Genomic DNA, 72089 nt, shown 5'->3' with positions numbered 1-72089 from the left:
TGTTTTTGCCCTGTGGGACAAGATAATGACAATTAGCAAGAAACCAGTTCTCGGTGCCTCGTAGCAGCATGTGTGAGACCTCCACAAAGATTACACATGTAGTTTTTGAAACGTGCTCTGCCTGAGTCATATTGAGGCCACAGCATACGCTCATTCCCTTTCTGCTAAAGGGAAAGTAAAGTAAACAACAACACAATTACGAGAACTGCGATGCTGAGAAAACCCACGGCACACAAGGATAACTTAAGCAGAAATATTGTCCCAAGAGTGATTATTATTCAGGCCATTTACAAGAATTCTGCTACAAGCACAGCATCTAAGTTATTTTCATTTATATGAATGGCAGGCTGAGCTTTTAGAAAATAGTTCTGAACTAGGCTGCATTGTCATTCTGTGGAAAAAGCAGCTGGTGGATCTCAAATTTGGTATTTTAGTTTCCCACAACTTCAGCATTTATTCTTCTTCCTGGTACTAATACATGCAATTCCATTCCGCTGCTGTGCTGGAAATAGAGAGGGAAGTGACATCCAGGACACATTGGTTCATTGCCTTGAGACTTGCAAGGAAATTATTTAAAAAGGAGTCTAACAAGAGATCTAGTTTTCACATCGCTTACATTATCTGAATGAAATTCCCTTTAACTGAGAAATATTTGAATAAAACACATTGTTGGCAAGGCTACTAGTAGTTTGAAAATCCTGGCTGTCAAATGGGGATCCACAAGAGGAGGAATACTAGGCAGAAAATTTTGGTGTGCTTTCAGAATGAAATAACACTACAACAATATCTATCATCAAGAAGTTTTCTAGCCAAATCCACCCACAGTCCTATGACAAGAAAGGGAGTAGATTTCAAAGGCTATGGAGAAACTCTGCCTAGTCTGGGCTTGAACACAGGCAGTAAGTCATGTGAAAGGAAAGACTCAAATCATAGTAATAACTTCTACTATTCTAAAATTACTTAGGACAGATATAGATTATCTTTCCCTATTAAGAAGCAAGTAAATCTCACCATTTGATGTATCGCTAATGTCAGATTCAAAGATACAACTGTGAACTAAAATACTGTCCTTGAATAAATTGAAATCTTGAACAGTTTTGCAGCGTTTCAGCCGAGTGTTGCAGTGTAACAAACACTCTGAGTGTTGTTGATTCTAGAAGAAGAATTGAGTGTTATAGAAAAAAAAAAAAGCTAACAATCAAACCAAAGAAAATAATAAGGACAAATCCATCCTGCATAACTCTGAAAAATCAATTAATGCAAATGTCTAACCTTATGTGAAAGGGACACTTATTACTGCCCTGTAAACGGTGCTGTTTTAAGAAATGACTAATCAATAGCTGTATTATACATTCCAGAACACAGAGCCAGAATGGGTTCCAGATGGGCTGGGGGTAGGAGGTCTGGCAAAATAAAAGGCATCTTGAATTCCAGTTTGGAGGAACTAGTCTTGTTTGTTAACAGCATTAAATGCTGCAAATATTTATTGATTGGTAAAGAATGATGTAGAAAGATTTGTTCTGATGGCACTTCTCCAAACAAGCTTTTAAAGAAAGGAAAACCACATATTTTAACTCTCTTGTCAAAGCTCAGAAAAAAAATCACCCCTTTTATCTTTCTGTTTTCTACTAAGGTTCAAGCGGTACCTCTCCAAAGTTATCTACTTTCTACTCAAAATCTCCATTTCACCAAAGTTCAAACCTTCCAACAATAGAAGGATTTCATCATTTATCAAACACAAAAATAAACTATAATGTAGACACGTTCATGGGGGAGTTCAACTGTAAAATGTGACGGCCATGTTGCTCTAATGTCTACCTTGACTTTGACCTCTTTTGGGAGCAGAAATTGATATTTGGGTATATACACAAGCCAAAAATGCCCATTCAAGTTTTTTTTCTTGCTGTGTTCATTGAAGCTGGTAAGGATTTAACAATAGAGTAGATGGTTGGTGATTCCAGCTGGCCTTTTAATAGAGCATTATAAGAGTAACCAAAGGTCAGCTATTCCATCTGAAAATCTTTGCTGTTATTTCAGCATGCGCCAGTACAGCTGGGAACACATCACATCCTGCTGCTGCCAGGGCAAGCCCATTTCCTGCCAGCAGTCCCAGAGCTTCAGAAGTAGCTCAGGCATGTTATAAATCATCTGACATCTAGCAGAATAATCTAACATCAGGGTCTACAATTTACATTTTCTAATTACTATAAATAAGAGTTGGTGTATCTTAAAAGTTGTATGGTTTTGTCAGGAACTCTATCAATAAGAAGTCTGTATCTGCAACACTCTGGGCAAAGGAACAATTTCCCTTCAGTATTACATCCCTGGCCTCCACAGATCAACTGACTGCTGCTACAGCTGCCATTTCAGTCATTGTGATGCTAATCTCTATCTTCTTGACCGTCTTCCCCAAATAGTGCATTCACTGTTTCTGCTTCACTTTGCATTAGTTTTAGATTTGTTTTTCCATTTTTCAATCATCGGCCATGAACTGCAAATTTTGCCTCATGCTTGAGCCATGATTTCTTGTTTGGGGTTGTTGGGGAGTGGACAAGAGACTTCTGATATACCGAATTCTCATTTCAGTCTCCTCTTTGGGGAAGTAATTGAATTCTCTGTTTTACTTCCCACACCTCAATCATTGACTTAAATTGTGGCAACTTTCCACAGCTATGTCCTGATTGCAAATGTACATTTATTTGACATTTTTTCCTCATCAAGAACGTTTTCAATATTCTATCTTTATTTAGTAGTAATCCTAATTTCTTTTTCAAATGCACTGAAGCTTCAGTTTAATCATTTGGACAGAATGGTGGTTAAGGTTTAGTTCTATTCCAAACAAAAATAGATTCCTCAAGTTCTCTTCTCACACTGGTCTGACTTATTGAATGCAACTGGTTGTTATTTACAGCTGGCTGACAGTTGTAATACATTTGAAGCCTTTGCTATTACACTCTATCACTGGCAGGAAGCTTTTAGCAAATATCCGAGTTGGAGCCATAACAAAATAGTTTAGTGATTCTGTTAATACTCACTGCGTCTCACATCACAGGTCTGTTAGGTCCTGCGCTGCTGGGAACTCCTTCACACTGCTGAGGTAGCAGGGCTGAGCAGCGTCCATCAGAGCAGCAGCACAGCAATAAAAACAGAAAAAAGATGGGAAGACAGGGAACAAGAGGATGGGTTCAGACTCCCACTGTCCTCCAAACAGCCTGCAGTAGAAGGACACAGCAGTGCAGTGGCAGAGGTGCAGGCGGAAAGCATCCTCCTGGCCCACTACCACTCTGCACCATTTCTCGTGTCTTTTTTCTCAACAGGATGTGAGCTGGGACAGATTTGTAAAATTGCATTTACTTTATTCAAAATATAGGGTGAAACCAAGAGGGATTTGGCTATGTATTGACTGGATATGACCTTCATCCTTTCACACATGTTTTTCCTATTGATTAGCACACAGTTTATAATGTATTACTGTGTTCTTCTTATGAACTACTGGAAATTTGGTTCTTTTTTTTCTTCAGTATGAAGCATATGAAAGGATTTTGTCCTATTTAACTGCCTCTTTTCCAAGAAGTCTTTTCTTTCACTCAAAGAAAAAAGGTTAAACATGATGAAAGTACCTGACTAGTCATGTTTCTTAGACCCTGTTTCTATTCTGAGTTAGTTTGTTCACCATTAGAAATATGTGACAACGCTCATTTAAATTTAACACGCTGGCTCTTTTCTTTTGTTCACTCTCTTTCTTTTATATACCCCTGGTTGAGGCACATGCTCCATTGTTTTGTTTATACGCTAAGTTCAGGTTGTAGTTCCACCTAAAATAAGAAGCAATGGGAAGTCTTAGCTTGGTTTATATTTTTGTATGGTTTTTGTCTAACTCGAGCTATAAGAACTGTCCCTTAATTTAAATGTAACAATTTTTTTGCCTATGTTCCCATTACTTATTTTGCTTTGTGTTGCGTTTTAGCATTGTGAGCTTGGAGAGTAGTATAATTTCATTAGACATTTGAATTTCATTTCAAATGCTGTTACCAAGTAGCTATATCATTTAATGCTTACAGGTACTTCTTTTAAAGAGGTGATGTGAGAAGTATTAATTTCATGACTGCTTACTGTAATTAACACAGTAATGAGTATAATAATGATTACTGTATAGAAGGCAGGAGAAGAATTCTTAATGTTTTCTCACAATTAATCAATAAAGAGAGCTAAGATGTATGAAGAACTGACAATTGCTAAATATACCCTAGGGACTGCTGGGTGTCAGGCACAGTCCTCAGTGTTTTACGTTAGCCCAGAGAACTTCAGCTAATCATCAGAAGAAATGTCTGTCTTGACTCATGTGATCCTAGATCTCAAAATGGCCTGAGCAGCTTTTGCGAAAAAACATCCTATTACCATTTGAATATCCCCAAAAGAGTCTGTTGGGAAATAATGTCCTTATTGAAAATTCCAGTTTCCTACTTTTAAGGAATATAACCACCACAGGGCTAAAGTTGTGTAATACTATCCAAAGGCTGACATCCCATTTCACTTGATTTAGATTAAGATAAGTGGAGTGGAAAGTATTTATTTACAACATTTCAAACAGTCAGGCTACACAGTTGCAAGTGTTTGTAAAAGGTATCTGTGAAAAAATGAAAAAAACCCCCTGCAAGCTAATCTTTTTATACAAAGAATTAAATCTAAAGTCTGCCTGCAATCAGCCAACCTATTGTAGGCTCTTTGCTGGCCCACACAGTCAGGAACATCTCTCTTCATCCAGGATTTATGTCAAGGGTTACATTTATCAGAACAAATCTCCTTTATCAGTCCCTTTCTTGAAGTTCTCCTTATCCATCTCTAACATACTTGGAGATTGCTCTGATGTTCTTCCTCTAAACTAAGGACTGTCTCATCTCTTTCAACAAACAGGTCATTTTGGCAGATTATATATATCCAGCATTTGATTGACCTATTATGTTGGTTCTTAATGAAGAAGTAAACATTCCCCAACTGGTACTCCAGTGCAAAGTGTGCGTATCTGATGAGCTATAAAGTTTGCATATTTGACAAGCATCCTTAATACAAACATTGCAAATGAGATTCATCAATGCAGCATCACTGGCTCTTAGCTGAGAACAGACAGTATAGGAGTCACCTAGTTTAAGGTGATATCAGCATTGTGATGACTGAACTCCAGATCCTGTCTTTGGAAGGTGCTGTAAAAATAGTATAACTTCAAATGAAGCAAGCTTCTAGGTGTACTCCAGGCATAGAGTCAGAAATAGCCTTAGGAAAGTAACTAGGGAAATAATGCTGGTGCTGCAGAGGCGGGTGTGCAGGAAATTTCTAGGAGCTTAGGTACTAAAGCTCTTGAAGAGAGTCATGGTTCAAGGAAGTGTCTAAATATTTTGCTCTACTGTCGGAATAGTCATACAGGAGGAAATAAGGTTCACTTTACTTCACCAGGAAGGCTTTTCCATGATACATATGAAGCCTTTAAGGCAGGCAAGAAAACCCACTTCACTCAGCAATAGGATATCTATCATGGCATATGATAGATGGCACACTATCTATGGCATATTCTATCTATGAAGGAATACAGCGACAGTTTTCATAGCTCGGCACAGTTATTCACTGGTGACTATTGTACATTAGATTCGTAGAATCCAGTTATCAGCTCTCAAATTTTTTTTTTTTCATCCAAGTGTCAATTTTTTAAACACTGTGAAAAAACTAGTGAGATATATTAAGTCATTTGTTCATCTTTGTATCTCTAATAGGTATTTTCACAGTTCACTTTGCCTTCTTATCATTTTAATTTTAGCTTTTGGAGAAGTGCTTGTTCACAGGATGTTTTCTATGGAACTGTAAACAGTTCCAATGCATGCACACCATCGTGAATGTTGCACCCTATTTTACACTGGTTTGGTAATAAATCACTGCAGTAATAAATCACACTGTCCTGTGGGAAAATTGGAGCAGAAGAGAGAGACACAAACTGCTCTTCAAAATACTTATTTACTTGGCCTGATAATTTGATGAAAAAAACCTCTTTACATATAACTGCTGGATCTCAGGAGCAAAATGTAGGGGGTAGCAAATCAGAAAGTGCTCCTTCTCTACTAAAGGTGAGGGAGGTGGCAGCTGTGGTGGAGCAGTGACATTACACAGACACAACCTCTGTAACTGGAAGAGAGGATGCTGGAGCAATTCCTTTATTTCTGTTCTTCCTTTGTTCCCTGGTTGGGACTGTGACCGTTATTTACACTTCCCTGTTATCTTCTTTCTGTTTGCTCACATCCCCCGCCCTCCCCCAGTGGGATGGGGGAGAGAATCGGAAAAAAAAAAGTAAAACTCATGGGTTGAGATAAAGACAGTTCAATATGACAGAAAAGGAAGATGATGATGAGAATGGAATATACAAAACAAGTGTTGCACAGCACAATTGCTCACCACCTGCAGACTACCCATGCTCAGCTAGTTCCTGAGCCGTGGTCCCAGCCCCTTGCCAGCTTCCCCCAAATTATATACTGATCGTGTTGTCATACGGTGTGGGATATCCCTTTGGCCAGTTTGGGTCAGCTGTCCTGGCTGTGCCCCCTCCCAGCTTCTTGTGCACCTGCAGCCTCCTCGCTGGCGGGGTGGTGTGAGAAGATGAAACGTCCTTGACTTGGTGTAAACATTGCCTAGCAACAACCAAAATATCAGTGTGTTATCAACGTTATTCTCATCCTAAATCCAAAACACAGCTGCTAGGAAGAAAATTAACTCTATTCCAGCCGAAACCAGGACATCAGTATATATGGGATGTTTTACATACGTTAGATACATCTCTGTTCTCTTTGTGATGCCGTAAAACCAGCTTTGCCAGGCGCCCAAGGCTGCATTCCTGCGGTGATGAGTCATTGACCTTCTTTGGTTTGTGTTTACACCCCAGCATGGAGCCTGGCCTCTGCAATTATCCTCCGCCTGCACTCTCAGGTGGCCTTTGCAATGCTACTGTGAAATCCAGCAGGCTTATGGCACACAGTGCCAGATCTTCAAAGGGGAGTAGCATCCCAAAGCTCAATATTAGCGTAATAAGCCCAATTTCCCAAGCTCCCTGCACAGTCAGTGTACAGAGATAAGCTCTCCAGAGAGTAAGTGGTGAAACTGGAGTTTCACTGTCTTCTGAACTGCTTTCTGAAGGATCTAAGCTCCAACTGTCAATGCTAGAAGGACCCCAAGATGTTCATTCTCAGTAGATTGTATCATCCTTTGAATATATTGCCCATCATCCATCATCCCGCACATATTGCCTCTACAGCCTGGCTAAGGAACCGTAATTGTCTTGAGGAGCAATGAGTGTGGGATTGCTGTGCAGCACTGACAGGCAATACAAACAATAAATCCTCCAATAAAGCAGTTCAGCCAAGGAATTGAATTTAGTTATTGAAAATACAGAGAGGAACAATAATATTTGAAGGATATACTTTAATCCCAGTAAAATCAAAGGAGTGATTTTTTTCATCTGGTAACATTACAGTGTCACTACAGTCTTTATAGGTCTTCTTGGAGAACCTTTAAGGTTTGTCTTAATTGTCCTCATCAGTCACTCTACTGCTACATCTGAAAAGGTTTTTGGACAGACCTTCTCACTGAGCTTTTCTCACTTTATTAATAGCTCACTTTCCTAAAGAGTACTTACACCACTGGTGTTCATTCCTATGCTTAATTAATGAACATCTTGTCTCTGCATCTAAGCTTCCACCTTTTTTAACATCCAAAGTCCACAACCAAAGTGTCTCAAGCTTTGCATCAGTTCTTGTGGATTATATATTTATTTTTTTAATGGAGGAATAACATTAAAAAATATGGCAGGTACTCATTTTATATAAAATTGATAACATAATTATGTTATTTGCTGAATGTCTGAGCCAAACATCAATGTGTAACTTAAACTCCCACATGCTAAAGAACCCCAAATGCCTTTGGACTTTTAATTTACAACCTTGTTATACCACTTTTTAACTTACTCCTGCTCACATTGTAACAAACCTGCTCTTATGTAAGAAATGCCTATTGCTGGTTTTGATAGTAAAATCACCATCAATAGCTTATTTAATTATAGTTTACTGATCCCTAGCATCAGCCTGATACACAATAGAAATTAAATTTGTTTAAGATATAAGCATCTAACTGCAGCAGCTCGATTATAAAAGTGGCATGTTAGGCCAAAAGTCCTTCTAACCCAGCAACCTGTGCCAACCAGCAGCAGATGCTGAGTGCAGAGTACAAAAACCAGTAATCATGTAGTGATATTTTCTGAGTGATGTCTCTTTACTTAGCCCCTGTGGATATTTCTTCTTGCATTTGCCAAATCACTTACTGAATCTATATACAGTTTTACAATGAACAACATTGTTACTAGAATTTTTGCAGTTTATTTACTCATGCAGAAGATCACCTCCTGTTGTTTGTTCTGCATCTGCTGACTGATTGCTTTTTTTGACAATAATACCCCTGTCTCTTGGATTGTAAAAAACAATTGCCCTCTATTTATTCTCTGTGTTGCTAATGGCTGCAGAGGCCCCTATTGTTTTCCCTCCTCAGCAGTTTCTTTCTCATGCTAGCACTTGTTCCTCACAGAGCTGGTCCAGACCCTGATCATCCCCGTTGCCCTTCTCTGAACCCATTCCAGTAACCATGACAGGAGAACCATAACAGCCCAGAATACCCAAGGTGCAGGCACATGGGTTTCATACAGAGAAATAAAAATGATGTTCCCTGTTCTGTCCTCTATTCCTGTCTTTGTCATTTCTAGCATTTGATTTGTTTGTCTGACCCGAGCACTTGAGCACTTAGTTGACATTTTCATAAAATTCTCAATTCTTACGAAAGATCTTTTCCCTGAGTGGTAGTAGCAGTCACAGAGGCCGTTATTTTATATATCAAGTTTTCCTGGGCAAATCATCTGATCCTTAATACTTTTCTCACTCTTGGTTTTGTTCCCAATACTCCTGGCCTTTTTTACCAATAATTCAGTGAGATTTTGAAAATCTTGTTTTGCTTCAGATCATTTTCAGCTGATGCCTGCTTTGCATGTTGAAGTACATATTCAATTATTTGATGTAAATCAAAGCTTCCAGGCTACTACTCAATTTAAATTCTGCTTCAAAGCCATGCCTAATTTGCATAGAAAAGGTTAATATTCCTTCTTTTTATTCAGAGATATATTTTAATTCAACAAGGTTTTCATCATACAAGACAGTCCTATGATTTCTATCTTAGACCATACACAGTTCTTTTTTGAAAAGAAAATCTCCTTATACTTTTTCTCACAAAGAAATTTTCATCAGGTGTTTTTTTTTTTTTTTCTCCTGTTAAGTTAGTCCTGATCAGGTCTATCTCCATTTATTCTGATCTCACATTGTTTTTCTCATTCCTTGGAAGTCCTTCATAACTATCCTTCAGTAGCATGTATATTCCATGTGGAATGTGCTAGGTATGAAACTTCCTGAATTTCTGGATTCTTGTTTTTTTTACAGAACTTATGTTGTCATCTGAGAAACTGCACTTGGTCACGCTGCAATACTTTTTGAGATTCAGGCATCTATGAAGCAATTCAGAGTTCATAGCTGTGTATAGCATTCTACGCTGTCACTAATTCTCCTGCCATTACCTATCTTGTGCATGTGTCTTCACACAAAATGATGTGTTGTCCCTGTTTGTCCTGTCTTCTTGCATGACAAACACATTCTGTTCTGACCAAAATTCGTCATTAACTGCTTGCTGATCGTACTAAACATTCATTAAAAAAACCTCTTTGGGGAAAAAGGCTGTCAGCAATTTTGAAGATGCAACACATGATGTTTGAATAGGGGAAAGAGGAAAAAAAGGAAATATTTTTTTCCCAGTGGCGGGGATAATTCAGTGCACAGAAACAACATTATACCTATTTCAGATTGTATGTGTGATTATACACTAAAGAGGTAGCAAAAGGGGGTTTTAATTGATGTAAATTTCTTTATGAGCATATATAATTTCTCCACTTGCAGAAACATATTTAGTAATTGATACTGAAATAATTAGTATTTCCTTTTGTGTTGACAGATGTGACATTTGCAGTAGAAGAACTTTTGTGTATGTGTGCTGTGAGGAGGGACTGGAGCCCTTAATAATTTTTGGCTTTTCTTATGAGATGATAGTTTAAATTGAAGATCATGCTGAGTTATGAATATACCACCAAACATACCTACTAGTTGCAAATGTTGACGATAACCTTCCTAGAGTTGCACATCAGCCAGAATCACATGAGGCTTCTGTGTGGACCATCAGAAGAATTTACTATCGTTAGTTTTGGATTACCTTTCTGGACTAAGATCTGATGTAAATGGCACTGCTCTGGAGACAACAAAGCTGTGATGGTTTATCACAAAGGGGCTCTTACCTGAAGTCTCATGTAGGTTTATGAATGCATGAGAATTACTGTTTCTTTTTGACTTTTCATCCTTTGTTATTTTGTGTTTCAGAACTGGTGTGCCTGCCATGCAATGCCTACTTATGTTCAGCTTTGTTTTGCTCTCATGCTGGCTGTTTGCAGTGCTTATCCTGCAGTTTGGTGTCTCTTCCTCTGCCTAGGGAGGCTTAGATTCACTCTGTGAACAGAGTCATTAAAACTGATGCAGTCACTAGCATAGCAAACATCGGTGATGTCATTTTAAAGGCACTGTTTTACATCCCTATGTAATAATTCCACTCACTATCCACTTCTAAGAAAGTGTATGTTGGGGTAGTAAGAAAAAACACGAGATGATAGTTCAATTCCTGCCAACTTCAGACCTAGAAGGATGTGTGTGAGCGGAAAGTGCAACACAAAGACATTGGGCTGTTGGGCAGAGAGAAGTAGCTGGAGGCAAGGAGATTTCCGTGGGCAGTCCGAAAGGACCACATAGTCTTACCGGTAGGATAAAACTCCCTTCAAGCTTACAGGTCTTTGCAGTGCACTCTTCAACATTGTGTGCATGCATCCATTTTGCCAATGCCAAAAATAATTAAAGACAGGGAACAGCGATAGCATTCTTAAGTTAATTCTGAAATGTTCAGTTTCTAGCAGGTTGCATCAAGAGAAATGAAAATCAGATAACTAAGGTAATTTTAAAAGACACTTGTACAACAGGTTGTTTCAGGTCTGTCTCATTAATATCTGCCTTTACTAGTGTGCTTTTTCATCAATGGTCTACCCAGTTTAGTGAGATTAAATAAGAATTTTGACCTGCTTCATAGCTTCCTTCTGTAAACGAGCAGATTCAATGAGTTTCAGCTTGTTCATTATCTAGGTCATCTGAAGCTTGACTAAATTCCAGTGAAAATCAATAGAAAGACTTCTATAAGCTTTGGTGGATTTTGAATCCTTTATATCTTCGAATAAAGATGACAGAGAGGAAGGAATCTACTTCTGAGCATAAAAAGAACAGGTCATACTTCCGTATTTTGTTTTGATCAGTTAATGACTGACTTTTAAATACAGAATTGAATACAGACCTCTAATTGTTTCTAATTGTGTTGCGAAGTGTCTTGATGGACATCTGTTACAGAGAAAATAGGAATATAAATGAAATAAATTGGTAAAAATGGGTGACACAGAGTGTAAAAGGCTCCCAGCCATTGGCACTTTTTAATTTTAGTTCTGAAAAACTATAAAGCAAAAAATATAGCATTTTATCTTATTAAATAAGTCAGTGATGCGTGCTGGGTAAGGGCTTTAAAGTTCTGTTGGTAACTAAAGAGGTAGATGGAGTCTTGGGAACATTCAGATATATAAGCATTGAAAGACCTTAAATAAACCGTTTTTTGAGCTCTTAATAGCCAAAAATAGGAATAATTTAAATAAATCAGTGGTTCTTGAATATCGCTCTACAGTTTTAGGGTTTTTTTTTTTTTAGGCAGGACTCCCAGAAACTCTCAGTAAGAACATGAAACCAGACTAGGGCTTTGGTTCTAGAGCAAAATCCCTGTTTAAAGTTATATGTTTAAACTCCAGATCTTATGCAGAAGAATAGTTCACTTTAAGGACTTAATGAAATTCATCAATTTTAACTCAGGGCCACGTTTTAGCAACATCAGCACAGAATAAAATGCACTACAGTAAAGTAACAGCATAAAGAGTGTCTCCATTGGAATCTCAATGTTGTTAGTTCCTTTTATGTTGAACAGTTTCCAGGAATGGAGACAGAAGACTATATTTTTCTTGAAAAAAATACCAATTTGCAGTTGCTAGGAAATCTATTCTAGTCTTGGAATTCTAATTTGACTAAAGATTTCCCTGTTGCAAACCTCATTATTTTATGAAATTATTTACTGCAACTAAAAATATCACCAAGGATGCCTGTTGAGACATCAAATCAACTTCAAAAAGCCAAATATGCTCATTAGGTGTATTCAAAAGATTAGCTGCATCAATTATCTGTTCAAAATCAATTAACTGACTTTTATTTAAAACCAGAAATCCTTTCTACAACTGTACACATTTTTTTCAGTGATGATTACAAGACTAAAAATATGTAAAAAAGTACCTATTTCCTTCCTATGTAGCTTGCAAAAGCTGCAAAAGAAATGAGGTATATCAGTCCTCAAACAGGAGTCTCCAGGTATCTAATATTCTGCCAGCACAGTTCTCTCCCAATTTGAGTTGCTCTCTGAACTGTCCAGACTGATGCCATCAAAGTAGACTTAGGCAGCTAAATGTTGAAGCCTAAGAGACTCCCTCAATTACTCATCAAAGCTCTTGCATGGCACCACTTATGTTTGGCCTTTTGAGCTTGTCTTTAGAACTAAGGAGGTTTAAAGCTCTAAAGGGGATGAGAGAGTAAATTTACGTATGTGAGGCTGAAAGTGGTTATACTAAAAAAGCTTATTTTTTAGCCTTATCTAAAGCAATTTATTGTTTACTACTTTTATCTTCTGGGCACATTTAAAATAAAAATATCTATAGTTGTAGTGTACATGGGAAAAGTGTGATAGCATTTATCAGATCTAATTTCTGATAAACAGTAGAGATGATAACTCAGAATTTATAGTATTCAGTATGTTATATTTGATGCTTAACAAGTTGTTTTTCGGATTTATGAATATCCAAGATTTTTGAGGTTCTATTTTGGAGCTGTTTGGTAATATGATGCAATATTTCCTCTCACTACACTTGAGACTATGTCTGAAGATCAAGGAATTTGCTAAGATTTATTTTGTGACTGCACAAATCTGAAACATTATTTTTTTGTTCTTTAATATTGGATTGGAGAGAGTGAATGATTACTATAAAAGAGCAATGAGAATCTTTGAATGGAAGTGGTAGTTCACTACAAAGAGAGTTTAATAGACACTTGTGAGTCATCAAAGGGGTACTTAAAATGCATTTATTGCTAAAGTTGCCATAGCAGCAGGAAACTTTAAAACCCCACAGGTCTCAAGTATGGAAAATTTGTGATTCTACAGCATTTTCTAAAATTCAGACTCTTTTGCATCAAATGATAAACAGGGAATAAATTCTACAGTAGTGGGCTTGGTGGAAGACTGTCCTAAAACCTACACTCCTCTCTTAAATTGTACACATGCAGCGTTGGCACCCTTAACTATCAGCTGTCTGAGACACTTTCCAGCAATCTACAGGTTCAGAAGAAATTTATACTGAAACAAGTATTTACTGACTCTAGAAGCTTGAGAATGACTAAAAATATTTCCTTCTATTAATTCATCACCTTTACCTTTTCAGGAATTAAAACTCATAGATACAAAAGTGAAACACAAACAATAATAATGATCTGAATTTCTGAGCTATGGGAAAAAACCCAAACCTGACCCCAAACTCTTCTTTTGTCCTTCATTTATTCTAAAGAAAAAGGCACAGATTGAGCAGTCTTCTAGATTTACATGTACTCTTAAGTATCTTTTTAATATGGAACTAGGATCCTTTTATAAAATGTAATAAGGAAAAAAATCTTTTAAATAAAGGAATATTGTTTAAGGCCCCTATAGGTTTAGCAGGATTTGAATATGTATATGTTTAACAGGGATGATCTTCCAGCTGTGTTTAATTTCCTCATAGATGACATGACAATAATGAGAAAACAGAAGCTTCACAGAATAGCTAATTATCTGAAAAAAACCTCTTGTAGTAGTTACAATACTTAAAAGAGAGGTCTAAAGCACCTTTGAAATTTTGGTAGACCAGAAGAATGAGGCTCCTACTGCAGTAGGGCAAAGCTGCTTTCATAAAAGTATGAAAAAAGCTAATTTCTAAAGAAAAAGATATAGGTTTTTTGTTATCACACAGCAGCTAGCACTAATACAGGCAAGAGAACACCCACAGTGATTTTACCACCTGTTTGCTCATCACTGTGTGGTAAGGCTTTCCTGTTTCTCCCAGACAGGTATATTTTTCCTTGTATCAACACTCCTCTAGAGAATCTGAAACAGGTAAGTTAAGCCTGAGGAGACAGTGTTGATGGCAGTGATTCCTAGGAAAGCACTGGGTGTTTGTGAGATGTTAGAACAGGATTACTGCAAAGTTTGGTTTTACCAGATTATATTATACACTAATAATGGATTTTGTTACTGCATATGTATATATTTGGAAGTGAAACAAGTGTCTAGCAGGGTATTTATCCCATTTAAAATATAGCATATTGTTGGTGTTTTAGTGAACCAGCAGACTGTATAGGAAAAGCCTGAAAAGAGTAGTTAAAGATTCCTGGCTAAGCACTGTTTTTCTAATTTCTGTGTAAAATGTAAGACTATTTCAGACTTCTCTTACTGTATCAGTTTACAGGATACATCTTTACCATGAACACATTTTGTTGCTTGACTGAGACTGTTGCAAGGAAGTTATTCTATCCTTAGGTAGTTTCAAATGTTTTTAAGGAATAGCTACAAGCCACAAAAGTAAGTGGTGAGAGAACTAGTCCCTTGTAATTCTGTGTGGTTTTAATCTAGTTGATCTACTTTAAATTTTTGTTTCCACTCACTTCATATTTCCTCCCTGTTCTCCTTCAGGAAGCTTTGGGGAGCACTGGGATCTCCACCACTGCCTGTTGGCTTCCTTCCTGGGGGCTGCCACTGGAGATGTGCTGGCTGACAAAGGCTGTCCCTGGGCCCTTACCCAGGGGCTTTTCTCAGCTCAGCCTTGAACAGGGAACACAGTGCCAGAAGGAGCTCTGGCTCAGCTTTGGTCTCTTTCTTGCAGATAATCATTGCATGCTGCCCTTCACAAAAGTGCCCAAGTTGCCCCCCAAATTAATGATTGTTCATGCTCTGTTGAAAAGCTGTTGCAGAAGCTCCTGTCTCTGGTAGTTCACAACCTCATTCCAGTTTCTGCCCTGACCATACTCTCAGCTGGCTTCTCTCTTCTTCACCTTAAATTTCATCTGTTAACCTGATTTCACAAGGGAACAAGCTTATGTGATCATGCAGCCCACCGCCTTCACCCTCGTGCCTAAATCTGTTTCCCAAATTAAGTAATTTGATACATGAGAATGAGTTTCCTCTAAGACTGTAAAACCTGGTAGTTAGCTGGAGGAGGGACAACTAAACTACTCCAACTAGTAGCTGTTTTGCCTTGTTTGCTACTCACTCATCAAAACATTTTTTTGCTTGGCGAGAGGCAGAATGAGGCACTGCCACATAGCTCAGGAATAGGGGATTGAGGCTTTGTGTAAGTTTTGGGGTGGAGAAAAGAGATACTATCTGTGAGTTGGTGAGGTCACTGACAAATAGGGATTGGGTGGAAATATTAGAAATGTTAGGGCAAGAGAAGATAGAAAAATGCAAGAGACTTGTATTTTCCTCCCCAAGTCTCAAAGTGTAAACTTCCTCAAACTGAAGGTGAATGTCCACAGATGAGTTTATAATGTTATAGTAACACACTCTGATAACAAAACACGAAGGCAATCTTTATAGAGAATAGCAGCAGGGTTACCCATTGGCCACTAGAGAGCAATAGATAACCAGGAGTTGTATGCTTGGTACAGCAAAAACTGAGCATCCTATAGCCATGTAACGCTTTTAAAAATACAGATGCAGAAATTAGCATCATAATGTAAAATTACCCTCTTGACACTTCTTAATAGTCCTAATGCCTCCAATCAAACAAAATAGCACTCTGATAATTAGTAGCAACCAGTATCTGAAGAAACCTCTCAAATGCATCCTATAATGTATGCGCTTTGCTTAGCCACTTGAAACGAGAATGTATTGTACAGCATTAAGATCAGCTGCAGAAATGCAAAGCAACAACTAAGCCGGTTCCTTCAGTCTCAAAGTCCAAGCCTGCATTATGAGGAGCTGGGAAACTTACAGAATCAAAACTTCTTTTGCTGCTATTTTAAATCCTGAATATTGTCATTCTATGCAGTTTGTGCTTGCACATTTCAGAAAACAAAGATTGCATTTTTCTTTTCTAAATGCTCTGAATGTTTACGAAGTAGTATATTTTCACCCTGGAAGCCAAAATGTTCCACATGATATAATTCAGATCTACAAAGTACATTCACAGAACACACAGTGAAAAGAAGCTTTTTCCTCTCTATTTCCAGAGTTCAATAGACTGTGCTATTGCATTATTGCAGCCTATAGAGTGAAAAACCATATCCACCTGGCTGTAGTTATGACAGTGTCCTGAAGGGGGATGGGAGAAGCTGTTATGTGAAGGTACTGCAGTGGCTCAGAGAGAAATTCTGCATGTCTCCAAAAAGTGCCCTTTTTCAACTTGGGTTATCACTGTTGGTTTTCTTGGGTTTTCCAGTACATTGCTTTCTTACCTTTTTTTTTTTTTTGGGGGGGGGGGGGGGGGGCTTTTAAATTAGTAACACGCAAAGCAAAACTGTTCCAATAAAAGTTCCTAGAGCACCTGATTAATCTTGTAGCCCATTTACTCGCCCTCTGTATTCTCTTTCCTCCTGAGCCTTTTGCAAACACAGCCGCTTCATAGTTTTGCAGTTGAGCTGCAAAGCTGAAGCTCCACAGTAGCAACTGTCTACCTGTGGCTTTACAAGCCATGATCAATATTTCATGTCAGATAATCTTGTTAGAGAGTGGAAAGAAATGCAGGCTGACAGCAGGACAAGCAGCAGCAGAGAGGTCATGGTGAATTCCTGGTACGTGGATGTCCCACAGCGCATGACAGGACCAGTCTCACACGGGATAGCAATGGTGCAAAGGATGCAGGAAGGGCATCTTCTCTTTGCTGTATAAACTAGGACCCACTGTAAAGCTACTGTGAGGCTTTGGGCAACCTGGTCTAGTGGAGGGTGTCCCTGCCCGCAGCAGGGGGGTTGGAACTAGATGATCTTTAAGGTCCCTTCCAACCCAAACCATTCTATGATTCTACTTGCTTGGATGCTGCTTCTATTTGCCAATTCACTGCCTTACCACCAGCGTCTCCTACCTAGGTAACAACCCATACCATTACTAAGTGATGACCCTCCCTTTAGGGTCCTCAGCGCAGATCCTCACAAGTGCCTAACACTGCGGGGTGGGTGAATCTCAGGACAAATTGAAAAGGAACAAAAGACCTCGCAAGAGCTGGGAATTCAGAGGTCACCAAGGCGACTGGCAATTAGCAAACGAAAGGGGAGTGATAAGGTGGCAATTGCAGAAGAATTAGTCTCTCTCTGGTAGTCTAAATAGGTTCAGGGCTGGAGACTAAGGGAGAAAGAAGAGCTATGATCTAATCTGATGGGGTCTGACTCATCCCTGCAAAGACAGCATTCACATGACAGGCAAAGGAAATGGAGTAGCTTTGAACGCAAGGTTAGAAAATACAGGGAAGGGTCTGAATTTGTGTAGCTGGAAAACACTGAGGAAGATGCAAATTGACTCTTAAGCTTTCCCTAACAAAGGCTCTTCTGGGTGACATTGTTTGTCTGGCCTTATTTAAATACTGAGTAATCTATTTGCATTTGTTACAGGCAATTGCCTTTCTAACTTCACAGCAAGCTAGCTACACATATCTAAGGAAGAGTGGTAAAAGTGCTTAATCAGTGTTGTGTATCAGAAAATTGATTCCATTTTACCAATATGAAGTATATTTATTGCACTCTGGACTGTTTCAGGTACAGATAGATGAGCTGAAAAAATATTTTGACTAGCAAACTATTTCTTGAATTATTCCTTGTGTTACAGAATATCATCTTTTATTTTAGGAATGTTTCTAATTTTTCTGGTTTTGAAGAAAATGATCTACTAAGTGTAGCTCACTGTTACGAAAATTTGCAACTGGCCTGTGCTGACCAAGGAGAGAGGCTAGGACACAAAGTATAGAATTACAGGGGTAAATATTCATGCACACGAAGTTTACCAGCCAAACTGAGTCACCCTGAATGTGGTTTTACACAGGGTTCTTCTACCCTTCAACGATTCAGGTACAACAAGATTTGACTAATTGCTAAGACCTACACTACCAATTACTAATCAGCAAAAATTTGCAAAGCAACTGTAGTTCTGCAACATTCCTGCTGCTTGTCTATTGATCCAGCTGTTCCCGGAGTCAGTCTTGCTAGAGTTACTTATCTATGATGCCAGATGACACTGTGAGGGTTTCAAAGATGTGTTGGAGGGGCTAGGATGTCGGCTTTATCTTGGTTGTCCATGGGTATCCTTTATCCTTCACGGACAGCTATAAGCTTCCAAGTCCCTATTTCCATGGCTGGGCTGTTTTACATGAGCATGAATACCACCAAAGTCTCCAGTAAAATTCCACTACCTCATTATATTGCAGTGTATAATGTGAACTAATATATATATTAACAAAGTTAATACACTTTCATTGTATAAAGACTGATTGATATAATAGGGAAGTGAATTTTCATGACACCACATAATCACCTTTGCAGAGTAGCTGACACAAGTCAGTAAGTGCAAATTGTCCCTAACGGCTTTCATAAGTTACAATGTACGCTCATGATTTTTAGCCCTTTGTTATATCAACAGTAATCTTTTTTTCAGACAAAAGCTTACTTAGTTGTCCCTTACACGGAAGTTGAGAGCAAAGTACCTTTGATCATCCTTTTTACCTTTCATTGAACCTTTTCCACTAATATTCTGTCTTTCGTGAGCTGAGGGAACTCAGAATCGCAGGCAGCCTTCAAGATGTGGTCAAATAATGAATTTACACAGAAGCATAAGGATGCTTTGTTCTCTGTTCCTTTTCAAATCTCGGAATACAGCTTGTTTTTTCTGTACTCTGTTAAGCAGTGAAAGTTTTTACAGAAATGTATTGTAATTCCAAGATGTTGCTGCTGCACAGTACTAACCAGCTTGGAGCTGATACCTGTGAATGTTAAAATATTAAGATCAATTCAAGCAACTAAAGCCATTGCTCAATAGATGTAACCAAACAAAAGGGAAACCATTGTAACTTACTTAGAAAATAATTAGTTGTAAGATAAGAAGCTCTGGAACAATCTCATTTTAAACGGCTTGGCCTTGGAAGAACAGATACGCAAAGATAAGAAAGTTACAAGGTGATCACAAAAACAGCCTTGAGGGATAAGGTGTACATGATACCAGGACTGAGTCTGAAGAACCCCGAGGACTACCTGGAGTTGCCAACAAACATGTGTGAAGGAAAATCCATGAATGTGATAAGCACTACTCGGAAATATAATGAATATTAACATAGTATAAATACTTGCTAGTTTTGTCTTTTGGGTGTGCACATTAGGTGGAGTTATCCCCCATGCACCCAGCACTGCAACAAAGAATGCCTGCTTTCTAAGACTTCAAAATAAGTCTTAGTGAATTATTTTGCCGCTTTCTGGTAACAGAGCTTATCATTTTATATTTGAAGTTAGGATGTTCTTCCCCACCGTGCATCACTTTTACCTATCCAGAATGTAATCTGCCATTTTACTGCCTAGTTATTCAGGCTCATGAGGTCCTTCTGCAGATCTTCAGTGGGCTTTTGTCCTTAAGTCCTTGAATAGTTTGGTATCATCAGAAGGCAGTCACTTGAGTGCCCAGCTCCACATCACTTGTAAGTATGTTGGGCAGGTCCAAGCACAGGCGGCTACCGCGGTGCACCAGTGACCTCTATACTACAAGTACCGCACACTCACTCCCACCCCCTGTGCTCCATCTTTAACCAGATATCCATTCCAAGACATTTGGTCTTCTGCCATTATTGCTCAGTTTCTTTGTCAGCCTTCGTCCAAAACCTTCTAGAAATCCCAACATACTCTATCAGCCAGAAGACCTTCTTCACAAGTTTTAAAAAAGTTCAGTAAACTACAATGTTCCAAACTCCACTGTTAACTGTTTTCGTACACTGCTGATCAAAAGTTGTAACAGACTCTGCAGGCAACATCTCATTTTGGAATGAAAATAATCATAGTTGAGAGGATTCTTTCCCCCCAACATTCCCTGCTTGATAACTTTAGCTTTTCCTTTCCTTTTTTTGTGACCCAAAGAGCCTATCCCAAAATCCAAGATCCCTGAAGATCTGTGTTCGTGTCTAGACAATGGTAAGGATAGGTCAAGCCCTGTTTCTAATCATCCCACTACAGAATTGATTAAAGACATAACTTACTTGTCGTTCCTCTTATCATACAGAATCCATGCTAACAGAACAATCAGCAAAACAAAGTATAACTTTGGAGTCATGTACCAAAAAGCTCCATTTTAAAGATGCCATCTGGGAACACTTTGGACCCTATGTTAAATAAGGTTTCCTTTTTAAGCAGAGTGGTTAGATACTGCAGTGATGTTAAAGGTACTTTTACAGGGCAAGATGCTGGCAGTTTAAATCCTTTTTTCTCCCTTTATATTTGACTACAGTCTATTTATAGACAAAATTGGATTTTATAAGAAGCACCTGAAAATATGCAACTACGTCATCATGCTACTTAACTGACCAATCCCTGTGAAATGTATGCCCATGCCATATACCAATAAAACACAGCGATATGGGGGGGAATGTAGAAAGATTACTGGGAACAACAGCTCTTCCTTCAGCCTGTTGTGCTGTCAGAATCCCTGAGGAATGACCAGCTGGCAGCAACCCGATGGCGCACGTTCGTATACACCCTCCCCTGCCATCTTGCAGGTGTTACAACATCAGCCCAGCCTCTTCCCCCATGCCTGTACTGCGTTCCCCACGCAGTACTGGGTCCCACACGGGTGACAGGTTCCCACACGGGAGCAGGCTGCGCTGCCCGGCGCTCCTCGAGGCGTCACCTCAACGCTGGGGCCTTCCCCGCCGGGCCGGGGTGCGCAACGCGCCTGCGCCACCGCGTTCGGGGCACCTCAGTAGAGCTCTACACGGCGCCGCCGGCGGGAGCGGTGGTGCGGCGCTGGCCAATGGGGCGGCGCGGCGCTGCAGCGGCCGCTGAGGTCAGTTCCGTCGCTGCGGTGCGCGGGGGGCCGTGCTGAAGCGGCGGCGGGGGGCTCGTCCTCGCCCTCGCTGGGGTAAGTACCTCAGGGCGGAGCGGGAGGGCGGGAGCTGTGGGTCGGGGAGGATGAGGATCGGCGCCGCGTTTCTTGTGCTGTGCGGAGACAAGGGGAGCGGTGGCGGCTAGCGGGGTCTGCCCCTGAGGGAGGCAGCCCTTTTCTCTCCTCGTCCTCCTGCGAGCCAGGTAAGGCACCCCCGGCCTGTGCCAGCCGTCCCAGCGCCGCGGCTGTCGGCTGCTCGCCGCCGCCCTGCCAGTCCGCCCGCCCGTGCGGGGGCGGGGGGGGGGGGGCCGGAGGGTCCCGGCGGCGAGCGCGGGCTGCGGCCCGGCGAGCCGCGCGGTGCTGCCCCCTGCGGGCCGGCGGCGGCACTGCGGGCCGGCGCGGGCGGAGCCGCCTCGGCGGCGGGCGGAGGTCTGCGCGGCCTGCGGAGGGTCTGCCACCCGCCCGGCCGTCTTCGCCCGGGCAGCGGCGGTGCTCGACCTCCGGAGATGGGCCTTGAGCGAGGGAGGCCTCTGTTCCCCGGAGAGGTGGCAACACTTCTGCTTGGGTGGGCTGGATGCCCAAGAAAATGGGATTTTTTGGCGTGGGCTGGCGGGTACTGCTGTCTCGTGGACGCCATCAGGCTGCTTTAGACTCGACTGTAAAGCTGTTGTCCAGGTTTGTCATCTTGGTCTGCTTCCTGAAGAAAAGAAGCTTTTGGGTTAGTAACTGTATTACTGAGCAAAATAGAACATCCTGTATTTTGTATGTCAATTGTGCTGCTTAAAGAACTGTTATTTAGAGAGTTCTCTTAGGGCATAAGATTTGCTTAATTAAATCCTACATTAAATTTGTTGCAAGAGAATCTATCATAAAAAAGTATTACATTGGACACTTAAGATAGTTTAGATGCATAAAATGACTTGGATTTCTTCTATGATAACACTAGATCGTTTATTCAGATGTAGCTGAAGTGTCCTCAAATAGATTTTTAGTTGAAAAAAAATCTGTTTTATTATTAAGATGACTAATGGTATTTTACAGGATTTTGCTAGCATTCTGTTCTGCATTGTTACTACGGTAAATGGTTATAGTCAAGGCCCCTTTCTTGCACACAGATAAGGTATTTAGCAGGAATTAAATTGTAGAAATGAATTTTAGCATCTACATGACTGTTTTGAAAACTGGGCACGGAGGGATATGTACTTTTAATGGGACTCTCCCCCCCTCCCATTTTCTTCAGTGCCATACTTCCTTGCTTTATTGCTTACAGGCCTTAAAGCTTAGAGTAAGGTAATGCTAAATAGTAGTCAGTATGCTTTGGATATACAGAGAGATTTTAAAAAAGGGTATAAATTGTGTGAAATGATGAAACGTGCATACATTTAAAAGTTGATCATACGTGTGATGATAATCAACTGTATAAACATCTCTGAGCACTGTCTAAAATACTACTTTTGATCCAGTACTTATTTGAGAATACCTTGCTTAGCTTATCGCAAGAAGGCCACCAAGCAATTGAATAATATGGCAGAAATGTTTATGTTTCAGATACAAATAAAGCTAGACTTCAGTCCTAGAGCCACAGAGAAGCAGACCTCCATTTCAGTAGAATACTGTATAGTCCATATATGTACCTGACTTCTTACAATGCCAATATGCATCAATAAATTGGACAATTTTTTGCTTATGCATTCTAAAAGTAGTGATGTACTTTTAATCAATATGTTGCATAAATTTATATCATAAGTAGTAACAATTTTGAATGTAATTAAATTTTTCTGTAGAGTGAAATAACTGTATAATTATAATAAAGTAACCTCTGAAAACTTGGTGCATGGTCTTTGCTCTTCTTAATTCTCTGCATTGACTTTCCTTATTCGTGTTGATGGAAAAAATTCATGTGAATATGAGATACAAAAAGTATTATGACTGTGATTAGCTGTTACTGTGAAACAAAATGTCTTTTTAAGAAGAAATAATTGTAGATACAATTTCTTCGGTGTATTTGAATAGTTTGTTTTTAATACAAAATAAGTTATTTTAATTATTACAATGTGTTATACTTGAGTGAAGCACTTTGGATCTCTCGCAGTCATTAGGCCTAAAATTAATGACTGATAATTGCGGCTGTGTGGTGTGATCAGTAGAGCAGTTAACTCTGCTTAACAGAGAAAGTCACTTGATGTTAAATGGATGGTATATGGCATATATTTAACTGTAAAATACAGACGATAATTTTAAGCTTACAAAGAGATTTTAATTTTTCACAGAGACTCAGATTTTACATACTGTGTCTTCCTGATACAGTGATGCGCAGTGCCTTCCAGTTCTGTTTAAACTTTTGTCTTAGGAGATGACTTATATGGGCTTTTCAATACCAAAGCAAGCTTTGATTGTTAGATGCGGTCTGTGAATGTAGTGTGTGAGATGTGTGCCTTCTTGAAGTAAGGTCTTATTTATTTGATCATGTAAGATAAACACATGCTGCTTGTCACACCCATTTTGTTGATAGCGTGTAATTTGAGAAGGAAAAGGGAACTGAAACACTGGAAAATAATAATTTCAAAGAAAAATATTCAACAAAGTATTAATATATTTGAAGTAAATTAAAATTTCAGGGATAATGGGTATACACTGGCAATTCCAGTCTTGACAGTGGCCACATCAGTGGTTTGTAATCTACTGCAGTGCAAAAAACCTTGTACTGGATGAGTTTGGCATAGTCAGGCTGCAGAGGATGTTTCTTCCTGTTTTTTTTGTTTGGGTTTTTTTTTTGTTTGTTTGTTTTTAATTTTTTTTTTTTTAACCTTTATGTAAATGTGATATCCACTGTTTGGAATGCCTTTTGACTCCCACGGATCTATTGATCTCTCTGTCTTCAGCAGTGGGGTCCAAGATATGCTAGTGGTGTGACAGGCAGAAATATTTCCTTTTATTAAATGCCCTACTCTTTAATGTCACTGAATTGCAGGTGTTTGGTAGGAGTGAATGAGAACGTTTGGTTTATCTTCCTTCTGTTGTCCTTTTTCTGCATGGCTCTTCAGTTTTTGCTTCCAATTTTTTTCAAAACTACTAAGGCCTCTAAATTTTTTTAAAAATTTCTCCTCATTCAGGTACCTTATTGTATTTAAAAGTATTTTCATAAACTTTTTCTGAATCCATTCCTGTAAAGAGTGTGACTGGAATTGATTTTAACACTCCTGGTGTCTCTTGCTCCATTCTTCATCTATACTGTTCTTGTGTTTGTCATTCAGACTCCATGTAGACTTTCAGGTCTTCTTTAATATCTTTGGATTGGTCTGTGTGCATTGCATTTGACTGTAACTTGAAAAATTGGGTATGTATCTTTTAATTAAATCTTCTGAAGTATGTCTCTGCTAACCCTTTAAATATCAAAACAAATCTTCAGGGAAATTTCCCCCTCCCTGCTGGTATGGACTGAATGGATGCTCTATTGCACTGCCTGTCAGTGTACATTGATAGTCTAACTTTTCTGAAGTAACTGAAAAAAGCATTTTTTTTTTTAAAATACAAGAATGAAATTACAATGTACTTGTGGGCTTGTTTTATCCAAAATAATGATAAACTATTTGCATCAAAACTTCTCTTGTTAAGTATTCGTGTTCAGGAAAGATTGGTGGAAAAAATAGCTAGCGAGATACAGCGGTGTCATTTCAGCAGCACCTGGTTATTCAGTTCTTTTTCATCTTGGACTGGATCTGGCTGGGATGGAGTTCAATTTCTTCCTAGCAGCCTGTGAAGTGCTGTGTTTTGGATCTGTGGCTAAAATAGCGTTGATAACACATCAGTGTTTTGCCTGTTGCTGAACAGTGTTTGCAGATGCCAAAGTGTTCTTCCCCGCCCCTCCCCGCCTCCATTGCAGTGAGTAAGCGTGGGGTGTGCAAGAGATTGGGAGGGCACACTGCTGGGACAGCTGACCAGAATTGGTCAAGGGGATAGTACATACCATATAACGTCATGCTCAGCAATGAAAATGGGAAGAAGGCAAGAGAGCAGTTGGCTTCCAAGGTGGTTCTTGCTTGGAGACTGGCCAAGCATCAGTCTGCTTGTGGAAAGTGGCGAGTGGTTTCCCTTGTGTCCCCTCTTTGTCTCTTTCCTTCGCCTATTAAACCGCCTTTGTCCCCACCCGTAAGCTTTGCTCCTTTTCTCCAGTTCACTCCCCTTCTACTCAGGGAGGGGTGAGGAGCCAGCAGCAGCTGTGTGGCTGCTTGGCTGCTGTCTGGGATCTATCCACCACATGTCTGAAATGCAGTTGCAGTAATTCCAACAACATTCAAAACCTGGATTCTAGCTACATGCTATTTGTCACAGGTCTGAACGAAAGCTTGGTTTTGCGATTATATACGTGTTTGTTTTCGCTATCATATACAAAGCTATTTGAATTAGGAAAGTTTAGAAGGATTACTAGCCTGTTCTTTGAATTACCTCTATTAATTTTTTCTAGTGTCCTTTTGCACTGAGCAACACAGATCTGTCTGGTAAATTGAATTGTTCTTAAAGTGTTTCACTGTTTCTTGTGCTTTCTTGCTTTTTAAAAGTGATGGATCCTTTTGCATGGTGTCCCGTAAGGGACAGTGTTAAAAAATATAAGAGAATTCTCCATGTCTTTAATACTTTTTTTTTTTGTCGTCAAGGACGTTGATGGCATAAAGTGGTCTATGCTTATTTTTTGATCAGTTCACATGGAGTGCAGTTTCAGTGGATCAATGGATAGCTGTTAACAGCAGAAAAAGGCAAATACTGATCTAATTTCACCCTTTCCTTTCAAATGCAATTTTAGTTCTTTGTAAACGCTGTATAGAAATCTTCGAAGCATCTAGGGAACTAAATGATCTTTAAGGTCCCTTCCAACCCAAACCATTTTATGATTCTGTGATCTTTGGTCTGGATCTTGAGCTTTGAAAGATACCTTATTACCTTTCTCCTGAAACAAAACAGTGGATCTCCTGAACATAGGCCTGCCATCGCGCTTCTGTGTCGACAAGATTCATCTTAAGTCTAACAAGTGATATTAGCAGGACAAGAATTGTCCATCTGAGAATACCAGAAATACTTGGTTTTCTTTCCTCTTTAGAATCTGGATAATAGAGGGCATAATGTTACCAACACTAGAATTGCTTAAAAAAAAATATCTTCAGATCATGATACAGTAGTCACGTATACTTTCCTTCTTACTGGGAGGTTGCCATTAATTTGTTTTTCACACCAGGATATAAAGATTTTTCACATAGGGATGTACAGTTGTCTGCATTGCAATGAGATGAGATTATTACCTACTGAGGAGTCTTCACAGGTGTACAGCCGTCCATATGCTAAAGAGTGAAAAGTCCACTGTGTTTTCCCTAACCAGTTTTCTAACTTAATTTTACCCTTGTTTGAGGTTACATCAATATACTTACTCTTTGTAGAGACCTATCTTTAGGGCAGCATTCCTATAACAATTAGGATATTGGCAGATGGAGCACAGGTAGATGCAAGAAAAACTTTCTGGATCAGATGCTTGCTTCTGTCAAGCTATTGTGGAGACGTACCATAGTGTAAAGTTTTCCTCATTCATGTAGGATTATTGTAATAGGATGCTACTTAGGTGATCTCAGCGCTTTTCTTTTGGTGCGCAAATCAGGCCCTGCTCTCTGTAGATCGACTTGGAGAGGAAGCAGTTGGATGTATTGAAATCTAAAGAAATCTAGAAATAACCTCATGAGATAAGTTCTGTACGTGGATGCAGGTCTGTGCAACAGTGTGTCTGTAAGTAAGAATGTTTGAATAAGGAAGATGCTGAGTAGATTTTACTTGCTGTTAGCTTTGGCCTTTATCTTGTTTTGTGTGTGTCTCAAGGCTAATTTAGTTGTTTTTTCCAAATAACAGTGGTCTCATAGCCTTTAAACTTTTGCCAAGACTGAGATCTTATTCATGTTAAATATAGAAAAGAGACACTAAGACTGCTGGAACCTGTGGGGCCAAATATGCCGCACAAATTAATGTGGTGATTTTACACTGATATTACTGTTCTTCCTCTGCCTTCCATTGCATTGTTTATTTTGCTTGACACATTCTGTATTATCAGAATGGAGTGAATTATTTATGTGCTTGACCACATATATAGAAGTGATTACACTGTGATATTAATAGAAGTAAAAGTAATTAATTTTGCAGCCGTAGATTGTTTTGACTTCATTACTTTTAGAGCGTGTGAAGTACGAATCATACTTTGTTTATGAATTAGTGTTTGAGACTGTTTGGATCTAAAATATTGGCACTGATTAGAAAAGAACTTCTGTACTTCAGGAATTTCCATGCTAACTTAAAAATCCTTATATTTAAAAACAAACTCATAGTTGCATGTTTCTTCTGGCCATTGTACTCACTGTCCTTTTTCCTGGTGGGATTCACAAATGAGTGGCACCTGCAGTGTCTGTCTTGTTAGGCTTATAGATACATTTCTTAAATGTAAAATTTTTCATGACATGCAAGAAATAACATGAACTCTAGGTTTTGATGCATAGCAGATACTTTTATGAATTTACCAACATTTTGAATATGAACAAACATTAAAGGATTATTTGATTGGGTATGTTTTGCTTAGAATTAGTGGTTGTATGTACAGAATACAATGTGGTATATTAACAGTAGACTTGCACTCTCTAATTTAGCTGTAATCCACTAATAGTTCAAATATTAGTTCATTGTATTTCAATGATCAGTGTATTGTAACTGACTTGAATATTCTGCTTTTTATTCTTTAGTGCTGCAAGTTGATTGAATAAAATAAAGAACGTGGAATATAATATGGATGCAGTTCCTTGAGCACCGTTTCTTCCAAAGTGTGTATTCTGCAGATTGTTGGCCTGAATGATTGACAAGCAGCATACACAAGACTAATATCAAGAAAACTTTCTGTCTGTTGCTGCTGTGTTTGACAAAAGTGGTGCAGAGTCACGTCTTCTGAAATGCAGTTAAAAAAAATGAGGGAAATTTTACCAAGATTGTACCCCGGCCAAGTTAGTGATAAAAATGATTCCTTGACTACATCCCCAAAGCAATCTTCTGAGGATAAAACAAATCCATCAAAAGGGAATGATGATCAAAACTTGTGTTATCAAGGGACTGAGGCTGAGAATAATAAGTTGTCACTGATAAGCTGTATAAAATGCAGAAGTGTTCAGAAAATTTTAATGCAAGATACAGAAAAGCATAAGAAGCTTGGGTGGACTGAAGACAAAAATTTCATCTGCAACAAGTGCAGTCATATTACACCACCAGCTTTCCATTTTGTTCCTGAGTGCGTGAATAGTGTAGATGTCAAAAAACGTGAAAAAAAATCCCCAAGTAAAACCCAGAAAACATTTAAAGTTAAAAACTTTCTGCCAGGTAAATACTACTGTGATAAATGTAGATTTTCAACAAAGGATCCTTTGCAGTATAAAAAGCACGTAGGTCAACATGAAGAAATTAAATTTATCTGTTCCCACTGTAGTTACGTGTCCTACACCAAAGGAGAATTCCAGAGGCATTTGGTGAAACACACCGGAACTTTTCCTTATCAGTGTGAGTACTGTGAATATGGTGCTGTTAGACATGACTATATAGTAAAACATACAAGAAGAGTACATGAAACACCCACAAAACGGCTGTCAAATACTATCATAAACCACAAGCAAAAGAAGCTGAGTCAAAGCACTTTCTTTGAAAAGCAGACATACAGTAACAGTCCTTTTCAGAATGACCTTTCAAATTCATCTTCAAATATCGTTTGTGAGATTCCACATAAAGTAACTAAACCAGTCTGTTTGTCTCACAATGTAGACTGTAGCGTAAACACAGCATCAGTCCAAGGTAAAACCACATTGGAGCCATCTGAAATAAGTGTGTGTGAGAATCAGAGTGTTGAAGTTGAGGTTTATTCTCCAAAAACAGAGCCTTTACAACCTGGGATGCCTTTAACAGTAATTGCACCATCTGAACTTGTAGTTCCTTCTAACTGTTTAGCTCAGGTAGTAGAGATTAAGATAGTGAATGGAGCACAACAGCTGGTCCTTAAACTAATTCCTATGAAAGAAGCAACTTACAAACCTGTGAATGGTGCTGAAGAGGAACTTGAAAATCAAGGTATAGAACGATCTGCAGAAGGAAAAAAAAAATCTGTATCTCAAAATGAGTTACTAACCATGGAAGTGAATGTAGACAAATTATCCAGTGTTAGTAACCAGCTTAATTTGGATAGTACATATGACAAGAATTCTGAATGTCTTTGTTTTTCTGGTTCTCAAGTCTTAGACTGTAACTCTGTATCTATACAGAGGGAAGATGCATCAAAATTCTGCTTCCATTTGGTGAAAGGTATTGATGTCCATTCGGGTGTTATAGAACTTTGTTCTCCGTCTTTGGTGATGAATAGTACTGAAAAAAAAAGTGATCTTAAGTCCTCAAGGTGGGAAGTAGATGGAAAAAATAACTTACATTATGACTCGTATTGTTACGAAGAAGGTGCGGATATGCCTCCTCCAAAATATGCTGCTGTTTCTGAAGAGAAAAATTCCAAGAACACTTCAGTAAAGGCCACTCAGGAGGGAAAAAATTCCTCTTCTGCAGTCCATAAACAAAAGGATGCATTGCCTCTAAAGAGGGATGACAGAGAATATAGGAGTCTGCCAGTCAGCTCTACAGAAACACATTTAGCTGGTAAGGGTTTTGATAAAAACTCTGTTACACCTTCTGAAGCAGGAAAAAAGTTTAATATCACTAAAACTCCACCTTGTGAGGACATGACTTTTGGCTTTAGTAAAGTAAAGAGACCTGAAACCATAAGTCAGAAGAACAGTCTTCTTCTGGAATCATTAGAACTACAGACAATGGAAAATAAAGACAACCCTTTTGAGGGACCTGTTATTTCATCTGTATTTTCTCTTAGCTCTGGGGCTGAAAATGTTCCAGAGGGTGTCAGATGGGATGACACAACATGCAATAAGAAGTCTGCAACATTGCTGTGTAGAAAGATTGCTCAGCTCATGTCTGCTGCTGAATCTAACATCAAATCCATGCCTCTGAGATGTCAAGCTTCTACTAAAAAGGTGCTTTTCCCTCAAGAAAATTCAGCTAACTCTCAGAGAGTTGTTCCTGCCACTGAAGTGGAACAGTGTGCATCTTTGTCTCAAGTGCATGGTGGAAGCAGTGTGATTAGTAGTGAAGAACACAGTAATGATCAGTTGCTTACATTTGCAAGAACATCTAAAAGCAGGGTAACTAAAAATTCCCATGTTGCTACTCCAGTGTTTATCCCCAAAGGGACAATGCTGAGAGTGCTGAATGCTGCTAGCAGTCAAAAATCAAATGGCATAGAAAACAGGAGTGAAACATCAGCTCCTTCTGTGTATTGCAATGAAATGTTTCTGCCTCGTCCAGTTCCTGTCAGTGTTTCTGAGACTCTTAGCAGTAATTTGCCATGTTTACGTAATCAGAGTGAACTGAATGCTCAGTCCCAAAGTGTATCACTCAGGCAAAGACCAAAGCGAGAGGCAAGTGTTAAAAATAATAGCAAACAAACTGGTGTCCCATTTCAGAAAACCAGTGATGTGAGTAAGCAAAGCAAACCCTATTCAAAAAGTCACCTAGGTTCCAAAAACAAGGTGAAACAAGCAAGCTTCAGGGAACTTCCTAAGAGGAAGACGAGAACTCAGTCGGAAACCAGTTCAAGTTCTGACATGTCGTATCTGTTGACAGCAAGACGTCTTCGGCTTGTCCCTCTGCGAATGAATCAGTTGATAAAATGCCCTCGTCGTAACCAGCCAGTTGTGGTACTAAACCATCCTGATGTTGACTCGCCAGAGATAATCAATGTCATGAAGACTATCAACAAATATAAAGGTCAAGTTCTGAAAGTAGTTCTATCAGAAAGGACAAGTAGTTGTCTTGGTGTCAAACGTTATCGAAAGCGTCTTACTCTTCAAAATGTTGAGACAGGAAACCAAGCAAAAAAGCAGAGTATGCTAAAAATGAAACTTAAAAAGACCAATAAAAACAACTACCAGGTGGTGGAAACTTCACCATCTGAAACACTTCAGTGTATGTTTAAATGTTGGTTTTGTGGACGAGTATATATGGACCAAGAAGAATGGATAAGTCATGGACAGAGGCACTTGATAGAGGCAACCAAGGGTTGGGATGTTCTTTCTTTTCCAGCAAAAAAGCATTAATTGAGAGACTGGGCAGGGGGAGGGTGTTCCTGCTTATTTTTAATGAGTGCCACTAACTTACCTGGAAAGTAAGATTGAACTAACTTTTATTTTGCCAAAAGGTCGCCACTGTTAGCAAAGTGGGAGAGGAGAGCAGAGTTACAGAGATATGGAGAAGCTGATAGTGAGGATTAAGCACTACTTTGCACTCTCATGTTTGAAATTTGTGTTGGAGGTCAACTTCATCTGTTCCATAGGAGAAATTTGAAAAATATTTGCTATGCAAGCATCTTTCTAGTTACCATTCTCTGTGCTGGGAATCTGTGCTGTGCTAGGTCTGTATGGATTAAAATCTTAGAGATGAGATCTGTAAATTTAACAGGGTTTGGTTTGCTTTGTTACAGTATAGTGTTTCAGAGATTGAGCACCTTTGGAAAAAAAAAAAAGTGCTGAAAAGCACCTTTGATCCTCTGTGGGCAGCAAGTGTGTATCACAGGTTTTGGTGGCAAATTAAGCACCACACATAAAAAGTAGGACTTAAATGCAAGTACTCTCTTTCAGTGAAACTAAAAAAAAAAAAAAAAAAAAAAAACTACTTCTGCTGACTTCAGAGGAAATACAAGGGTGTAAATGAAGAATCTATGGGATCAGAGTTACTCCCACTAGATCAGATAGCACTAAAAAGTTTAATTTTGTTTAGTACTTAGTCTTTACCTAGCCTGTATCGTGTAGGTGTGAGAAAGAAACCAGAACACTGTCAGCTTTCTGTACCATCTTTCTTCTGAGCAGGCAGAGACAGAGCTATCATCAGGCTTGGACCAGTAGGAGGGGCTTTTCTCTTTGTGGTCTCAAGGCTGTTCTGAAATCTAAGGAAGTAATAGCCAAACAAAAACCCTCTACCACCATGTGTGTGTAACCTGATAGAAATGCATTTGCAGAATTGGGCATTTGGTTAGAACTCTAGTCAGTGAGTTAATGCATATTTACAGGAGGAACTTGCTGAAGATGAAGACTTTTCAAAATGGAAAACCATGTTGCACAGCTCTTACATTGACAGTGTTGAACCAGATTTTCAGTGCAATCTTTCATCCTTCTTAATCGTAAGGATTTAGATGTTAGAATATATATTTTTTTTGTAGGCCTCAATTCATACAAGCATGTGCCTAGTTACATATATATGTCTTATGTGTATCTGCTGACTTCAGTGCAATGTAAACATTGCTCAATTACTTAAACACTTTCCTAAATCAGGGCCAAATTTCAAGTTTTTAGTGAAGAAGAGGGATGGATGATACTGAAGTCTAATGTTTCTGTACATGAACAACAAATGTTTTTCTTCGCCTTGTCAATTTTAAATAATTTTAAAATCATATAGAATGAACTATATTGAAGCACATATTTACAATTAAAATCACATTTTTACAGATAAGAAAATCAATACTGACTCTAATGCTGGATGTGTGTTCTATGTTTGAACTGGGATAACTCTTGAAAGACTGGTAGTCCCTAGCTCTTTTCACTGTTGGTGCGTTTTTATAAATAGTTTAAGCTGGGAATATTTTTTTACATATTCCAGCAGATTATACATTGTTTTGATAAAGTATGTATCATATCTGCATTGAAATGTAAATATTTTAAAACTACATCTGACTGAAGCTTATTTTCAAAACCAGTTAAAACATTGCTTTCCCATTATTTTGCAATACAGTGTTAAAATGCTTCAGATAGTTGGTGCTTTGTCAGATCTTTTTCATTAGTACACATGGAAAATTTTTGTATCATTTGTATCAGACTGACCTATTCCACAGAACAAACTTCCTTTTGTCTGTTTTCATAATAATGAAATGACAGTTCTCATTTTGTATTCAAATGGAATTATATTTTTTTAGATGGGTACACTAGAGGGGATTTTTTCACTTCATATACTTTGATGCCAAACCTAACAGTACTATTTGCATTTTCAATTGTGAAAATAGCTTCCATTTTAAAATTCTGGCGTCTCACATACAGTGAATGTTGAAATTATTAACATAAGGAAAAAACATGGTTAAAATCCCTCCTTTGTTTTAACCTCTTCAGTCCAGGTTACTGTTTGAATTAATTTTGTTTCTGTAGAAGCTACTAAATAAATAGTTTTGAATTTGCTTCGTCAGAGTTGTTACTGGCAAAATTAGAACATTCCTCATGAAATTTGTACTAGAGGGGGAGATGGAAGTGTTGCTGCTCAGCTTTATAAACTCTGGGTGGTTTAAGTAGACTAGTAATGCTTGTCTTTGTAAGCAAGTTTACTGTTCTAGTAAACATCTGCAAAACTTTGTATGTCCCTGCTGCTATCTGCTATCTAAATTGTTAAGCTGTATGTTTTCATGGGTTTAATTTAGAAATTTTTTTTCTTTTAACATGAAAACCTTGTGTAAGTTAAATTGTATGGTGGCTATGAAACTCTTAAAGCCAATTACATCATGCCTCTTTTCTTTTTTATGAGCACTGCCAAACTCTGCTTAGCAGCTTCTGCTTTGTTAATTTTCATTTGTGTTACTAGATAATGTCATGTCAGAAAAATTTCCTTCAGGTTTAACAGTCTCAGTGGTTTGAAAGAAATAATTACAATGAATGTTCTCTTGCATTTTGATGCAGCATTGAGAAATAAAGGCTGCAAGGAAATAACAACCAACCGCTAAATTTTTTTATAGAGCTAGTTTGTGCCACATCATAAATCGTGTTGGAATGTTGTGTTTTGGGCTTGAATGTTTTTATTCTTGTTCCTATTCTGTAAGGATAAAGTAACTGAGGTTGCTTTCTTGGTATATCCCAGTTACCTACTCAAACTTCTGATTGTGCTTAGAAAGGAAGATTATGGATGCTTTGCAGAAAAATACTGAAGTTTGCCTTTCATATTTATAACGAATTCAGTTAAGCCTTCCAAAACTCAAATTACATGAATAAATATTACCATATTTTTTTGCTGAAAAAATATCTTCTTGTGATCTTTGATAAACACCGGAACATGTTTTCTTGCTGAGAATGAAGCACATCTGCTGTTCCTACTGATGATTTTTATCTCTGTATTTGCACATGGTGTCAATTCAAAGGGACTGTTTGCATAATGGTCCTACTATCTTAAGTGTTTGAAGGCTCAGATATGGAATACAAGTATCTTCTACGTAAGCTAAAGAATAACTGTTAGGTAAGTATTAGAATTTACATGATTAAAGCTAGCTTTATAATCTTCTCCAAAACCTATGAGCATGAGCTGACACCCACTGACTTCAGTGGCTGCTGAGCACAGCTTGCTATTGTACAAACATATGCACACCAGATGAAGTTGTTAAACAGTGAGTACTTAGTTAAATAACATTTCACGTGTACTTTTAAAAGCAAGAATTTTTTTTATATGACTGTAGTATACTTTATTAGGTTTTGCTACTAACTGAGCTTCAGTGATGTTTAGATAAGCAAGGTTGAGTTTGGTTTTTGTCTTGGGTTAGAGGGTAGAGTGCAAGATGAGCAAATTGCTCAATCATTGTCAAGATATCTCTTAAAACTTTTCTGTGAATTAATACAATACCATATACTTCACCTGTATCCTCAAAGTTAAATCACAAAAATCAAAAAATGGAGTAGATCTGTGTTCTCACTTGGAGAAAAGTTTTTTAGTGGAGCGTTTAGAATGCTTCATAATATTAGGAAGACCTCCTCACTCAAAGGCTAATCTGATTTTTGAGGCATTTAAATAATTGTTCTATTTATACAAACAAATCAGTGACATTAAGGCGGAAAACATCTTTTGTAGGACTTGAATGGATATGTAAGGTAGCATTGTTCTCTCTGGATTCCTGATCTATCCTTGCCGTCAATAAGTGTGATGGGAACATATTTGTGGAAGTCAATGATCTCTTTCACAGAATTAAATTTCTGGGGAAAAAAGAAAAACTGTAATTAGTGACTGAAGATGAAATTGCTAGATGGTTTTATCTATAACATTAAAAGACTTGCAAATGACAGTATTAGAAATAGGTAATATTTTGCATAGAATTAGATTAGATTATATGGAAGCAATCAGAAAAAGAAAAGCACCAGATTGTAATCCTATTTCCTTTGTGTGTCTCTGTCTTGTGTAGGAGAAAGCAGCTGGCTGCTTAGGGCACCAGGGGAGTCTGTCTTAGCCCTGAGAATGCAGAATCACCTGTAGAAGTTTGCGATGATAGATTTTGAAAGATGAAGCAACTATAAATCATTACTAACTTTACCCTGTCAAAAGTTACACTTAATTAGCAGTACATGATACTTTACACTGCAAGTTTCCTTGTATCTTTTTAAATGTACCTTTTATTTTCCCATTCGGTTTACTGAGAAAGTTGCTATAAAGTCCCTTTAAAATATCGAACAAGAAGGGTCTCAGCAGGGTTTTAATCGTGTTCTCTGGTGTTCAAAACAATGACATCCTCAAAGCCTGTTCCTAAAATGACAAAGGTGTGCTTCAAGATTCCTGATCAAACAGCAACAGAAAGCTATGCAAGGTATTTATCCTCATCCGTCCTGGTGGGAGTCTCAATCCTGCCATTCCAACAGTTAACAATCCTTCAGTTTAAATAGTTCTTTTCCCAGTGTGTAACTTGTAACCTCTCATCATATCATTAAGCCATCATCACACTACTGTTTCTCCTCTTGAGCTATTCTTTGGACTCATTGGTATTAAGTCACTAGAACTGTACACAGTAATGCAAGCTTACTGTGACATTAATACTTATTCTGTATCTATATTACATCACATTCACTGTAAGCATGGGCATTCGTTGCATACATGATGGTATGTCATGGTAGTGTCTGTCATCTCCACCTGATCCACACCTAATTTATAACAAGAGAATCTGATTAAATCTGATTTGATGTAAGTGTTCCTGTATTATTTTAAGATGAAAACTATTTGATCTCAAAACCAGCATGGTAATTTTTTAGTTTTGTTCCGATAACTTTTACTTACATATATTTGTTCCGTTTTGCTGTTTTGTCTTTGCCTTATGTTCAAGATCACTTGCTACTAGAAATCTTGGCAAGAATGGTTTGTATTTCATGGCATACCTAAGTAACCCTAACATTTTTAATTCTAAATTTATTATTTATCAGCACCAGTCCTTTTTCTATTTTTTGTTGGTTGGAAAGTTAAGAGAGTCTTACTGTAATTGTTCATATACTTTGGAAATTTAACTTTGCCTCGCTTTGCTAATGCCACATTATTCATCACTGCATCTTTAAGCTGTAGCTTTTTGGTAATGAGGAAGAAACATCTTAGCTGTTACTTAGATCTTTTTTTTTCCTATTTTATTTCGTCCTGTACTCTTTCTTGAGTTAGTAGGGTTTAAAATATTAACCTCTGAGTCTCTTCATGGCTGCTAGAACATGAAGACATCATACTGATGAGCGCTGATGGTCAAGAACTTTATGTCCTTGGCACTTTTAATGGAAACCCACACTTTGTTAGGCGTAAAGACACCTAAAGACATGAAGAAAATTCAGTACTGCAGGACTGTTCATTTCTCTTCACTGTCTGAAGAGACTCAAAGCGATCTCTGCTGTTTTGGAAATGTCCTGTCTGCTGATCTCCAGGCTGTTCTGGAGAGGTAGGAATAGGGTCCCAAGGATTGCTCATGAAAGGTGTAGCTTTGAATTGCATTGGGATGAGGGTAGGACTCTGGACTACATCGCACATCCTGAATAAGAGTTTGCCCTTGAGCTGTCAGTCAAGCTGTGGACAACATGTTTAGCTTGTAAACATCTCTCTAGGTTGAAAGTAGTAGCATCCCCTGACTGGTGCGGACTCTGCCCATTTTCCTGGTGGTAACTTTTGACACAACACTGTCAGCGGAAGACATTGTGGAAGTGCTTCCTCGTCTACTCTAATGAGTCAGGCCAGTTCAATGGCTGATGAAGGTAGTTGAAGCTGATCCATTTGACTCACTTTGAAATGAACTGAGTTGAATGGATGTGACTTGCGTGGGCAATGGTTTGAAAATGAAAGGTAGCTGCAAATGCTGATAGGAAGTGGTAAGGATGGAGAAAACATCTGTGGCCAGAACAGTGAGATCCAGAGATAATGTGTTGGGCCATGCTCTAAGCTTCTGTGTAAAACGGGCACTGAGTTTGAGGAGCCTACTTCTGCCTTTGATTTTTAGTTATTGCATTGCAAGCTGAGTCTGATGCTTCAGACATGGTAAAACCATGTATTTTGTGTGTGGCAGATCTAGTTTTGCAAAGGAGGTAAGAAAAATACTTATTTTTTGTATTGTCATCAGCTTCAAATGTGAGCAGGTTTTGACTGACTTACCTTTGTCAGAACTGTGTATGTGAAAAGCAGCATTACAGGTATCTGTGGATCTTCAGTATTGAAAACTGACTGGAGTGGGGGAAGGCAACAGCCGAGTAAAGGGTGCCCAGGACACCAATTTTGGATGTAAATGGCTAAATTCCCCTTATGTCCCATTTGGGGATCTGGTCTTTATAGTTTTGTGTGAGCTCAGTATAATATATGAAATATGTATGTAGATGTGAACATCTGTGGCTAAATTGCTAGCAAAAGATACAGCTCTGCTAACAGAGTTAGTGGCTTGTTTTTTTTTTTTTTTCTTTTCTCTGCTTGTATTCATTATATTCCAACTTGATGCTAATTTAGCTGCCTGAGACTTCAGTTATTTGCTATTGATCACCATCATATTGACGTAGAAGTAACAGTTTTAAAAAATAACCAGAAATCTGATGATCAACACCTTTCCCCCCCCTTACAGGCTTATAAGACTGTATGAGAGCTAACGTTGCATTCATGAAAGTTGAATTAAATAAACTTAAAAATTGCTAATCAAAAATCTTTTGATCATACAAAATGTTAACACCTTGTAAACTGTATATGAAAGTTCAAAAGTTGCAATAGGATAGGGAAAACTTTGAATAATGATGTGTAAGAAAAACCAAGCTTTTAATGGATGGAAGTAGACTAATCCAAAAGTGAAAACATCCTGCAGAAAAATCAGTAAGACTAAGCCTTTGAATAAAATGAACAACTGGGGAGAAATATAATAGGTCTGCACCTGTTTGTTGTTGTTTAGGTTTCTTTCTTTTTAGCAGGTGAAGAGGGAATATTAAGCTAATCTAGATAAAGCTGCTGGTCTGTCTCTATTGCATACTGCAAAATGTGGTGTAACAATGGGTTTCCCTGCAGAGGGACAATGCAGAGCGCTCTGGAAAGCACTTTAACAGGCATTGGAAAATTATAGGCAGCAATTTGGCTGTAATTCACAGCCTTACAAATTGTTTTCACCCTCCTGAGATAAGAACCTAGAGCGAGCTGCAGAAATTGAGATAACTGTTTTCAAGAAGGCAGTCTGAAAGGATTCCCCAAAAATGTTCTGAGATGGTTGTAGCTTTGCTGATCAAGGTTGGTGCCATTGATCATTCATTATTGCACATGTGCTTCTTGCGCCGTCTGGTGTTAATTTTATTTTCACATCTGCTGCATAGAAGTGGGAGGCTGTCATCTCTGTGGCTCCCTGGTACTACACATAGCTGACTAGCAAAACAATTCTGATTTTTTTCTGTTGTAGTTGATCTATGGGAGGGTTTCTGAATTCAAGAGAAACAATACTCAAAAAAGAAGGCTTAAGGTAACATGTCATTACAGATTTGGCCTGGTAGAGCCAAGTCTCAGATACACTGTTGAACGTTAACTAGGTGCTTGAAATCCTTATTCTGGAATTGTAACATTCTAATTTCAGTGTTGTCAGTCCAGACCCACTGTTTAAGAAATGTACTTTCTCTGCACAAGTTGGAACAAACAACAAAGTCGTGTATTTTGGTGTTTCCTGAGATGGGAGGTATTGTATTCTCCTTCCTTTTAGTTCAGTAAAAATTGTTCAGATAGTTTATGTATTGTTCAGGTAATTTTCTAGTTGCCTTAATTGTTAACTCTGTTAAAATGATGAAAATTAAGTTTTATGTCTTTATTCTGTAGTGTACCATGCAGATACTACATTATCCTGTAGTGTACTATATTTCAGTTCCATTTAATTTTTTTTCAGTCATTGTTTCTACTCTGAGTCTTTTTTTTATCAGGGCCATTACAGGAAGACTAAACAATGTGAGAACCACAGAATTTGCTTTCTCCTAAATCATACTAAAACTAGGAAATGATCTGGGAGGTTCAGTTCAGAAATACAGCCAGTGTTTTACATAAGACTGATGGTTCACTCCAGCAATGCCAGGATGATGGTACCTGCAGTACAGTTCTCGATTTGTTCTACCCTTCTGCTTCCCAAACTGTTTCAGTGTGCTTGAACAATGAAGCATATTTTTTTTCCTCATTATTAAACCAGTGTTCCCGAAGAACAACTTGCCAGTAAACCTTTCCCCTCATCTCTGAAAGCTCATGAATCCTATCCCACATTTTCTAATAAGAATTCAAATGTAAATCTTGGACTTGCCAAATTTCTGAAGTTAGCTTGGCTCAGTTTTGATTTCAGTTTTTTTAAATCTGTCTATAGAAAAGATAAGTTTTGAAAGTATTGACACACATGAAAAGGACATAATTGAAGATTCAGCTACAGAGGCTTTGCTGCTTTACCTTAGTTGGATTTCTACCTGTTGTTTACATAGCTAATAACCCACATAATAGGTTGGTGCTTTGCTTTTTTTGCTGTGCAGCTGAGCATTCTTTGTTCTTTGGGTTTGTTTTTTTTTTTTTTCCAAGTATCATATCTTTAGAGATGACTGTTTTTAACTTTTTTTTTTTTTTTTTGGTTGTGTGAAAGACATGCAGATACAGTATTTGTTATTTATCCATATAGGTAGAATAAGAATTAGAGTTATCATGAATATAATGGAATTTAATTATGTAAAAAAGTATTGCTAATCTAAAGGGATTTTCTACTTGAAATTTACCATATCTGAAAGATTGATTGATGGGGACCCACATGATTAAATGGCTTCTGAATATCCATGACAACTTTTTTCCTATTTTCTCTCTCTTTTTTTTTTTTTAAAAAAAAAGGGAATTAATTCTCTTTTCACTGTATGAGAGATATTATGCAGCAATAACAGCAAGAGGCCATGCTGTCAGATATGTGGAGTTGTATATATTTTAACATATCTGCTTATAGTACAAAAGTTTAAAAATATGCTAAAATAGTATGTATACGTGTAAAGGGAGGACTTTTCCCTTTTACTTTGCAGGTGTTACTTGGAGTAGGTAGAAGTATTATAAGTACGTAGGAAATTTTCACATTGATTTAAATCTGAATTTGAGCATGGTATGTAAAATTCAGTTTAAAATTATTATCTTGAAGTTGCTTAAACTTTGATACATACTTGAAGTGAGAGTATTGTAAAGGAAACTTTAATGAAACAGCAAGTTTGTTATGTGGGAGAGTTTGTAACTAATCTCTAGTATTAAGAATTTGTGAAGTGCCACATAAAAGCAATAGATGATAACATTAGATGGGATTTTACTTACATCATCTCCTCTGAGCCCTGTTCCCAGTGCATATTGTTGGCTCTCTTTCAGAAAACGTACTTTAATGTTGTATACTCTTCTTCCATAATAGACAACCAAAACATACGGTTCGGAATTTGATTTCTTTGAACAGTCTCTAACCAAGAATGTCTCATCCTGTATGATGCAGATTTAAATTATGGATTGTATGGTTAGTTTACAACAAAACTTGTAAGCCATCGTGGACAGTTTACAGATGTCTTCTCTGAGAGTTTACACCCCAGATTTTGGGATAAATTGTACTTACAGTGTTTTCCTGTAACAGTGCCTTTTCTGCTTCATGGCGATCACATTCTCCAATGTACCATTCATATTTGTTTAAATCCTGATTTTTAAGATAGCACAATCAGTGTATAGAAATTAACCACAGCTGGCAGAAGCAAAAGTCAGTGAAAATAGATTATATCTAATCTGCTTTTAAAGCAAACTTAGCACAGTTTATAAAAATAATTGCAATGCGTCTATGTCGAGAAGTCCTGTTAGGAAATCTGAATCAGACATCTAAATTCTTATTGGTGATTTCAAGAGCTCATATTGAACTGTTTTCAAGGGTGCTGAATACCCACAGCTTTCAGACCATTTAAGTCCTTGGGGGAATGTTTTCAGTAAATAGCTGTTCTTACCGGGGTGCCTTATGGTGATAACCCTGTTTTCTAAAAACCTGTTTCTTGATGAAATGAAGCATTCTTTACCTTTTCAGTGGGTTGGGTAAGAGATTGCATTTCCCGTTTTACAAGTGAATGTTTTGATGTATTTTTGCATGCTGTGTGCGGTATAGGAGATGGTGACCTCTTGACTGACAAATTCTCCACACTTAACGTGGACCCTGAAAAGTAAATTCAGAAGGAAAAAAGTCGTAATTTTTAAACTTAAGTTATAGTTTCATTTTACCCTATCAGTTTTACTTAGTAAGTCTGAGAATAGCGTTTACAGTTTAGAAATACAGTATTGTGATATTAACCTTTAAAATTTAAGAGCTGTCAGTTATGAGTGGTCTTGTGCTAATGCAGCACCAGTGATTTCAGATTCATGCCCCAAGAGATTTAACACATTAGTTTCCTGTTGGTTTTTAATTGACATCACTCTCCCAGGTTCTTGCGCACGTAGCAAAATATTAAGATAAACTATTAATAAAATAGCAAATGCTAAATAAAATAATAAAAATGGGACAAGTGTAATGGTCCAATTCTGTTCTACTTTCACCTTTTGAACCCTTTTTAATTGTGTTGCATCAGAGCTGCTGTTATATTGGATCATATTAAAGCCCTTTATCATCCCATTGCCAGTTAGCATTGTTTCTACCAAGCTGTTGCAACCTTAAAGGATTCAGAGGTTTTGCCATGCTGATGAATTTGTCTGCTCTGTGACTTGGTTTCAATTAACAAATTTCAGACCAAGAAGTGAGGTTGCTCTTGCATTAAGAAAACAACGGAGGTCCCCAGCTGTGTGTTCCTGCTCCATACTATGCTGCTGAGAAGGCAGCCGACTGAGGGAACTTACACAGCCGAAATCCGTCCTCCCAAAGCAAATGCGATTTGCTGTCTGTAGATATAGGGCTGCCGTTTACCAGCCAGACCCAGCTCGCCACGTTACTGGGGAGCTGTGCGAGCGCAGGGGATGGGGCAGGAACACGAAGCATGGGGTAACGTGGGAGGCTCAGGATGAGTCTGATTAGGATGCAGCAGAAACAGCCTGAGAAAAGCAAAAGCTTGCTTTCAATGTATAGGTCAAATGCAGTTTGTAGGTACGTGGCATGGGGGAAAAAATGAAGATAAAAATAATCATATCCTGCCCTACAACAGAAAGCGTTTTTGTTTGTTTCATGCAGTACTGGTGGGAGAAATTACCTAATGTCTATTGTAAGAGTAAATAAGAAAAAATGTGATTATCAATGACTTCCATCTTTTCCTTCTGGTTACTGTTACGAGAGACAGTACTGTTTGCCAAAGCAGTATTTAATTATGTTTTATCTATTGTTAATGCTTTATCAGTTTATTATTTTTCTGCCTGTACATAGCATATGAGAGAATATTAAAGAAATTTTACTTGGAAGACAATCTTTTACAGGAGCATAATTGTTTTCACTGTTTTCACAGTTTCATGCATACATATACCATGTGTGTATATATATATAACAGCATTACATTTGTTTTTAAGACAGCAAAGAATGTCTACTGATCTCAGTAGACAAACAGCCATGATCTTCAGCAGACAATCAGTCCCTTCAGAAATGAAATCACTGTTCAAAGGGTCTGGAACCAGACATCTACATTTTGCTTCTACACTCAGTTTGAGTTGTTAAAATGCAAATATGTCACTGTTCAACTTATCGGATCCTGGTTTTGGCATGTGTTCACGTTGCATTTTTAGTGGCTATCCCCAGATACTTTAAAAAAAGACCCACAGCCAGGACCATGTTTGCTTTGTGACCAGTGCTGTGTATGTCTTGTAGAATATTTTTCTGGTATATCTTAAGCTGTGGGAAAAAAAGTGGAAAAATCTCTTGCACTGCTCATGTACTGGGTCTGGCTGGGATGGAGTTAACAGTTTGTTGAGAAATGGAAGAAGAATGCTTTATATTTTTGCACAGAAAATTACTTGTTTTCAACAGTAAAAGCTAAAACTACCAAAGAGAGAAATATAGAATCATTTAGGTTGGAAAAGACCTTTAAGATCGTTGAGTCTAACACTTATGTACTTTATATAGGATTAAAAAACGGATACTGTATAAATTTAATAAAATTAATATTTCTTCTTAAAATATATTTTAATCCAAACATGGACTTTAAAGGCAATTGTAGGGTAGCAGGGGGAAAGGCTACTTGTTTGTTCTCTCCCTGTTGGTTTCAGGAGGGCAAGGAATTTACAGAGGGAAAAGGAGATCATGCTGTCCCGGAGAGCCTGAATGACCAGGAGCAGTGGTGCAGATGGTAGGAAGAGTCTGAAGTGGAGATGGGTATGGGACACCTAGGAAAAAGACAGGCTCCTGAGAACAGCAGCAAACAGAGACCTAGATTAGCTGTGTGGATTATGTAAAGAAAGATTTTTTTTTTTTTTAGTACGTATCCAGAGGAGAGTATGTAGAATTGCACTCCCAGCACAAGAAAGATGTTAATAAGCAGAAGTGGCTCAGTGGAAGGCCACCCCCAGAATTGGGGAGCTGGAGCCTGTGAAACAGAGCTGGGGGAGGTGGGCTTGTTTAGCCTGGCAATGACCAAAGTTAGGGTGAATCCTACTTTATCTGAACAAATAATACAGTCCATATGTTCTTCCTGGTGGTATTTGCTTTTACTATAAATTCACATCATGCAACTCATAGGTTCTTGGTATGGCTTAGGGGTGGGGTTTTTTTGATATAAAAGTCTAGCAAATGTAGTCAAGGACAGTAGGAAGTTACCAGCATGGATGATTCCTGTAACCCCTCAGTCACCAAAGCCCCTGGGTCTCCCAAGGCATGAACTCTCATTTTGGAATGGAGATACAGCATGAGCTAACTTGGCTAGTGCATTTTAATGATATTCAAAAACCCAAAGAGACCACAGTCATGTTATTTATATGTATTCCATCTAAGGTATAGATGTACCTCTTTACCAATCAATCTGTTTATGAGAGAGAAATAGATCAGAGTTTCCTTTATAGCTTCTTTTATCTTTAGTATGCAGTTCTGCAAAAAGAAATCATATTTACACAACAGAGTAAGTTTCTTTTTCTTATACAATTCTTACGATGAAGTTTGGCTAATAAAGTGATTTTGCTTTTCAAAAGTCCCTGAGTACGTGCTGGGGTGTTTTGGGTTTGTGAAAATACTTTTAAAAGCAGGTGTAAGTATATTGAAAGGTAGGGATAAGCCACATAGCAATTTTGGGTTAAATGCTAATGAGGCCATATTTTCCTAAAAGAAATTAGGTGGAGGGAGCGGTGGACAACAGATACAATATGATATGACAGCAACAATCTAATACAACTTTTAATAGTGTTTGTAGAAGTATTGTCTTCAAGATTGGAGAAACTGTGCATATGAATCTAGTGAAACTACTCCTGTATGTTGGATTCAGTTCTGTCAATCTTAAAGAAATCCAGGGAAAATGAGCAGAGGGACATAGCCACAGTTCCTGGGCAAGCCATACCACAGACCGTTTCTTGGCAGGGCACCCTACGAAGGTTAATGTGGCTTCCAGTGTGTTTCCTTAGGTAAAACCACACAGTCCGGGGAAGTCCTGTTTCCAACCATGATTGTTTGACAGACCTGCTTGATAATGGCACCTACAAGTCCTTCCCGCTAGGAATCTGGGATAAATCTAAAGCAATTTCTTCAAAGATCAGTTTATTTCTTTACACAAAGGCATTAAACCCATAGTAGCTGCTCTATAATGTCCTGAACATCTGTAGCTTCCATTTAGCCCAGCTGATTGCATCTCTGCCTGGGAAAGCGGAGATGGTTGTGTTCACAGCATGCTCTTTCTCTGTGGGCATCTCTTTGTATGCCTAAGCAATTTGCCTTCTCTTCATCTCCTCATCGTCCTTCAGTAGCTTGTCCAAAGCCGTGTCCTTTTCTGGGTGTGGGGGTCTGCAATAGTTTAACACTTCCCTTCTAGGTTGGGCATTTCTTAGCTCAGCCCAGGTATGGGGTATAGCTGAGCAAGTAACTCTCTCCTTGTTTCTTCACTACTATTGACTGTGCCATCATTTTAGTTGTTTTCTGCTGGCTTTCTTCAACAATCCCTTTGCATTCACTCCGTGCATTGAAAATCCCCAGTGCAGACATACGTACATAGAAACACAAATCCGTTTCTTATTTATCCACACCTGGTTTAGTTTTCAAAGCAACCTCTGGTTCTTACCTGAGCTGCAAACATTTTTAGAGCTCTGCGTACATTGAAGGCTAGGAAAAAGCAATGAATGAAAGTAATGTCAGAAAAAAATACTTCTGTTAGTGGCAGTATTTAAGAGTCAAATTAGCAATACGTAGCTGTGCTTCCCCAGAATACCCCTTTCTCTACTGATTGCAGCTTTGGGCCTTCCTGGGTTTTGGGTGGTAATTTTGTGTTTAGCATCTTTTGACAGATTTCTTTTCCATTAATTTCACCAGCCACTGTTTGAAGTTATATAAATTTTTACTCTCCACAAGAGAATTTGGCAAGACTTTCACATTTTAACTGCATGTGTAATGAAGCACAATTTGCTTTTGTTCGTTTTGAGCCTGTTCCCCACTAATCTCACCTGATGTTCCCAATCCTTCGATAGGAAGACCCAGGGAGCAGTTGTTCCCTGCCCTTTCTGATTTTCTAGACTGGTGCTGAGTACCCAGCTGGTATTTTGTTGTGCTATTAATTAGAATGGTTCCACTGGGAAGAGCACTGACCAAATAACTTCACATAACAGAGCCACTGGTACCACACAAGACGAAACAAAGTACTAGGGGTTGCAAGTACTGTCACATTTACTCCAGACAATAATTTTATCTTGGAGAAATGCTATCATTGTAAACAAGGCTATATGAGAGATTCAGTATTTGTCCAGGAAAGATGTTGAATCATGCAGATACTTCCTATAGTTTATCCTGTACTTTTGGTTTTCGTTGAGTACTTTAGGAGGATATAGATTTAAAAGCACATTTAGAAAAGAAAGATTTGTGTAGGTTAGAAAAGAAAAATAGGAGCAACTGTTACAGATTTCTGTGGAAGGATAACTGACCTTTGAAAGGCCAAGTATACATTCTTTGTATATAAAAACAGTAAATGAGGGGGAGAGGAAATGCTGGGGCTGGAGATGGCAGAGCTTCTTCATGCAGTATATTTAACACCCTACCACAGAAAGCAAGAGAAAAATGTAATACAATAGTATGCTATTAAAGATAAAAATTGAATGTGGAATCACAATAGCTTGAAAGCAATTCCCAAAGATGGTTCTTGTCATGCATCAGGGCAAAACATAATATATCACTGCATGACATCAGAAAGCAATATCATCTTGCTTTTATTGCATAGTGAAATATAATTTTCTAAGGCAGAATGTTTAGTCTTTGAAGCATTCAGTACAAACTCATGAAATTCTTATATTCCTACCTGGCTTCAGGATGATGCTTTGGTTTATACTGTTGTGCTTGAAAAGATATTTCAGGTTTCTTCCCCAAATCTGTAACTATTAATAAAAAGAATAAGAACTTACTATTTCCTGTTATGTGTAACTTTGACAGTATCTAGCAACTACCATGAAATAAATTAACTAAATTCATATATGAGGGGGAGGCAGTTTGATAGAAAAACCTAATAGGCTGTGATCAGTCTGGCTCAAATGAGTCAGCTGATGTTTTCAGTGGGAAACATTTACACTAGTACTGAATGTTACATGGTGAATGTTACAGGGTTTGCTGATGCCAAATATGGCTTAACATAATGGTAAATAATGTAGAATGGTGTACTAAAAGTTTATGGAGGGTTCATAAATCCTTTTTATAGGACAGGATAGATAGGCATTGAATGTATTAATGCAGTCCATACTATTTCTAGCTTAATGCACAAAAGGAAATGCAAGAGGAAATTATGAACTCATTAACACAAAGGTATAAACAGCATAGTAATTATGTAGCCTGTATCTATCTTCAAAGTATTTCAGAGTAACTTTTTTTTCATGGACCTTCACGGACACATACACAGCAAGTGGCTTAAGCTGGTTTTTCAAAGCTATATGTACATCTAAGGAATTGACATGTTTTTAAAAGTTTGGGGTTTTTAAACTGTTTTTTGTAGCTTTAAAAACCTAAAGCTTTTAGGAAATGTTCTTTCAAAATTCTCACCCTCTAATTATGGGAGAAGAGCAAGATGAAGAGAAGGATGATGTTCTCTGTGCAGATCAGATTAATCCAGTCTTTTCTTTTCGGGATATCCTTCCCTCAGTTTTTTAGGTTCCAGCACTCTTATTTTCCCCAGAACCTTACGACTTTTGATTTGCTTAAAACAAATGTGATACCCTGGTTAATGCCAGTTAATGCCAAGTTAAATTCCTTTTCTCTGCTACATCTTCCATAACTGTTGAGGTCACTGTAAGTCTCTCTATTCTCAGCAGATGTATACCTGGGGAGTGTCTCTTATTTAAATATAGAGCCAGACAGCCTGATACGACATAGCAGGATAGATGTCAGGTTCTTATACTGATTACTTCAGCTGGAATTTTAATGATAGACTATTTTCTTCTTGGAATATGAAGGAAAGACAACAAATTAATGTAATATTATTAAATACTAACCTTGTTCTCTTCCAGGTGCCTGTATAAAATGATAACATAGACAGTATATATTTTTCTTTTGATTACCAACTTGAACTTATCCCAACAGACCCAACTATCTTTTAATTTTAAAAGAGTTTATAGACATTCAATCATTAATACTTGATCACTTTGTCAAAAACTCAGGCTGAATGCTGATCTCAGTCGACTGGCAACAATGAGAACCGAATTTTTAGGGGTATAAGTGAACATATGGTTTACTGCAATGATCACCATTTCATAATGACTGTTGTGCATCAGTTTAACTTAGAATACGGTTTTCCTTCATTGATCTTGTATTGAATCAAAAGATTGATTTTGATTGACTAGAGATACACTATCCAAAGATTAAAATCAGTCATTTCTATTCAGGCTCCTTAACTGACAGTACAATTATTTTTACTGTCACGGCAGATACTTCATTCAAATTCACTGTGTGAAGAGTCTTAATTCAGTATATTATGTTACAAAGAAGTGAATGATAGACAGGTATCTAAAGACCAGAGTTTGACTCTCAAACTTTCACAGTATTTCTGTATTATTTTGATTCACATGGGAATAGTAATTATGTGGTTTGTTAAACTGATACACACAAGGCTATAATACATAAATATTAAAGAGAGGCATGTTTTACTCTTTGCAGATGTTGCACTTTGAGTCTTCCTTAAAAGTTATTTCCCCCATAATGTTTACCCATTACTTAGAAATTCATAGTCCATTCAGGTCGGAAGGGACCTAGGCACGTGTCTAGTCCAAGCTCCTGCTTAAAGCACGTTGAACTGTGAGATGAGACCTGAGCTCAGAGCTTTGACCAGCTGGGTCTTGCAAACCTCCAGAACATACATTTCACAGCCTCTCTGGGCAACCTGTTCCAACACCTTCATAAATACCCTCATAATTTACTCTGTGAAGTGCCACGCTCTGCCTTCTTGATAATCACCTCATAGGCACTGGCAGGCTGCTGTTGGGTTCCCCCAGAGCCATCCCCCCTCCAGGCTAAGGGAGCCCACCTCCATCAGCCTCATTTCACAGGGCAGGTGCTGCACACCCTGATGGTACTGGTGACCCTCTGCTGACCCACTGGTCTCTGTCAACCGCAGCCTTGAGCAGTACTCTAGGTGTTTATTGCGCGATGAGTAAAAGGGAATAAATAGTCCCTTCCCTTGACCTCTTGACTATCCTTCTGTTGATACAGCTCGATACGCTGTTAGCCCTTATGGCCACCAAGGGCACACCAGTGGCTCATGTTCAGCCTATGATCCCCAGGTTCCTCTGAGCAGAGCTGCTGCCAAGGGAGTTAGTCCATCCCAGGGCAGGATTTTGCATTTGTCCTTTCCAATTTCAGGAGGCTCCTCTTGACCCTTTCCTACAGCCTGTCTGGGTCCCGGTGAGGGGCAGTCCTGCTCTCAAACCTATTAACCTGCTGTTTGGTGTCTGAAACCCTGAGAAGAGCATGCTCTGTCTCCTCCTCCAGGTCACACTGAAACTATTTATGTCTTCAGATCTATATGAATGGGAACTGATCCAAATTAAATTTTATCTTTTCCATGTTATGAGATATACAATATTTCTCCTTTAGATGTAGCCAAGCTAAGACCCTGTCAGGAGCTGCACTGTGTGTGCAGCTGTACAGTGCCCAGCCAGAAATACTAATTACAGATCTAAAATACTTATTGTTCTTAGGGAAGTTTTCATATTTGGTTGGTAATGAGTCAGTGTCTAGGACAAGAGAAAGATTTTGTGTTAAATATTATCTTTCTTGCCAATATATTTTTTTTCAGGATTAAATGTTAATTACAGTATTGCAATCAAACCATGTTTTGTAATGATCTTTCAAACTAAAAGAGTTTCTAACCATGGGAGGAGTGAGGTTTGGGACAGCCTCCCAGTCAGAACTGTGGAGAAATAAAACTCAAAGGATTTGAAAGTTAGAGCTAGACCAGTCTATAGATTTGTGCTGCAGCCCGCTGTGGTAGGAAATGGCAGGGCTTAACTAGAATAGAGATTCCTTTCTTTCTTCTGTTCCCTTGCAATGAGATAAAAACAATACAATAGAAACATATTAGTGTAATAAATAAAACATTTACTAAGGAACACAAAATGCCATAAATTATAACCTATCTCTGAATTTTACAAACATCCTTTAACACTCTGCATTATTGTAGGGACTGTATCTTGTAATATATCTTATAGGAAACCACTTGGCGTAACTAAACCCCTTTATTGCTAAACCCATTTCCTCTGCTTTACTTCATTGGCCCAAGTAGAAGGTGAAGGAACTTGTTAAAAACTTTTTTACAGAAACTGAGATTTGGGGAAAAAAAAAAAAAAAAATCACTTGCCTTTACCAGTCTGTGAAAAAGTTACTGCTTTCTACTTTATATATGCCTATAGGTGAATTCACAGCATTGCTTCTTACCTTCTACTCTCTGGCTGCAGCCAGCTGGTGCGGGGGTCACCAGTGGCAGGGCTGCAGGCTGGGAGGAGAGGTGGTCAGCTTGGAGGTGCAGGGAGGGAGGGAAGAGCCCTTTTAGCCACTGCTTCAGCATCGCTGGCATTGAGAGCATACATGTCAGTGGTGCCTGGAGCTCAGAGCTGCCCTTGGTGGATCTTTGCAGACTGGCTGTGAGGAACGTGGGATGTGAGCTGGAGGATGGGGCCAGTGGGAGATGAACTGGGGGATGTGCTGGGGCTTACTGTGCTGCCCATGGCTCAAGAGGTTTGAGGACATAGCGGAGTGTGAGCTTTGGCAGGAGGGCCGGTGGGCTGTGCTGTGTGGGGCTGTGCTGGGCTCAGAGGGCAGCGAGGACCATACATCGCTGTGATGTGGTCCCCACCTCGCTGGAGAGGGCAGCCAGGGGTTCGGCTGGGGGAAGCCGTAGGACCACACAAGTGCCTGAGCAGCAGTGTGGTGGCCCCCTTGGTTGCTGCCAGAGCTGTTTTGCCGGCAAAGCTGCCATTTGTCTGAGGTGATGGATTTTGCAGGGCTTGTGAGGGGCCCTAGGGAAGGAGGAGGGGGAAGAGAGGGAGAAGAGAGCTGGGAGATAATAGGTGAGGTTCATTCTGGGTATAAAATTTGTCAGGTTTTTATTTCTATTCTTGAAAAGGGTCATGTTATTTCTGAGGTAGCCTCATATTTGCATCACAGTAATACTATTACACTGCTTTATTAACCTTATCATTTCAGTTTTCTGCTTTTAAAAATCTATGTGGAATCTCTGTTTCTCTGAAAGAGTGTGTCTCTCCTGCTGCTCACTATTCAAAGCATCTGGCAGTTATGAGATATGCTTTTATGTGGGTACTTGGGAAGGTAGCTTTGCACTGCATGTATGTTTTCATTTCTGCAAGCAACTTCAAGAACTTACCTTACCATTCACAGAGTAGCAGTATTGGAAATACTACACACATTAAAGACACATACATTGATGACCCAAACCTAATATAATTCTTAAAGTATTTTTACCTAATAGGCTAAAATACTGATATAAGAGAGGCTGTGCAGCCATGGAATGTGTATGCTCCTTATGGTCATAATATATACAAAGATGATTACTTACTTCATTTAGTTCCTTAAAAGATAGATGTCTGGAAAAGAAAGAAATATATGCAAAACATTTCATTATCATAAAATAAAAATCACTTTGAGTACTTAAATACTTTGATTACATCATCACTGAAAATTAATAGCCCATGGCAGGGGAAGGATTTTATTACTGCTATAGAAATTCAGAGGCTGGGTTTTATTTACATAAATTATTTGCAAGAAAAGGTTATAGACTTCCATAAAAAAGAATAGCATCCACTGAATTCATTATGCTAAATGAGAAAAGTCTTTGTTAAGGATTTATTCTGGGAGGAGGGGAGAAGAGATATGAATGATTATCAGCTGTCTTCACTACTTTTCATATCATACCAAAATGTCTTATTACGAACTTTAAAGTCAGCTATAAATGGAGGTAAATTCCTTGAAGAGTTTCAAAAATGAAACATTCACGGAGGCAGAATGGAAATGTAGAGGAAAGGAAGTGGAAACCAGAAGAGGAATGGAGAGTGCTCCTCATGGTCCTGATTCAAGTAGGTGTTTAGGTATTTTTCTGCCTTCTCCTCATATACCTGATCAACAGGAATATCTTCATTTCCTGAAAAGGATCATCAGAAAATATTCTCCCCCAAAAAGGACAAAGTATCGAGTCTGACAATTTTGTTAGATGTCCTGGGTTTGATGAACACTCATGCTTTTAAGCAGTTTCTATCTTATAATAAATGAGATAGAGTGCCTGATTTTCAAAGTTATTCAGCAACATAAGGTATGGATGGGCATGTAAGAGGTTGTTGAAGACCTCAGGATTTAGTCCCTGCTTAGATTACCTCCTGGACTGAGACAATATGACAGTGAGTTACTTTGCTTAATCGGTCGGAGAGAATGCAAAAGGAAGACACAGAAGAGAAATCCCTGGGAGCTGTTTTTCAACACTTGCTCAGTGGGAAGGGATCTCTTCCTTAGAATCATAGAATAATTAAGAATAATTAAGATCATCGAGTCCAACCGTTAACCTAACACTGCCAAGTCCACACATCTACATGTCTTTTAAATGCCTCCAGGGATGGTGACTCAACCACTTCCCTGGGCAGCCTGTTCCAATGATTGATAACCCTTTTGGTGAAGAAATTGTTCCTAATATCCAATTTAAACCTCCCCTGGCACAACTTGAGGCTGTTTCCTCTTGTCCTATCACTTGTTACTTGGGAGAAGAGACCAACACCCTCCTGGCTACAACCTCCTTTCAGGTAGTTGTAGACAGCGATAAGATCTCCCCTCATCCTCCTTTTCTCCAGGGTAAACAACCCCACTTCCCTTGGCTGCTCCTCATAAGACTTGTGCTCTAGACCCTTCACCAGCTTCGTTGCCCTTCTTTGGACACGCTCCAGCACCTCAAGGTCTTTCTGGTAGTGGGGGACCCAAAACTGAATACAGTACTCAAGGTACAGCCTCACCAGTGCTGAGTACAGGGGGACGATCACTTCCCTAGTCCTGCTGGCCACACTATTCCTGATACAAGCCAGGATGCTGTTGGCCTTCTTGGCCATCTGGGCACACTGCTGGATCATATTTGGCTTGCTGTTGACAAATACCCCCAGGTCCTTTTCCACCAGCCAGCAAGGCCTGTGCTGAAAACATCAATATGGAGGGTTAAGGAGCCAAGAAATTTGGGAATGATCTGCTAGGGGAAAGTTTCTGGAAGGCTAAGACAAAAGAGGGGGGGGGGCAGGGGGTTTGGAACTAGATGATCTTTGAGGTCCCTTCCAACCCAAAACATTCTGTGATTCTATGATTCTATGTTTTGGGTTTGGATAGTTGCATTTGTGTTAGCTTCTGCAATTTGTTAGCTTGGTCTCCAAAGTCATTATTTGACGTGTGAAAGCCTATATTCGGGACATTGGGTGTATGGTAAAGTTAAGCTGTAATAAAGGTGTGCTTGCAGGTCCCCACCACAAGGGGACAAGCCACTCATATGGCCTGCTTAGCACAGGCAGGTAAAAGTTTAAATCTCACCAGAGCTTCTAAGATACATTCCAGAATCCTGCACATGCCTATTTTTATGAGACTATTTGTAGTATATAGATAATGATGTGTGCAATTTTATAAGTCTTCCAAATCTTGTTGGAAAACAGGACTTGCACTCCTAAACCACGTCTGCGGTTTGACAGCTTTCTTACAGTCTAGCAGATAATGACTGTAGCACCATACTCCTCCACACCGCAGCTCATACGCGTGTTTTCTCCTTACAGAGCTGTGACTGGTCTGAAGATGGGTGAGAAATATTTTGAGTGAAGTGCGTATGTGGGAAATGTGTGAAGTGCCTTCCCCAGATCATATATGGTCTTAGTCTGAGCCACTCCTCTCTTAGTCATGTGATTAAAAAACCTAGTACAATTAAAAAAAAACCCCTAAAATATTAGAAATATTTTGGTTTCTATAACTGCAATGTGGAGTTTGGTGGTTATGATTTTTGCTGCTGCCTTTTACTTCTAGCATAAGAAATGACATGTTTTTATACTACAGAATTTGGCTTTATAATAGGACCTTTCAAATCCAACTGCTCTGCATACTGATGACTGCTGGCAAACACGACTTGTAACAGTTCTCACAGAGCTTTCCATGTATGTGCTGCCTTTAGGAAGGTTTCAGTCATGGGATTTGGAACTCTGCAGCTGTAGGTCAGGTCACGCATCTGAATATGAAGCTACTTCATATTAATAAATGTCTTAATAACCAACAGCTTTTGGAACCTGATCCATGACAGAATTTAAGCACCATTCAAGAAAAATAAAAAACAACAACCATACTTAGAGCTCATTCCTTAAGTATATACTTAACTTTAAGCAGAAGATTATTTTATTGATTTGTAAGCTTTTTTTTCCCCCATGGGATTTGTAGTGACCTTTATAAAATGAAGCAAAATTCCGCCATGATGAACTGAAATTGAAACTATGGATGGATGGACAGGATTGACGCAGCTCAGTTGTGCCCAAACTTCTGGCTGCAGTAGGTTTTCGTCAAGAGGCATTTGAGCATTATGTGCTGTGGCCCCTGGATGTGTGTCATTCCTGTTCCCAGCATGTGTCCACCACCATCCCCATTTATGAATGTGCATTTTGGTCACGCAGCAGGAGTGCATATGCATCTGGTTACATGGCAGTGAGCAGCATAGGTACATGCTCATCCGACTAGATACGTGTGCTGTGTGAAATAAAGCAACCAGACTCATAACTTGACATAAGCGTATGCTTGGCCATACAGCTGGACACCAGAAGTTTGTGCTTCGGGACTCAGTGCTCATCCACACTGCCATGTCAGGATGCTGAATGAACATGTCATATGACGGAGGAGGGCAAGATGGAAAGGGCAAGAAGCGACTCATAGTCTGGAAGCATTGATCTCATGGGCTGGAGCAAGACTTCTGGCTACAGATTAGTCATTTCTTTTCCTGAACGTAATATCCTTGGAATGTGGAGTGTATTTCTGTATCTCTGGTGCGGTCAGTGTATTTCCCCATCACTTGGTTCACATATTGTGCTAAGCAAGTGCAATTGTTTCTACTTGGATGTGGTTGCAAAACCGCTGAGTGTTAGTAAGAAAAAGAAGGAGAAACCTTAAAGACTTCATGAAAGTTCTGCCTACTTTTCTACTCCTTTACTTCTTTACCATTATTTTGGCAGTTTTTTCTATAGAAAATGCTAGTGTCACATTACGCTACATACCACTTCTCAATTATTCACAGCTGTCTAAAGAATAACTTTTTTTTTTTCTTAAGTAAAAGCAGAGGTGCAATGGAGGTAAAGTCTTGTGGTTTGACCAGGGAGAGTGTTTTGATTCTGAGGGAGTGAGGATGAGGAATGCACCCATACCTTGTGACTTTTGCTGATACTGGAAAGGTACGAGCTTGGCTGAGCGTTTTCCTCATGTGAGGGAACTGGCTGCTTATCTTTGGCTCTGGAGGAAGTGGCTGATATTGCTTTGGCAGTGTCTTCAGAGGCCTAGAGAAGTCAAAGGAGAATTTGAAGAACTATTAGGGAATAAAAGAGGTGCAGGGACTGTGTTGTAAGTACAAGCTCAAGAAGTAGAACACTGGAATTTTCTGAGAGCATTTCAATGTATTTGTGCTGAGCTTAGCTCAGGTCCAGGAGCTTCTTGAGGACCTTCAATAGCAATAGTAATTTTGGATAATATTCTACATTTGCAAGACATTACTGTACTATGTTCCATGCCACTTCACATCGCTTTTGTATGCTTCACCAGTATGTGCCAAGTACAGCTCTCCAGTGTTGATGTTTCTGGGCAGATATGGCTGTGTATAAGGCCCAGCCAGGGAACACGCTGCAGTTCAGACACACAGGAAAAAATGTTCTTCATCCCAGAAAACTCACATCTAAGATATGCCCAGGGTTTTCTGGCAGATGTGGGCACGCTCTACCCATGCTCTGAGACCAGACAGTCACAGCCCAGCTCCAAGTGGGAGCTGTAGCATGGGTGAGCAAAACTGGAGGTGCATCCATCCTGCCCTGCAGACCTGCCCTTCACTGGTGGGCTCCTGGGGAGGGAGCCTTGTGCGTTTGCATGGTACAGACCAAAATTAAGTCAGATGAGAGAATTAAGAACCTTTCTGGGCACTATAATGTAAATATAAACAAATAGTGAAATATTGTGGAATAATGAAATGAGAATTTTCTTGTTTCTGTGATTTTACAGTTTTGAATTTGTGAAGCTACACTGTCCATTTATGGTCTTATTTCATATTTTAACTTAAGGAATAATCTGAATATGTCTGTAATGTGAATCATATTTTAAACTTGTTTACAGCTTTTATGGCAGTCAGTACAGGCACAGAGGAATAAGCTTGACAGTCCTGGATGACCTTTTGGAAGGATGTCTTAATTGTAGCAGTTATTATTATTTTGGGGCTGAAAAGATCAAGAAGTGATTAATTATTAGTTTGTGGGCATATAATAGAAAAAAATATTCATGGAATAGAGCCTGGTCCATCTTTTATGGGAGTAAGCAACAATATTCCAGTTGATTTCTATGGATACAATTCAGACTTGTAGCAAAAAATTGGCAGAAAGATTTAGGAGGCAATGAAGTCAATATTATCACGGTGAACAGAGCCTAAGGCACCTATACAAATTAACGGAAGATTTTTTTTTCCAGTAACTTGTATCTTGGTTGAACCAGATTCAACATTTCTAGGCTTTTGACTTGGTCGCAGGCTCAGCCAAGGTGATTTTAAACGTGCAGACCTGAGCTCCAGCTATCAACACTTACGTCTAATGTTTTGTTCTCCCTAGTTTCATTTCAGAAGCTAAAAAGGTGCAAACAGAGCCAAGTAGTAAAAGGATGCCGGCTCACTTCCAGTCATCTCGTTACCATGAGTGGTACAGATGGATGTGAGCATTCATTAGCGTTGAGTTCCCTGAGGAACTGCAGGTAAGCGATCTCGTAAGTAATCTTACCGTGGGGGAGGCACAGGGTTCTGGAAAAGAGAGGAAACAAAAATCCGTGTAAACTTTTTTCCTTGTTTTACTAAGAGAAATGTAAAGAATTAGATTAAGCAGACATGCCTGTGTCGATAGTTGAAGGGTTTATGTACTCTACAACACATAACATCATACTTTAATATGCCATTTTAAAATCACTGAGGGGTAAAAGACATCTACATAAACCATGAATGCGAATAAGTGAGATAATGTAGGACTGCAGATATGAGTTCTCTTGTCATTTTGTTAGCGCTAGCAAAATTGCAGTGAGCTTTTAAAAATATATTCAATAGCAAAATGACCTGTAAAAATTTTAATTGATGAAAGATTCTGCTTACCTGGGGTCCGTGTATTTTCGCTCTGTCTCCTAAAGATAATTATTAATAATTGTTAATAAAGTGCTGTCCATATAATTCACAAATAAAGGTATAGCTTTATTCTGGTATTGTTATTAGTGTTATTGGCAATCCACCACCATCCTTCCCCCTCCCCATCTCCACCTCCAGAACTCAGCTCCAAGGTCATGTTGCTGTCTGTCCTCACAGCATTCATCCTACCCAACTCATCTGTGTCTCCATAACTTTTCCTGCTACCAAATGGGAAGCATTAGTTTCTGTGAACCTGGATGCAAGGGTTGGAAGCTTGAGAGGTTCAGTGGGAGATTACTGTGTGTGGGAACGAAGGCAAGTCACAGCCTAGACCTGAGACGGAGGTCACTTGGGTGGATGTTTTCTTCGTTGGCTGGTCTGCACATGAGGCCAATGGGCTTTGAATGAGGCTTACTGGAAGCGGAGTGGATTTCGTTCAGTCTGTACTTGATTTAGTCTTTCTTAAGGATGGATTCAGGTGCAATTTATAACTTATTCTCAACCATTTGTGCTCCTCACCATATAAAATACAATACTAAGTGTACTTAGATAATTATGGTGATCATACAAGTGTTCAGAATCTTCCTGCACTGTAGCGAAGTATGTTTGTTTAATATCACTCACATTCATTTCGTAAGAGACATAACTAGGAATTAGCTAAAATTAAAGCAGGAAAAAAAAAGTGGTTTTGTTTATTTCAGCTTATAATATAAAATAAATAAAATAATCATTAAAAAACAATCTTTTTACATAAAACAGAGTGAACTTTGGTTTTACCTCTGGCTTTCAGAATGAAACATTTAAGAGTGATATTTATTCAGGTATTTTATAATTTTAAAGGTTGTTCATAGACGTTATATATATTCTTATCAAATTGGAATGCATTTTTTTGGTCTGTTTTGATTTTTGTATAGAAATTTATAAAAGTCTTGAAAAGCAATTAAAGTAAATCTATTTTTTGTTTGTTTGCAAATTTACCAAAATACAACTGATTATTTAAAAGAACATAGGACATCTTATTAATAACCCCCCATCTTCAGTTGATTTTGAAAATATTTTCAGAAGTTCTACATACTGAAATCCTAACTAATGCAAAAAGACATGCACTGTATCTTAAGTTCTCCTTCAAGTAAACCATAAGAAATTGCTTTGAATAAAATAATGATACCTTAAATGTTTAACAATTCTAGAAAATAATTATTGACAAAAATTCTTCTGTGCTGTTCATGCCATCTTGTGGCAAAGCCACTTAATAGCACTGGGCACGAGAATATATGCTAAGATACATTTAATAACAGTGTAGTTATTATCTTAAAATAATAGATTCCTGTATTAGCTCAGGATGTACTAGAAATATGTTTAAGTTGCATTCGCAAACTGCAGAGTTTAATTTACCTGCCTTCACTGTCTTTGGTTCATCTTTCTTAGTGTCAGCTCACATCTCATGGAGGCAGACAAACATGTAAATCCAACCTACACAATCCTGGTGGAATTTGAAGCTTTATCTAAACTGACAAATGTTGGTGGGACCCTTCCTACCGATTTCTGCAGATTTTGAAGCTGACTTGCTTGAATTTATCTCAATTCAGCTTTTTTACAAGCTACATCAGGATTTACTCACAAGCATCAGTCTAACCTTTCATTTTGCAAGCTTTATAGTGCTACCTTTCTCATAATCTGTAGGAATTATTTGGCTCTGTGTTTTGTATTACAGTATGAACTAAAAGGAAAAAAAAACCCAACCCAAATTCTGTTTTCCATGGAATTTTTTTGTGTTATTTTTCTGGTTGATCATAATACTTTGAAAATCAGCTGTTTCAGCAAACACAGAAAGGATCATGTTTTCCTGCATTCTTTTTGACAGTATTTAGCATATAGTTCAAAGATTTTGAAATGTTAAGAGGAAAATATCATTCCCTTTCTGGGTTAATCAGATATTTTATCCTTCAGTAGTTGACTTCATGAAATATTGCTACATCTAAAGTACATCAAATATAAAAAAGTATATAGAAAAGTATGTAAAAACCTACTTTAAAAATAATCTTATGATTGAGTAAAACCATCAATCAAAGGATTTAATAGTTGGACACCTCATTAGATTCTTGAAGGATAAGATAACTGTCTTATAAGTCTGTCTCTGATTTCCCCACAAGAAATAAAACAGAACAAACAAAAAATGAAGGTACATTTGTGACTCAAAATTATAGGATTTTGAAGAAAATTTACAGTTAATGATAAAGCAATGGAGAAAAAAATATATGCTAGGTGATATACCATATAATTAACATATTCTTAGTAAGAGAACATTGTCAGATAGCTTTTGTAAATAATTACCCTAGGATGTAAATCCTTAGTAGGAATTGCTAAAGCTGATACTACTATTTAAAAATAGTTGTTAGATTATGCTTTACAATATATTCATACAAAATGCCTGAGAAGGATCGGGAGCCAAAAAGCATGAGATCATGAGAATGAGAAGTGAAGCATAGCAGGGATCTTGCAGCTTTTTGGTGCAACAGTCCAGGAGACACAGGCTTCCCCCACCCCACCCCCCCCCACCCCCCTTATGTCCTTATAATTGGAGAGAAAAGGAAAACATGATATTTAAATTTAATGGCTTTTTTTTTTTCTCCCCCTTGAGGAACAGGGACCTCATGAGATAAAATATATCTCCTTTTGTAAATAATTACTTTGATGTTAGATAGTTGAAATGGTATTGGAAAATATGCAGTATGATTATTTTGGAAAGCAGCTGCTGTTCTGAAAACCATGTCTATTCTATCATCTGCAATCTCTACTTATGTACAGAAGGTAAATATGGAAGCAACTATTTCTATTTCTGATTGCAGAAATGGGTAGATTTTTTTATTATACCTCTAACACTTGGCATGCTCCTCTCCTCCAGAACAGATGTATGTTTCTGTTAAAACAAAATACAGATGTGATGTTAGTCATCATCCTTGGAACTATGGCCAGTAGAAACAGTGCTGCTCTTCACTGGGATGCCTCTAATGCTTGGTAAAACCCCGGCGGTCAAAAAGTGAAAGCAAGCGGCGAGGACATTGGTGCAAAATGAAACAGGAACGGCTCACAGGAACTTGTGTTACCTTGTACAGTCAAACGTTATGTGGCTGAGACTTTAAATAGACTGCACTTAACTTTAAATGGCATCACAGAAAAGGGGAAATCTGTTTGTCAACAGGGTTTAAGATCTTTACTTACCGCTGAGTATTGAGGGGGTTGAGATGTGTGCTGGCTGTTCCCTGGGGAAGTGGTACCCGAAGGCCTTAAACAACGTTTATCTGTGAAAGAGGAAGAAAAAGCAAGCCTGAGTAATTCAGTAATATTATGTTTTAAGCAGAAGAGGTTTTAATGTAAAAAATTTGGTTTTTTCAGGTCAGATCTTGCTATTTTTATAGCATTTTAATTTTTTTTTTTTTCCGTTTCAGAACTTAGCTGTTATTTTAGTAGCTGTATTGAGGACATGAGCATGATGCTGGTAATAGTTTTATAGTTAACCCCCTCACTATGTTTAAAAAAAAGCACCTTCATAAGCTGGGACGCAGTTAAGGCAGACATTTGACCTAAACTGTGAATAGTTTAGTGAATTTGTTTTTCACTTGAACCTTTGTGCTTGCCAACGCCATTGTGTTGTTCTGGTTTTGCGAGGGGTGTGGGGGAGTTTACTCTCTAGAGAGCTTTTAAATTTTTACTTTAGCTTTTAATAAATACTGCACCCATGGCCATCTAAAAGAAATGCACAGGCTGTTTACTAGCGTGTGTTTTCGAGTCATTAATTTTATGTCTCAAGGGCATTGTTATTAGTCTGGGAAAGATGACAAAATGGGATGTTAGCATTGAATTTTGCCTTTTTGAAATACATTTTCAGACCTTTCCTCACTCTTGTATCCTGCCACATTATAGTTACTGGGCATGACACACAGGCAAAAAGCAGCTTTTTGTTTAATGTGTTTTCTCTGAAATCACAAAACAAGAATGGCGTCTTTTTAGTGTTTAAGACAGTCTTACATAAACAACAAAAGATGCTGACTGAAAGTGTTTACTACTAAGCAAGGTAAAAACAGCATCGGGAAGTTAGTTACTTCAGATTTCCGAATAAAATGCGCGAATGAGTTTTTGGAACATAATGTAGACTATCTGGATGTTCAGACTGATTGTGATCTGCTCACACACTAATAAATCTACTCACATTAAAAGCCATTTATTTGTTTACACATCAAACCAACTCCCACAAAAATCAGCAGAAGAATCTTTGCTGACTTTGATGTGAACTGGAGCAAGCTTTCATACATATATTGATTCTGTATTTTCAGATATTTTTGGTTTCTGGTTTCCATTCTTCCTTATCTAGGATTTCGCTCCAGTTTTTTAATGATTTAAAACCTCCACAGAGTGTTTATAATGGCTTTGAGCAATGGATAGCCAGGATGATATTTCACTTCTGTAAATGGGATATTAATTGCTGTGTATGTTTGGGTATTAAATGTGACTTAGAATGGCTTTAGTAAACCAAAACTTGATTAATGCAGCTATCTTGCAAGGTTAAGAATGCCTGAGAAATAGACTCAAAGTAATTGCTTATTACTGCTATTGAAAGCGGCAGAGAACACCTTTAAAAAGAATACTACATTTCTTCATCTGCAAATTATCATCTGGAGGAATGTTTCATGTGTTCTTTAATATGTTTTCCATCTGAAAGGTTTCTAGGCTTAAATAGCAGCAGACTTTTCTGAAACAGTTGTGGGTTTGACCAGGCAGGTTTTTGCCCATTCCAGGTAGAATGGGATCATAGAATTTCTCCCCTGAAGGTAATATTAAAATTACCAAAGCAGCATGTAATTATTGATTTAACATAATTTAATGGCAATAAGGGTAACTGTTGAATATGAAGATGCAAACAAAGATCTTCTCTTGTTCCTGCCCCCCAGTGTTTTATTTTTCAGTCAAACCATTTCATTTAAAAAAAAAATCCAGACTGAAAACCCCAAGTCTGTACTGTTCCTATGTACATCTAGGTTTGACTCACTTTCCACAGACAGCAAAAGTTACCTGCATATTCGGATTCTTGTATAGGTTTGGCAGGAAGGATTCTCAAAGCATGAATGGCCTCCAGAGTGGAAGAACTTACAGTCTCGTAATCACCTTCTTCCTCCTCAGACACCTTGGAAGAAGACTGTAAGTCACTCTTGCCTTTCATTGTCAAATCTTTGTCCTGGATAGAAGAAGAGATACACAGATAATACAAATAAATTTAAGTTCAAGATTAATTTCAGATTTGGAAATATTTGATTACCATAACTAGACTTTTTGGTGCACAGGAAATTTTCTGATGGAAATTGAAGGGTTGGAAAGTAGTTGAGCAAGGCTTTTGAGGATCTAAATTTTTTATTTAGATTCATAAAATGGCCATTTGGGAGACAGTTCCGGTGCCTCTCTGAATTTGGCCAGTCACCACTCTTGAAAATACAATGAGAGTGTTTGCTTTTATGATCATTGCAGACATTTGAAATTGTGCCTTTCATTATAATATTGTCCATGTGGTATTTGTATTGTACTGACTGTTTACATATGTTACTTGCAAGAATATATTAACTAGCTCATCACAAATGCCATACTTTAAAATAAAAACATGCACTGTTTTTGAGAATTTGTGCTAGCAAATGTGCAGTGCAAGGGAATGCGATAGCTCGTATGTATTGAACAGTGGAGTCCACAGAAATGTGGTGCTGCGAGTGACTCCGGATGTCTCTGGATGTGTCTACACAATTGTACTAGGTTTGTTCAAGATTATTTTCTGGAGTCCTGCTCCACCCTTCATACTCGCTGTTTACACGCTGGAACATAACTGCAGGCTCCCTTCAGGAGGAGACATGCACAAAGAGCGCAGAGCTGAGATTACTGCCGTGTGAACTCAGCTGAGGGCACCCAGTGTCTCTGTAAGTCACAGTTTATTACCAGAGACAGTATAGGTGCATCCATGCACTTGGATCTTTCCTGATGTTTGTTTTTATCTCTGCTTGAACTCACTAGTAACGGGGAATCAATAGTTTCCCGAGGTCTCTTCTTCTGCTAGTTAACTGTCCTTTCAGCTCATGTTTTTTCCTCGAGCGCTACAAATTAAACCAATTTGTTTTACCCTACAAGGAAACTAAAAAAATTGATTACTCTCCACTTTATTTCAGCTCTTATTGTGCTTAATGCCTATAATTGTATTTCCTTTAAGTCTTCTCACTGTTAAACTAAGCAAAAACAATTCTTTAAAGCTTTCCCAGAGTTGTCAACCACCTTAAAAGGTTTTGAACCTCATATTGCCAGTGTTGCTTTCGTGTGAACTCTCTCCAGGATGTACACATCCTTATTCCAACATCAGGCAGACCTCCAAGAAGTGTTCTTGACCATACATTTCAGGACGAGGTTTGCCTTTTTATAACAGTACATAAAAAAATACCAGCACACCCTAGACAGAGCCCTGCAGGATACCTGGGTCTGCAGGCTCTTCTGCTGCATAACTCTTCCCAGTTCAGTAGCAAACTGCTGGCAGCTGGGCTGAGGGGGGATATTTTTTCAATCAATTGTGCAAACACTTCACACATTTTCATCTAGACCAGGTTTCCAGGTTTCTACTGTCTTCTGGGAAATGTCAAAGACCTAACAAAAATCAAGATACCTCATGTCTACTGTTCTCTTTCTCCCCATTACGGTCATATTTCTGCTGAGAAGGAAATTACTTTAGTTTGAGGAGTTGATGAGATGTTCTTCATGTTCACATTAGTAATTTTTTACATATCAGACTTATTATTTCCAAAAGATGCTTTCAGACTGACTTTGTTTAATAGTCTCTCCAGGTATCCAAAGAACCCTCAGGATTTGCTTGCTTTCTTGTAAGAAATTAAGGTTACCACTGTTCTTTTCCATTGCTTTAGGAACTCGGGACTCCTTGGAGACTTCCCAAAGATAATCAATTAATGTCTCAGAATTTACTTCAAATACTTCCTTAAGTGCTTTAGCATAAGTATTCTCCTGACTGTTCTTTCCCTGTTCTGCTCTGCACTATTACAGCCTTCTAGCTGGTACTAATTCCATATTGATTGTAATTAACCTTTCTATGAAACCTGAAGCAGCCAAAGTATTGATTGCATCAACCTTCTTTAGTCATCCTTTACTTGTTCAACTTGCTTATTAAGCAATAGACCTGTGCTTTCTTTTCATCTTTCTCTGACTTGTAATGTATTTACAGTCTTTTCTTATATGCCTGAGCTGAAACTCAAAACCAGCTTTCAAAATGGGAAGACATGGAAATGTGTATTGTTAGCTTTTCGGCTTTCATTTGCATTGGTTACATATTAAACCTTGAGGTTTATGACTGACTTACATACTTGTTCAGCTTGACTCCTGTTATTTTCACATGGTCTTATGGTAAAGTTGTATTTTAGATTCAGACCATAAATGGACAATTGACTAATGAGTGAGTCACTTCTCTAATCTAGCTCCCACTACAACAAAGTAAAAGTTCTCATACATACTTCAAAATTCTCATGCTTTATTTTATATTAACAAGCAGTGAGGATTACATTTTCTCTTGCCAGTGTTATAGCCAAGATAATATTAACACACATCAGGAAGTGAAAGAAAAGTAAAATTTTAGGAAGAACAGTGTGATACTTACAAAATGATTGGTATCAACAGGAATAGTCCTTCTGTTTTCTGTGAGAAATGGAGAAAAAAAGTCAGCAGGTGTCATTCTGTAGAAAATTATACAATAACTAATAACTTATAGAAAGGACTAAAAAAATTTGTCAACTCTGCAGTATTTTACAGATACTAAAACAAAGGAGATGAAGCGAATCCACCCATGAGTTTGATGCCCTATGCAATGCATGAGGAAGTAGCTGTGTGGAAATGGGATTCACAACCACTAGCACGTCTAAGCCCGCCCACAGAAAATACGCAGAGAAGGATGTGCTTGGAGTCCGCTCTTCCGAGTTTTTCTGCTTGGTGCAGAGCTGTAAGGGCTCACCCTGGTGAGCCTGAGGATCCTGGTCTGGAAATCCCTCTTCTGAATAGAAACGTATCTTCTTCCTTTAGTGGCAGAAGAATATCTGACCTCCTGCTTTCAAGACTGAACTGGAAAATGAGTTGTGCTGAAATCTTTTCTGTAGTAGTACAGCACTTGCCCAGGAAATTGGAGCCCTGATTTCAGCTTGAGAAGCTCCAAATTAATGTTTTCCAAAACCGAGAGCACTCCAGCTACCAGGCTATAAACAATTTTAGGTAGTGGCTGTCTGGCCATGGATGTTGTCTCATGGTATAGCCAGGAGAGCATGAGTTACAGGGCTAAAGAGCTGGTGAACAAGAGAGTGTTCATGCAAGAGAGTTATTCATGCAAACTAGTTGTCTGATTTTCTGTTTAGTGATGCTGGTGCAGATCAGAAGAAAATCTAGTTAAATCAATAGTATTACCCAGGACAACTGATGCAGATGAGAGGATAATTAGGGGGTACCGATATAAAAATTAAAAAGGCAGTCAGTGTCTTAAATTGTAGCTTTTTTACTTCCATTAGTTAAAAAAATGGTCATTCTATCCTCTACTAAGAAATAAATAACAGTGGTAAACATTGAAGCTGTTAGCCATGCATTTCATGGGTTAACGCTAAAAGGACACTGTTTGACACAAGCCTTCGGGGTGATTTATTGCTATCCAACATCAGTTTACAATTTGATGTCCAGATCAGTTTATAATCTATTCTGCTACACTGGGATCACCAGAGTTTGGAGGAAGTCCAGCCCTCCCTCTCATTTTCTTCTAACGCCTCCTTTGCACAGCGCGAGTGAAGGGAGAGGCAGCGTGGCTGCTCTCCTGTGGGCATTCCCTTTACGTAAGGTGAATGCCCAAATATTTGTTCTGTGCTAGCTGAGGAGTGCAAACCAGCTAGAAACCACTCTTCATGTTATTTAAGGATGACATTTTGGTAGTGATGATGAATATTTCATTCTGTCAGCTATGCTGTACGTATGGGGCCTTCAGAATGAGAAGTGCTGCATGCCGTCCGGGTGGTGGAAGACCATAGAAGAGGCTCACTGCTTGGGGGGACACTATTTCTGCTATTTATTATATATATCACCCTGGAACATCCAGTTTCCTGGCTTCTGTTGCACTGTCTGTTGTACAGGGATGAAAGAGGACAGGTAGTTGCAATCAGCTGGACCTTCTGACATCTATATTTTTTCACTACAAGCTACAGCTGACAGGAGTCAGAGTCTTCTCAAGCTATAGGGACTGATCATATTTTGTTCAGTCTGAAAATTTTTTGTTGCTTTGCTACATCCTCTGTGAAATTAATAAATGGAGTATATCAGTTATAACAATAGTAAGGTGTTAGATTTCTATGGCAAATGTGTGGGTGTGTTTCTGCCAGTTGACAGAGAATGCCTGATGTCAAAGGATAAAAGGGAATAAATTGTTTTTTCATTAATTTACAATGGAATAAAATTGTGTGCATTTTGTGGCAACCTTGCCTGCTTTTTATAGTGACCTTAAAAAAGTCTGTTCGAAAGGGTGACAGGTGAGCAATTTGTACATGAAAAGCCAACATCAGAAACATAACCCTTCTTGAGAAAGCAGAAGGTAAATCTGTTCCCATTGACTTTGTGAGTCTATGAATGCATAGCGGTTTTTCACTCACTGTTCGTGGTGTTTCAGCCAGCAACAGAAAGCGATAAATTTTTGTGGGTTATATTTAATAAACCCTGACAGGGTATCTCCTAACCACTTCAGTAGAAAAAAATGAGGCTGGAAATGCTGCAAGGAAGAACCTGCATAGGAGTTTTCAGAGTCACTTTTTTTCTGTCTGGTCTAAAAGTACGGTGTAAAACCTCATCCTGTTAAGTATATTAGCATCTTCCTCTAGCCTGTAGATGGGTTAGGCAAGACAAGTAGACTCCTCCTGAATTGCACAGGTTTAATTCCAAGACCGAGCATAAGACTAGGGAGGCTTCACTTCAGAGACTGAAAAAGGCACATGAATAAATGCCATTTATGGTGAGCTTTTGTGATATGGCCAGCTATCCATAGAGGATAAAAGACTTGCAATAAGATGATAGACTGCTGCGTTTTATTTTTCCAGAACTGCTTTTTCCAGCCCTAAATCTAAATCTTCTGCATTATACTGATACTGAATGAATTAAAGCAAACTTCACATAACACAATAAATATTGTATACCAAGTAAACATATCTGGCTAGTTGTGCCCCTATTTAGTTAGATAATTCTACATGCTTTGCATTAAATGTCTCTTAGCTCAGCTATGGTTGTGAAATATGGTATCATTTTCCACTGACATAAGTAGGAGTAGTGTTTTACTTATGAAATCAATGTGATTTAAACACATGCTTATTACTGACCATAACCTGTCATTGAATGGGATTTAGAGATCCTGTGTCACTGTCTTGTTGTTTTGCAACAGCAAAGGGTAAAAAGAGAGGAGTTCTTCATGAGTAGTGGCAGAGGAAGAAGGACAGTTCCCTTATGTGCTTTCTAGAAGTCATCAGCCATATGTAATGTTTTCAGTCTCCAGCAAGAGGATGATTTATTGATGGCTTTTTGCAGTGTCTAACATCACAAAGCCAACATTTTTTTGGGGCACTCTGGAAGTAAACACCTTTTTGCTTTCTTCATTAGTGGGTATCCAATTTCCAATTACTGGACATCCATTTCTTTTCCTTTTTTCTTATAATTAATTTCAATTTTTATGATCTTACAATGTTCTGATCCTTTACGCCTTGCATGTTACCAACTATCACTGACTCTAAGTAAGAAGTATGGTAAAAAGATATGCTATAGTAATTCCTTTCTGAGTACTGAAAGAATTTTACCTTTTGGATGTATATCCAGATTCATTGTTGCACATATGTTTGGGCAAGATCTAAAGACATAAAGAAAGAAAAAACAATCCACTTTAAAATTAGAAATTGCCATTGTTCTATGAAACTTCTCAAAGAGTTAAGCTTAACAGAATGAGTGAAAGCTGCAAGGATAATAATGAAATTTGAAAAATGGTTTGGCAGATTTGGAAATTCAACAATCTTGTGTCAAACCTTACATTTTTGTTCAGTTATGGCTCTAAGTTTGGTGCAGCTACAGAGAGCTCTACTCATTTAGACATAAATATTGTAACAGCCTTTTTGATTCTTTAGCGTATTCGGTACATTGTTCGAGGGATGAATTTGCTTAGAGGGATAGGAGCTAACCCTCTCTTTCAGCATGCAGCTGTGCCACTGCACGTGGCTCCCTTCCCTTTCTGCCAGGCAGCAGAACAGGTATAACAATTTCCCCTAGTCCTGATGCAGTATTCTTCCATCCAGCTATCACTCTGGCATAGGGAATATATGAGATATATTGAGTGTGGAAGAAACACATAAACAGATCTTGACCTTCCTCTGGTGTCCTGGGTGATGGTTCTCTTGCCATCACCCTCTTTACCCACTTGGACCATAGCTGTGTATCAGCCTGCCCAGCAACATTTATGGATCATTGCAGTAATAATACTTATTTTATCTAGTATCTAAGCATCCACCCTTGGAATTGCCCAAAGTTTCTGAAATACCAGCACAAATCTTTGAGTTTCAACTGCCCCACTCTTAGAATTACAAATTAATTTAGGTTAGCAGCAGCTTTTGAACAAAAAGCAAAGCTGAGAGTGGTTTCCTGTTCAGTGAGCAGGCTGTAACCCACACTAGAGTCATCTGGTCTTTCTCTGTCTGCTGGTTAGAGCATGGACATATCAAAAAGAAAACTTTTATTGATGTTACTTATCAGTGCTTTAGAAAGTAATTTATTTACTTACTTATTTTTTGGCAAAGTTGTCTTCCTGCTGTTTGAATCTGGTGGGTGAGGTACTATCGTTTTCCTGTTAGCTCTGACACAAATAAACAAAGTTTACTGTTAGCAAGCAGCAGTAAGTGGGGAGGAAGTGTAAGTGCGAGCAGAATTGAAAAACAAATTTTCAAATCTCAGAAACGCACATATGTAAGTGATTCCCTTCTTCTCTACCTCAAACATTTCCATTCTCTGAATATTTTGCTGATTTTCTTGTTTCTCTTAACTGTTTGGAAAGAAGAACAATAGTTTCCTGCTGAGAGAATGAAAAGCTGGAAACTGAATTCCTGCATCCAGTGTTTTGATTTCTTTAGAGTAAGGTACTTATTAAACTCTTGTACAACTGAATAGGAATTAAAACCCAGAGGCACCCACCCAAGATCTCTATTGGTAGTAAAATACTTGCTAAACACCAGCGATGTAGCTGTCAAAGTAACAGCCATCAGTTCTCTTGGCCTCTCTACTTCTGGTGCTCCAGCCACACTTAGAGCTCCTTATGTTACTCATGTAAAATAATACTGATCTGTAAATCCTTGAAACAAACACCAAGATGATTTCAACTTTTACCCTTTGACTACCAGAGACTTCAGTGTTTGCAGCAAAAAAGTTAGGATTATCTCACCAAACAATTCCTACAGATTGTAAAGATGGTCATATTCTCTTGAACAATGTCACTTGGACCTAGTCCTGCCCAAATTCCTTTAAATGCACAGATCCTATAATCAGTGTTGCCAACTTGTTTCATTTTTTCTTTATAAACACAACCCAAATCCTATTTAGAAAAAACAAAACACCCCCCCCCCCCCCTTAATCAATATTTGAATGTGCACATTGATAATTATTTTTTCTGTCAGTGTGGAAATACTAAAGGGCACAAATGCAAAAGATGCAAATTTTAGGAGAAGATTTCAGCCATGGAGTGAGCGTGAGAGGTATGCTTGAACAGTTGCTATAATTATAGAGAATTTTGGTTAAATGGTTAAATCTATACTGCTGAGTTATGTCTGTGAAACATCAGGAATAAAACAGGTAACTGATTTCTGTCATCTCTATGCTTTTTGTCATTCATGTATAATTTTTTTGTCTTTTAAGAGAACAATTTCATTCTTTGCAAAACTCTTCCCCCAACTCCCCCATAGGCAGTGTGTATTACCAATGCAAAAGTCTGTTGCATATGAACATTATACATATGGTGAACATAATTTTGGTGTGTTGGAATTTACTGCATTCCTCCCTGGCCCTTCCGGTGACAAATTTCCCAACATGCACCTGAAGAATGACTTTCTGCAAGTTCTCCCTTGCCTACAGCAGGAACTATTTTAGTCTGTTTAATCTGTTTTTTTGTCTGGGTGTCAGATGCAGCACTGAGGCTGAATACCTCTTTTGCTGGCTGCCTCCATGACTCCTTCAGAACTACGTATATGTTACATGTAACTAGTAGCATAAATGGCTCAGAAGTACAGGATTTGTCAGCAACTTATCGTGGGTTCAAACTGGGAGGACATTCGGCACCTTTTGGGTGATCTATGTTAACAAAGTCACCACCTTGCCTAAAAAGATTACAGAAGGTATTTTTCACCATTTTTGCTCTAAAATACAGCTATGCCATTTTTAAAATCCCCATGTCTAATTATAGGGCCAAAGCATTTTTCCTTCACAGGATTTTCTTCAGTCTCTGGTCAATGCTACAGAAACATTGCTCCCTCCTTCTGCAAAAAGGTAGGGTTTTTTTTTTCCTATGCAATTTAAGACACTTTCACCTCTTTTAACTTAAGGGGAATGTGGAATTTCAGTTAACTGGGTATGTTCTATAACTTTTTCCATTTATGATACTCATTCCAGACTGACCAGATACAAAACCCTAAATTGTGTGTCCGTGATAGTGCAGTTTAGTGGCACAGACAGAGCAGCAATACCCATTCAGCTCAAGGTTCAAGTTACATTACATATGGCCAGAAGATATATTGGGGATAAAAATCGAGGGTAGGCTTCATTTTAAGTAATGATTGCCTAAAATTTAACTGCAGAGAAATTGTAATGGAGCACCTACAGAAATACGGATGACATTTACATTAATGTCAACTGAATTCATCTTGATGGGTTCTGTTGCAATAAATTATGATTGATTTATGATGAATTGGATGTATAAAAGTTTGTTTCAAAAATCTTAAAATTTCCAAGAGTAGTGAAATTATTAGGTAAGTTGTAAGAACTTACTCCATTTGAAAGTTTATTTACTTCACAGCATTTAAGGGGATTATTACTAGGGTAAATTTTATTTTCTAGGAATAAAAGGTGGCTAAGTCAATAGCTGAAGTACAGATGGTTAAAAGAGAGAAAAGTCCATTTTGTCTTTATTCCATTTCAACAGTGAAATAACAACAAAAGTAGCCACATATTAAATAGCTC

At 38.4% G+C, this 72089-nt stretch overlaps 2 protein-coding genes across 6 annotated transcripts; one reads left to right on the top strand and one right to left on the bottom strand.

Moving 5' to 3' along the window:
* Nucleotides 1–21275: 21275 nt before the first annotated feature.
* Nucleotides 21276–35179, top strand: ZNF518B (zinc finger protein 518B). 5 transcript variants are annotated; one of them, XM_075752479.1, is made up of 2 exons: nucleotides 21276–21348; nucleotides 28155–35179. In XM_075752479.1, exon 2 carries the CDS (start codon nucleotides 28359–28361, stop codon nucleotides 31599–31601), a length of 3243 nt encoding a protein of 1080 aa, XP_075608594.1. In that variant the 5' UTR covers nucleotides 21276–21348; nucleotides 28155–28358; the 3' UTR covers nucleotides 31602–35179. The 5 variants fall into 5 exon arrangements, with proteins under 5 accessions (XP_075608594.1, XP_075608591.1, XP_075608592.1 ...); XM_075752476.1 differs by having other exon boundaries at nucleotides 21291–21423; XM_075752477.1 differs by lacking the exon at nucleotides 21276–21348 and adding an exon at nucleotides 21459–21590.
* Nucleotides 35180–35348: 169 nt separating this feature from the next.
* On the bottom strand, nucleotides 35349–65565 carry CLNK (cytokine dependent hematopoietic cell linker). Its single transcript, XM_075752481.1, has 15 exons — nucleotides 65473–65565; nucleotides 62856–63018; nucleotides 61008–61087; nucleotides 60660–60705; nucleotides 57756–57784; nucleotides 57394–57413; nucleotides 55792–55920; nucleotides 51939–51966; nucleotides 48364–48382; nucleotides 47184–47259; nucleotides 45960–46000; nucleotides 41811–41944; nucleotides 41366–41443; nucleotides 41080–41235; nucleotides 35349–35495 (listed from the first exon to the last, which is right to left on the bottom strand). The coding sequence occupies exons 1-15, from the start codon at nucleotides 65545–65547 to the stop codon at nucleotides 35349–35351; spliced, it is 1221 nt and encodes a 406-aa protein (XP_075608596.1). The 5' UTR covers nucleotides 65548–65565.
* Nucleotides 65566–72089: the final 6524 nt, after the last annotated feature.

The sequence above is a fragment of the Balearica regulorum genome, chromosome 4 (genome assembly GCF_011004875.1).
Source record: "Balearica regulorum gibbericeps isolate bBalReg1 chromosome 4, bBalReg1.pri, whole genome shotgun sequence".
NCBI lineage: Eukaryota > Metazoa > Chordata > Aves > Gruiformes > Gruidae > Balearica > Balearica regulorum.
This window is presented reverse-complemented; position numbering and strand designations above follow the sequence as displayed.

Excerpts from the sequence above, each read along its gene's own strand:
- ZNF518B (XM_075752479.1), top strand. The coding sequence starts at position 28,359 with ATGCAGTTAAAAAAAATGAGGGAAATTTTACCAAGATTGTACCCCGGC.
- CLNK (XM_075752481.1), bottom strand. The coding sequence starts at position 65,547 with ATGACACCTGCTGACTTTTTTTCTCCATTTCTCACAGAAAACAGAAGG. Across the intron at positions 41,444-41,810 it reads TTACCCAACCCACTGAAAAG|GATTTAAACAAATATGAATG; the intron begins GTAAAGAATGCT and ends CTTAAAAATCAG. Across the intron at positions 41,236-41,365 it reads CACTGTTACAGGAAAACACT|GATGAGACATTCTTGGTTAG; the intron begins GTAAGTACAATT and ends TGCATCATACAG.